Source organism: Bubalus bubalis, chromosome 16, assembly GCF_019923935.1.
Source record: "Bubalus bubalis isolate 160015118507 breed Murrah chromosome 16, NDDB_SH_1, whole genome shotgun sequence".
In the NCBI taxonomy this organism is placed as follows: Eukaryota; Metazoa; Chordata; class Mammalia; order Artiodactyla; family Bovidae; genus Bubalus; species Bubalus bubalis.
Window position 1 is genome coordinate 5,609,369 of NC_059172.1, and position 72,089 is coordinate 5,681,457.

At 36.7% G+C, this 72,089-nt stretch overlaps 6 protein-coding genes and 1 pseudogene across 6 annotated transcripts; 6 read left to right on the forward strand and 1 right to left on the reverse strand.

The window, feature by feature from the left end:
* Nucleotides 1–2,242: 2,242 nt before the first annotated feature.
* On the forward strand, nucleotides 2,243–3,184 carry LOC112579419 (olfactory receptor 8K3-like). The gene has a single exon (XM_025265860.3). It carries the CDS (start codon nucleotides 2,243–2,245, stop codon nucleotides 3,182–3,184), a length of 942 nt encoding a protein of 313 aa, XP_025121645.3.
* A 13,577-nt stretch (nucleotides 3,185–16,761) lies between these two features.
* Nucleotides 16,762–17,703, forward strand: LOC102403248 (olfactory receptor 8K3-like). Its single transcript, XM_006040090.3, has one exon. The coding sequence runs from the start codon at nucleotides 16,762–16,764 to the stop codon at nucleotides 17,701–17,703; it is 942 nt and encodes a 313-aa protein (XP_006040152.3).
* A 9,174-nt stretch (nucleotides 17,704–26,877) lies between these two features.
* Nucleotides 26,878–27,814, forward strand: LOC112579417 (olfactory receptor 8K3-like). Its single transcript, XM_025265859.3, is given in 2 exon segments — nucleotides 26,878–27,368; nucleotides 27,370–27,814. Coding segments are annotated over 2 exon segments (936 nt in total).
* Nucleotides 27,815–33,433: 5,619 nt separating this feature from the next.
* LOC112577720 lies at nucleotides 33,434–35,061 on the forward strand (annotated as a pseudogene).
* A 9,489-nt stretch (nucleotides 35,062–44,550) lies between these two features.
* LOC112579431 (olfactory receptor 1052-like) lies at nucleotides 44,551–45,489 on the reverse strand. Its single transcript, XM_025265874.3, has one exon. It carries the CDS (start codon nucleotides 45,487–45,489, stop codon nucleotides 44,551–44,553), a length of 939 nt encoding a protein of 312 aa, XP_025121659.3.
* Nucleotides 45,490–60,525: 15,036 nt separating this feature from the next.
* LOC102398272 (olfactory receptor 8K5-like) lies at nucleotides 60,526–65,318 on the forward strand. Its single transcript, XM_045163044.1, is given in 2 exon segments — nucleotides 60,526–61,470; nucleotides 65,055–65,318. Coding segments are annotated over 2 exon segments (1,209 nt in total).
* A 491-nt stretch (nucleotides 65,319–65,809) lies between these two features.
* Nucleotides 65,810–66,769, forward strand: LOC112579613 (olfactory receptor 8K1-like). Its single transcript, XM_025266339.2, has one exon. The coding sequence runs from the start codon at nucleotides 65,810–65,812 to the stop codon at nucleotides 66,767–66,769; it is 960 nt and encodes a 319-aa protein (XP_025122124.2).
* The last annotated feature ends 5,320 nt before the right edge of the window (nucleotides 66,770–72,089 follow it).

Here is a 72,089-nt window from a genome sequence, read left to right on the forward strand (position 1 = left end):
AATTGTCCTTGACAATTATTGAAAGACCTCCAGACATTTTGTTGCATTCTCCTAGGCATTAGGGCTAATCAACAAAGTGCTTGACATCTCCTCAGGGAGAGTCTCAAAGGTAAGGGAATCCATATATTGTTCTCAAAGCCATGTAAGAAATACAAGAAGTCAACACAGAAACTTCATTACAGGTAAAAATAATATTGCATGTGGTACAATATGCTACCAATATCCACAATATTTCAGTGACATTTGCCAAGTTCCACTTTAATTCTATGACATAGATTCTACATTTAGTTATGGGATAGGTGGTGGGGTGAGGACTGAAATAAATTATATGTATTACATCCTACTTGACCAATTCTTCACTTACCCATCACTATAGCCATGACAGAGACATAAAACAACAGTCCAGAGAATATGTTTATATGGTGAAGAAAATCTCTTTCAGGTAAGTTGCTATCACTATTAGAAACAAATAAACATTAAAAACAAAACAAAACAAAACTATGTATTTGACATTTGAGAACTATTTCCAGGTAAGATAGACTCATTGAATTATTGACTCTTCATGTATCTTTCCTCAAAACTGTGCACACTCTTTTCCATTATATGTGGTAATAAAGAGTTTTAGATAATTTACACTATTGACCCAGATTAATCCTTTGTTTTTGTTCAGTCACTAAATCCTGTCTGACTCTTTGTGACCCCATGGACTGCAGCATACTATGCTTCCCTTTCCTTCACTATCTCTTGGAGTTTGCTCAAATTCATGTTCACTGAGTTAGTGATGATATCTAGCCATCTCATCCTCTGCTGCCCTCTTCTCACCATAAATGAAGGCACTGCAGAAACTGTATTTATAGGCATATATGTTCTATACATGGACATACATGTCCTATACATAGTCAGGCATGTTCTGGTATGACTCACCATGTGAACAAATTTAATTCCCACTGTGGTCCATTATGCATTTCTTATTCATACACTTATTCATAACTGTCAGGTGTGCTAAATTCAAGTCAGTACCACCTGAAGGAAAATATCTTTCACAGACTATGTTTGAGTAGTGGGTTATATGAATTTTGGGAATTTTTGGTTTGGAAATTTATTGTATAATTAGCATATGCATTATATCCTAGACAGCATATTAAAAAGCAGAGACATTATTTTGCCAACAAAGGTCCATCTAGTCAAGGCTACGGTTTTTCTAGTAGTCATGTATGGATAAGAGAGTTGGACCATAAAGAAAGCTGAGTGCCAAAGAATTGATGCTTTTGAGCTGTGGTGTCAGAGAAGACCCTTGAGAGTCCCTTGGACTGCAAGGAGATCCAACCAGTCAATCCTAAAGGAAATCAGTCCCAAATATTCATTGGAAGGACTGATCTTGAAGTTGAATCTCCAATACTTTGGCCAGCTGATGCAAAGAACTGCCTCATTTGAAAAGACCCTGATGCTGGGAAAGACTGAAGGTGGAAGGAGAAGGGGACAACAGAGAATGAGATGGCTGGATGGCATCACCAACTCAATGGGCATGAATTTGAGTAAACTCCAGGACTTGGTGATAGACAGGAAAGCCTCATATGCTGCAGTCCATGGGGTCTCAAAGAGTCGGACACAACTGAGCAACTGAACTGAACTGAACTATATCCTAGGATAGATGCATTTTTTAAATGCCATTCTGTGATTATGTCTTATAAAGAATAAAGATAGAACTTTAAGGAATAGTATGATAATTATTATAATACCTAAAGTTTTATGATTGTTTAGCTTCTCGGTTTTGCTTCGTTATCTATATTTACATATCTCTAATTGTCTATGTTTCTATACCTATACTATAGTGCTTGTAAACTCGGATATTATTGTGACTACTGGCTCAATATTGTTACAGGTTGTGTATATGATATGTTAAGATATTGAATGCTTTAATTGGCCTATAAACATTACAAGCCAATAGCATTTCAACTGTCAGTTATGGCAGCCAAAATGTCTCCAGACAGTGGAAAAATATTCTTTGGGGGAGTAAAATCACTCTAATTGAGAATAGCTGATCTACCTTCATATCTCTGTCTCTATTTATGTATATTTTAATGTGCAACAGATGGACTTACATTTAAATATTCTAAACTGGAAATTTAAATTTATCTTACTTACCAGTTCTGCATACTAACACATCTAAGAAGATATTTTACACAAAATCTATTGACTCTGCTGCTGTGTCTACCCAGAATAGGTTTCCTCATAAACCTGGATGGAACCACACAATGGAACAGTGCTGAGTGAATTCATCCTTATGGGAATCGCAGACCGCCCTGAGCTGCAGGCTCCACTGTTTGGGCTCTTCCTCATCATCTACATGATCTCTGTGGTGGGCAACTTTGGCATGGTCATCCTCACTAAGGTGGACTCCAGGCTGCAGACACCCATGTACTTCTGTCTCAGGCACCTGGTTTTCACCGATCTTGGTTATTCAACAACCATGGGCCCAAAAATGTTAGTAAATTTTGTGGTGAATCAAAATAAAATCTCCTATTACTTTTGTGCTACACAGCTCAGTTTCTTTCTCGTGTTCATTATTAGTGAGCTTTTTATTCTGGCAGCAATGTCCTATGCCTGCTATGTGGCCATCTGTAACCCTCTGCTCTATCCAGTGGTCATGTCGCAAATGGTATGTCAAGTGCTGGTGGCAATGCCATATTTCTATAGCATATTTGAGTCTCTTCTTATCACTGTAAAGATATTTGACTCATCATTCTGTGGCTATAATGTCATCAGACATTTCTACTGTGACAGTCTTCCCTTGTTATCTTTGCTCTGCTTAAATGCAAGTGAAATTGGACTGATTATTCTTATCTCAGCAGGTTTTAATTTGATTTTCTCTCTTCTGATAGTTCTTGTATCTTACCTTCTTATTCTTGCATCCATTCTTAGGATGAGCTCTGCTGAAGGCAGGCAAAAGGCTTTTTCTACCTGTGGGTCTCACCTGACGGTGGTCACAGTGTTCTATGGAGCTTTAATATTCATGTATGTGCAACCAGAGTCCCACCATTCATTTGACACAGATAAAATGGCATCTATATTTTACACTCTCATTATCCCTATGCTAAACCCCTTGATCTACAGTTTGAGGAACAAAGGTGTAAAACATGGCCTACAAAGTACATGGAAAAGAATATGCAATTATTTCTCTTAAGTCTTGTGTACAATATGAATCATATAATTTAGGTGATGGGCTTCAAACTGTTCTCTGTGTGTCTCTAAAAAGAATAAAAAGTATGGAAATGTTCAGCACATATTTAGAAATTGCCTTCTAAGGGCTGGTCATACTTCTATGTGCTATATATACTTTAGCACCCAAAGGGGGAAAATATCTGCCTTTCTTGAGGGGAAGAGATGAATTACAAATATAATTAAGTAAATAGCACCATACCTTAGAATGAGTTAGGACACTCTAAGGACAAGTAAAGAGAGTCAAGTGAGAAAGAATAGCATATATAAAAATATTCAAATGATTATCATTATTCCCAACTATTAGAATAAATTTCCTAATGTCTACATGTGTTTGTGCATATACATGTGGTTTTATGTAAGCACATACTTCTGCTTTTATTCACTATACTTCTCTAAAGCATGTATTAAAATTAAACTTATGGTGGTTTCTAGGAGGCTCAGTGTAATAAAATGATTTGAATTCATCGTTCATCTGAATTAATTAAGAGGCTCTCTTATCATGTGGAAGAGTTTAGGATCCTGCTCTGTTCTCATCAGTTAAGTTGCTTTTATATATGAGCCCTAGAAAGTCTTTAGACTCAGAACACTTAGCAATTCAGTAACTCACAGCATCTTATTTATCTAAATCAGTAAATTTAGATAAATAAATTTCTCTATAAATTCAAGTTCAGTCACTCAGTCATGTCCGACTCTTTGCTACCCCATAGGCTGCAGCACACCAGGCTTCCCTGTCCCTCACCAACTCCAGGAGATTGCCCAAACTCATGTCCATCACACCAGTGATGCCATACACCAACCTCATGCTCTGACGTCTCCTTCTCCTGCGTTCAATCTTTCTAAGCAGGAGGGTCCTTTCCAATGAGTCAGTTCTTCACATCAGGTGGCCAAAGTATTCTCTGAACCAGGTATGTTTTCTTAATTGTCTTTAATAATATTCTGTACTTGAAAGTTGCTAAGACAGTGGGCCTTAAATATTCTCACCTCAGAAAAAGGAATGATAATCATGCAACGCGAAAATGTTCAGTTCAGTTCAGTCGCTCAGTCGTTTCCAACTCTTTGCAACCCCATGAATTGCAGCACGCCAGGCCTCCCTGTTAGCTAGTGCTAAATTGTAGCCATATTGAGCTATATAAATGCATCAAATCAACATGTTGTCGATTTTAAATTTAAACCATATTAACTGTAAATTATGTCACAATAAAGCCAGAGGGAAAAAAAAATTAAATTTCTTGAGATTCTCCCATGGAATCTTTGAGTTATATTTTTATATTTTATTGGGATCTTGATTTCCAACTGCTTTTTGATCAAACAAAATAGTTACATTTCCTTATCTGTCTGAAAAACAAAAATATTTCTTATTTAAAATTTGTGTTTTAATTATTTTTGTACTTTTGCATAAGAGGTCTACTCTATGCTGAACTAGCTTTGTGCCTTTGTTATGGGATAATCTTCTTCAGTATTGGTTCATAAGAGCGTGTAAAAAATCTTTTACTATGTATCCATGCATATATGTGTACCATAATGCATATTTCATTGTAAAATATTTTATTATATTCTATAGTTTTTATTCTATTGTTTGATTGCCATGGTTTGATCATATCATTGTAGCAAACAAAAGGCAAAATTCCATGATTTGGTCAATATTTCTAGGAAAAATGTAATAAGATATGTAACAATTTGTTTATATATGATATGCATACAAATATCTTCCCTGGTGGCTCAGACAGTAAAGCGTCTGCCTGCAACACGGGAGACCCGGATTCAATCCCTGAGTTGGGAAGATGTCCTGGAGAAGAAAATAGCAGCCCACTCCAGTATCCTTGCCTGGAAAATTCCATGGACTGAAGAGTGGTGGGTTACAGTCCATGGGGTCGCAAAGAGTTGGACACAACTGAGCGACTTCACTTTCATCCTCTTCAAAATTATCACTTTTTTGTTTAATTTTGTATTTTTAACATTTATGAAATTTTATTTACATCATAGACAGACTGCACTGTTCTTTGTTCACCATCCTTAAAAACTCAAAAACATTCTTACTAATTCAAGAAAAAGGCAAGTAGGACTCTTCCTTCCCATGATATTGACATTTTAATGGAGGTGGCATTCAATATGGCAAAGAAAAAAAATAAACAGTCCAGATTGGAAAGAAGGAATTTAAATTGTATTTATTAGTATATGATGAGATTGTACAGGTAGAAATATAAGCTATAAAAAAAAAACGCATTGCATTAAAAGGTGAATTTCAGTACACACAATAATTTTTATTTCTATATACTACAATGAAATATTAGAATTGAAATTGTTAAATGTTGTTGTTATTGTTCAGTCAACAAATCACATCTGACTCTTTGCGACCCTATGGACTGCAGGATGCCAGGCCATTCTATCCCTCATCAGCTCCTGGAGTTTGCCAAGTTCATGCCCATTGTATTGATGATTCCATCCAATCATCTTATTCTCTGTCACCCTCTTCTCCTTCTGCCTTCAATTTTTCTCAGCATCTGGGTCTTTTCCAATGAGTCGACTCTTCACATCTGCTGGCCAGAGTTTTGGAGCTTCATATTCAGCATCAGTCCTTCCGATGAATATTCAGGGTTGATTTTCTTTAGGATTGCCTGATTTGATCTTCTTGCAGTCCAAGGGACTCTCAAGAGTCTTCTCTAACACCACAATGCAAAGGCATCGATTCTTAGGCTTTCTGCCTTCTTTATGGTCCAACTCTCACATCCATACATGACTACTGGAAAGATCATAGCCTTTTTAAATTGTTAAACACCTGTTATATTTTCATCATAATTATGAAATCCTTAAAGATATATACAAAATATGAAAGCCTGTATGGTAAAAATTAGAAAATATTCCTGAAAGATATTAATTGAGACATAAACAAATGAGATCTTACCATATTTATTTACTGATCTATCCAATATTAGGTCAGTCAGTGCAGTTCAGTCACTCAGTCATGTCTGACTCTTTGCGACCCCGTGAATCGCAGCACGCCAGGCCTCCTTGTCCATCACCAACTCATAGAGTTCACTCAGACTCATGTCCATCGAGTTGGTGATGCCATCCAGCCATCTCATCCTCTGTCGTCCCCTTCTCCTCCTGCCCCAATCCCTCCCAGCATCAGAGTCTTTTCCAATGAGTCAACTCTTTGCATGAGGTGGTCAAAGTACTGGAGTTTCAGCTTTAGCATCATTCCTTCCAAAGAAATCCCAGGGCTGATCTCCTTCAGAATGGACTGGTTGGATCTCCTTGCAGTCCAAGGGACTCTCAAGAGTCTTCTCCCACACCACAATTCAAAAGCATCAATTCTTCGGCACTCAGCTTTCTTCACAGTCCAACTCTCACATCCATACATGACCACTGGAAGAACCATAGCCTTGACTAGACGGACCTTTGTTTGGCAAAGTAATGTTTCTGATTTTGAATATGCTATCTAGGTTGGTCATAACTTTTCATTAAAGAGTAAAGGTCTTTTAATTTCATGGCTGTAGTCACCATCTGCAATGACTTTGGAGCTGCCCCCCAAAAGTCTGACACTGTTCCCACTGTTTCCCCATCTATTACCCATGAAGTGATGGGACCAGATGCCATGATCTTCATTTTCTGAATGTTGAGTTTAAGCCAACTTTTTCACTCTCCATTTTCACTTTCAACAAGGGGCTTTTGAGTTCCTCTTCACTTTCTGCCATAAGGGTGGTGTCATCTGCATATCTGAGGTTATTGATATTTCTCCTGTCAATCTTGATTTCAGCTTGTGCTTCTTCCAGCCCAGCTTTTCTCATGATGTACTCTGCATAGAAGTTAAATAAGGCTGACAATATGCAGCCTTGATGGACTCCTTTTCCTATTTGGAACCAGTCTGTTGTTCCATGTCCAGTTCTAACTGTTGCTTCCTGACCTGCATACAAATTTCTCAAGAGGCAGGTCAGGTGGTCTGGTGTTCCCCTCTCTTTCAGAATTTTCCACAGTTTATTGTGATCCACACAGTCAAAGTCTTTGGCATAGTCAATAAAGCAGAAAGAGATGTTTTTCTGGAACTCTCTTTCTTTTTCTATGATCCAGCAGATGTTGGCAATTTGATCTCTGGTTCCTCTGCCTTTTCTAAAACCAGCTTGAACATCGGGAAGTTCATGGTTCACGTATTGCTGATGCCTGGCTTGGAGAATTTTGAGCATTACTTTACTAGCGTGTGATGAATGCAATTGTGCGGTAGTTTGAGCATTCTTTGGCATTGCCTTTCTTTGGGATTGCAGTGAAAACTGCCCTTTTCCAGTCCTGTGGCCACTGCTGAGTTTTCCAAATTTGCTGGCATATTGAGCGCAGCACTTTCACAGCATCATCTTTCAGGATTTGGAATAGCTCAACTGGAATTCTATCACCTCCACTAGCTTTGTTCATAGTTATGGTTTCTAAGGTCCACTTGACTTCACTTTACAGGATCTGGCTCTAGGTCAGTGATCACACAATCATGATTGTCTGGGTCATGAAGATCTTTTTTGTACAGTTCTTCTGTGTATTCTTGCCACCTCTTCTTAATATCTTCTGCTTCTGTTAGGTCCATACCATTTCTGTCCTTTATCAAGCCCATCTTTGCATGAAATGTTCCCTTGGTATCTCTAATTTTCTTGAAGAGATCTCTAGTCTTTCCCATTCTGTTGTTTTCCTCTATTTCTTTGCATTGATCGCTGAGGAAGGCTTTCTTATCTCTTCTTGCTATTCTTTGGAACTCTGCATTCAGATGCTTATATCGTTCCTTTTCTTCTTTTCTTTTCTCTTCTCTTCTTTTCACAGCTATTTGTAAGGCCTTCCCAGACAGCCATTGTGTTTTTTTGCATTTCTTTTCCATGGGGATGGTCTTGATCCCTGTCTCCTGTACAATGTCACGAACCTCATTCTATAGTTCATCAGGCACTCTATCTATCAGTTCTAGGCCCTTAAATCTATTTCTTACTTCCACTGTATAATCATAAGGGATTTGATTTAGGTCATACCTGAAAGGTCTAGTGGTTTTCCCTACTTTCTTCGATTTAAGTCTGAATTTGGCAATAGGAGTTCATGATCTGTGCCACAGTCAGATCCTGGTCTTGTTTTTGTTGACTGTATAGAGCTTCTCCATCTTTGGCTGCAAAGAATATGATCAATCTGATTTCGGTGTTGACCATCTGGTGATGTCCATGTGTAGAGTCTTCTCTTGTGTTGTTGGAAGAGGGTGTTTGCATTGACCAGTGCATTTTCTTGGCAAAACTCTGTTCATCTTTGCTCTGCTTCATTCCGTATTCCAAGGCCAAATTTGCCTGTTACTCCAGGTGTTTCTTGACTTCTTACTTTTGCATTCCAGTCCCCTATAATGAAAAGGACATCTTTTTGGGGTGTTAGCTCTAAAAGGTCTTGTAGGTCTTCATAGAACCATTCAACTTCAGCTTCTTCAGCATTACTGGTTGGGGCATAGACTTGGATTACTGTGATATTGAATGGTTTGCCTTGGAAATGAACAGAGATCATATTGTCATTTTTGAGATTGCATCCAAGTACTGCATTTCGAACTCTTGTTGACCATGATGGCCACTCCATTTCTTCTGGGGGATTCCTGCCCGGAGTAGTAGATTTAATGGCCGTCTGAGTTAAATTCACCCATTCCAGTCCATTTTAGTTCGCTGATTCCTAGAATGTTGACGTTCACTCTTGCCATCTCTTGTTTGACCTCTTCCAGTTTGCCTTGATTCATGGACCTGACATTCCAGGTTCCTGTGCAATATTGCTCTTTACAGCATCATCCCTTTCTTCTATTACCAGTCACATCCACAGATGGGTATTGTTTTTGCTTTGGCTCCATTGCTTCATTCTTTCTGGAGCTATTTCTCCACTGATCTCCAGTAGCATATTGCGCACCTACTGACCTAGGGAGTTCCTCTTTCAGTATCCTATCATTTCGCCTTTTCATACTGTTCATGGGATTCTCAAGGCAAGAATACTGAAGTGGTTTGCAATTCCCTTCTCCAGTGGACCACATTCTGTCAAATCTCTCCACCATAACCCGCCCATCTTGGGTTGCCCCATGGGCATGGCTTAGTTTCATTGAGTTAGACAGGGCTGTGGCCCTAGTGTGATTAGATTGACAAGTTTTCTGTGAGTATGGTTTCAGTGTTTCTGCCCTCTGAAGCAAATTTGGCCTTAGAATATGGAATGATGCCCTCAATATTAGGTAAATACGACAATTTCTCAAATCAAACACAAGTAAAATTTAAGCAGAAATTCTTTTTTTGCTAGGAATTGAGAAGCCAAACCCAAAATACATAAAGGAGCTAAAATCAAACTATATGAAGCAAAAATCTAGAATAGCTGAACTCTAAAAAGAGGAATAAACTTGTATTATGAACATTAAGACATGGAGTAATTATATCCAGTCTTATTCCAAAGCTACAATTATTATTATTTTTTAATTCTGCTACTGATATAAAAATTGGTAATATATATCAATGAAAAGATATTGATAGATCAGAAATAGACTCGTGTATATGAACAATAAATGTTCCACAAGCAAAAGAGAAAAAAAAAAGAAAAAAGCCATTTTGAGGAGAAAGGATAGACCTCTCAACTTCTCCTTTCATCTTGATTATATCCTGAGACCTTGTAACCAGGGGGATGTTCCCTCCAGTTTCTGCTGACTGAAGATGCTGGTTGTCAGGCTTGCATCAGGCCAGCTGGCTGGGGCCAGAGTCATGAAGTGACAGGCAGCATTCCTTTGTCCAACCATACCAGTTCTCAGTGGAGTTAGTCTTAAGAACGAGTTCCAGTCCATAAGGGAACTTTGTCACTTTTATCTTCATTGCTGAAAAATATCCAGTTCTGGAAAAATCCAATCACAGTATTGCCTACTTGTCACAGTTTTGTAGTTCTGTGGCTGGAGGCACACAAAGGACTTTACTTTCTTAGGCTATCTTTGGAAGGAACTCTGGACCATGGGGAAGGAAGCTGCATATTTTGCCCTTCTTTTATAATGTCTCTTGCTTCCATAGACAAGTCATGTCATCATTGTTTAGCCACTAAGTGTGTCCAACTCTTTCCTGACCCCATGGACTATAGGCCTGCCAGGCTCCTTCTGTTAATGGGATTTCCCAGGCAAGAATACTGGAGTGGGTTGCCATTTCTTTCTCCAGGAAATCTTCCTGACCCAGGGTTTGAACCTGAATCTTCTTCATTAGCAGGTAGGTTCTTTACCACTGAGTCACCAGGGAAGTCTATAGATAATGACATACAAAGGCCTATTATTAATAGTTTTGAGTTAATGAAAAGGCTTGGGCCTTCCAAGGGGCCTCAGTGGTAAAGAAACCTCTTGCCAATGCAGGAGACCTGAGTTTGATCTCTGGGTCCAGAAGATCCCCTGGAGAAGAAAATGGCAACCCACTCCAGTATTCTTGCCTGGAAAATCTCATGGCGAGAGGAGCCTGGCAGACTACAGTCCATGAGGTTGCAAAGAGTGGGAAACCACTTAGTGACTAAACAAACAAATGGATGAATAAGCAAAGTATGATTCTTAAGTACTCAATGAGTGTAATCACTTACGTGCTAAATTGGATATATATTTTTAAAACATGAGTTTGAATACTCCAACTTCGTATTTAGGTATTACTTTAATATTGCATTTGACCTGCAATGAGCTTTCAGTACAAAATTGATTGCTGAGGAAAAGCAGTGAAGGTTAAAACAAATCACATACCTCATTGGATGACATTCAAATTTAGAGTCAACGTTCTAAAAAATCCTATCCTAGACACTTAAACCAAAACATAAGTAGTTGGAAAATCATCAGATTACCAGATTATTGTTAAATTAAAGAAAAGAAGACATCTCAAATTAATGAATTCACATCTTTCTATGAATGGAAATCTGCAAGCGTCTGGGCTCAGTGAAATTATTGCTTTTATATTCCCAGAAAAGTGAAGGTGAAACTGTTAACTGCTTCAGTAGTGTCCAAGTATAAGGAAAAAAAAAGAAAACAAAACAAAACAAAAAACTAATAAAATTCATAGACATTTCAAAGAAAGAAATGAAAACATCCCTATTTGCAAAAGATATGCTTTCTAATAAAAAAAATTTCCACAAAACTGAGGAAAATAAAACAATCTGGAAAACATGAGTTTACAAAGGAGACATGATATGTGATTAACAAAAATTATATAAATGTATTTATCTCTATATATAGGTATTAATAAAACAAGACCATTTACAGTCACTTCATATCTGATGAAAATGTACATAAAAACTAACAAAGCCTGCACAGGATTTGTATGCTGAAAAGTACAAATCCCAATTTTAAAAATCAAAAGAGATTTGAATAATTTAGTAGATATATTTAGCTCAGATCAGTATACATAAGAAAATTCTTCCAAAATTGATCCATAGGTTTAATGCAAACCTAAATAAAATCTCAGCAAAATTTAGTGCAGAGGTGATTTTATACTGAATTTTATTGAAAGGTTAAGGACAGAACATAGATGAAAACACATTTTAAAATTTAGTATAACTAGGAAAAAACACTCCTTCATGTTAGGGTTAATTATATAACCATAAAATCAAGATTTTGATATTGGTAGAAACACAAACATATAAATTAATGGAACAGAATTGGCAACACAGAAATAGATTTTTATAAGTAGTTCAACTAATTTTTCATAAAGTTGCAAAAGTAATTCAAAAGAAGAGGTGTAGCCTTTTAAAATCATTGTGCTGAGCTAATTAGGGATATAGAGGAAAAAATAAGCAAGCAAATAAATAATGTTGACCTAATACAATAATTAACTCAAAATGAATAACAACTTAACTGTAAAAATGCTAAACTATGAAACATTTAGGGCTTCCCTGGTGGCTCAGTGGTAAAGAAACTGCCTGTAGTGCAGGAGACTCCAGGTTGGGAAGATTCCCTGGAGAAGGAAATGGCAATCCACTCAGTATTCTTGCCCAGAGAATTCCATGGACAAAGGAGACAGGCAGGTTACAGTCCATGGGTTCACAATAGAGTCAGACATGACTTAGCAACTAAACAACAGCCACAAATAAAATATTCAGATAAAACAATAGGGGAAAATCCATATCTAGGATCTAGGCCTGGTGAAGACTTCATAGCATGCATATGTGCTCAGTCCCTCGGCTGTGTCCAACTTTTTGAGACCCCATGGATTGTAGCCCACCAGGTTCCTGTGTCCATGAGATTTTCCAGGCAAGAATTCTGGATTGGGTTATCATTTCCTTCTCCAGGGGCTCTTTCTGACCCAGGAATAGAACCTGCATCTCCTACCAGGTAAGCAGATTCTTTACCACTGAGCCACCTAAGAAGCCCATCTTTAATTCCCTATTTTTCAATAATTAGATAGGACAATGTTTAAACACTTCTATACCATCATTCATTTGAGAAGACCGCTGTGGACTTGCAGACTTAATGGGCCTGCCCTAGAGATAGGTTTAATTAAAAGACTTGCATACTACAAAAGGAAAGTTAGCCAAGAATAAAAAAAAAAAAAAAAAAAAGGAAAGAAAGAATTGCCCTAGAAAATTGGAAAGACAATCTCCAGATATTTTGTTGTAGTCTTAGGACTTTAGGGATGATCAGCACATTCTTTGACATCTCCTCAGGGAGAGTATCCAAAGGTGAAGGAGATCCATAAATTGTTCCACTTAGCCATGTAAGAGCCACATGAGGGAGTCATGACAGAGACTTCATTACAGGTAAAATGATGGAGTATTTCATGTGATGTCTTGTTTCCAATATGCTGACAGCATTTCAGCGACAGGTTCAAAGTCTCACATTAATTCAATGGCAGCGCCTGAGCGAAATGAGACCATTTCTGGTTCAGTTCTCTCAGGAATAGGACTCCTCTTGTCTTTTCATATTAATTTTTTGAAAATATTCACATATTTACAGACTAAACCCTGAAAAGCATTTCTGAAACATCATTGTGATACCCATTTGTATAAATAATGATATCTCTAGTGAAAGGCAAAACTAAGAGTAAATAAAGCAAAACTAAAGATGCATGAGGGCTTCCGTGATGGCCCACCTGGTAAAGAATCTGCCTACAATAGCCCTGGTTCCTTCCCTGGGTCAGGGAGACCCCCTGGAGAAAGAAATGGCAACCCACGGCAGCATTTTGCCAGAGAAACCCCTTGGACAGATAAGACTAGCAGGCTACAGTCCAGGGGTTACAAGAGTCAGACATGCTTTAGCAACTGAAACACCACCACTGCCAAAAACACATGAATATTTAGAAACTGGCAAAATTAAGAAGCCTCATGTATTCAGTCTCTTATTGTGATGTTCTTCTAAATTCTTAGTCATTTAGTGCTCTGGGTATTTTTTTTGTAACTGTTTCAATATAATTTAATATTTAATGATTATGTACATCAGTATATAAATATGATTATTTCTGGATCTCTTGATGAGACAGAAGAGCATTTCCACCTTACAATGAGATGTGGAAATTGCTATTTGGTTATTAGCAGGCTTTTAAGTACCTAGTTTTATGGCAATGGTGCAATTTTCAGCGTGTCCTTCAATTTCAAGTGGAATCTGACCGCAAATTAGATAAAATTATCTCACAGGGCACATCTTAAAAAAATTGACAATCAGAATTTAAAAAAAATTTTAAACTCTGAGATAGCTATTTGGGTCTATCCATAGAATGATAAAGCTGTGACAAAACAACCAAAAACGTTTCTATCATTTCTGACCTTTACAGGAAACTTGGAATTTACAAAGTCTGATTTTTTTTTTTTTTGGCTTTTCATAATTGCAAAACAAAGACAAGAAAACAAGATTTATACTACTTCTTATTACATTTACTGAAGATATTTATCCACAATAACTGTTGATTGATATACATTTCATGTTTCTAATATTAGAAAATTGTTTGCATCAAGTCCAGGTAGACTATCAGGAGGTCTTAAAATTGTAAACAATATTTTAAGTGAGCAAAATGCTAATTTCATGTAAATACTTTTATATTTAATGTTATAAATTTTAAAATAGTGAAATAATATGTAAATTAAAAAATTAATTTTCTTACAGAGCACTCAGAGACTGCAGTCATTGAAAATTTATTGTAGCCAATGTTATTGATATTTTTTAAAGGAGGTGTTTATGCTGACAATATTTTGCACCTAATAATCTTTTTACCTTGATCTGCCATTTACCTCTTACTCTTGTGAGTTAGTTGCTTAGATATACCTGACTCTTTGAGACCGCTGGCTCTTCTGTCCATGAAATTCTCCAGGAAAGAAGGCTGGAGTGGGTAGCCATTCTATTTTCCAAGGTATCTTCCCAACCCAGAGATCAAATTCAGGTCTCCTGCACTGCAGACAGATTCTTTATCATCTGAGCCACCAGGGAAGCCCACCTCTTATTCTGGTACATTTGTACTATGTATATTATTATTATATTTAGATACACTTTTATTTGATTTTATAAAATGTTGACTTGTGTTTTGTATTACATTATCATTTGGTGGAGTTTTGTGGCCTTAAAATACACAAAAGTTAAGTAACAGCCCTATTCCATGTGTATTCTTTTATTCACGTCTACAGTATTGTGTGGGGCTTCCCTGGTGGCTCAGTGGTAAAGAATCCACCTGTCAATGCAGGACCTATCCCTGGGTCAGGAAATGGCAAACCCACTCCACTAATCTTGTCTGGGAATTCCCATGGACAGAGGATCCTGGCAGAATACAGTTCATGGGGTCACAAAGAGTCAGAAAGGAATTAGTGACTAAACAACAGCATAGCATTGTGTGACACAGTAACCTTACACATTTTTTTTTTTTTTAAAGCACAGCATCTTCTTTTCCAAAAGGAGTTTTTAATGAATCTTCATTATGTGGGGAAAAAATGCCAATGACTACTCTTTCTTTCAGTTTGTTTAGATCTCCTCGCATTCTCCTGGGCTCATGCATGACAATGTATATTTGAATCGGTACATACAAATTAATATATGCCAATTGTAGTGAAAATGCTCCTAGGGAAAGATTATATTTTAGGAAAATTTGCATCATAATGAACTTTCATTTTTGCTAACGTAGTAAATAAAACTAGAGCATAAAGAATCCACTTTATGGACTTTAAAGGTCCAATTTTAGTCCTGCAGAGGGGAATAGTGAAGGGCTTGGACTAACTTAAATATGCTCCATTCTACTCGACCTAATCCTAACCTATTGATCATTATATCATAGCCTCGACAAATAAGATAATGTCACAGTGCAGAAGAACTGATGCAAAAATACATAAAAAAACTCTCTTTGAGCTAAGTTATTGTCACCATGTAATATATATATATATATATATTTTTTTTTTTTTTACCTGAATTCCAGGTAAGCCTAAACACATTGAATCCTTTAATTATTTTTCTCTCCCAACCACCCTGTAAAGAAATATCGGTTTTGCATAAGAAAATAAAGATTTTCAGATAAATTATTTGCCCAAAGTAATCATTTGTATATAACATAAAAGAAAATATAGCAGAGGTTATATCTATATACTGGAGAAGGAAATGGCAACCCACTCCATACACTTGCCTGGAAAATCCCATGAATGGAGGAGCCTAGTAGGCTCCAGTGTGTTCTGTACATTTTTGGAATTTATGGCTTTACATTTTTATCATAATTCTCATACAATTGAATAATATAATTTTAATATGTATTAAGTGATATGATTAAGTGAACTATCAAATATAATTTATAAATATCACAATGTGATTGCAATTATATAAATGACTAGTAGAAAACTTTAAAGATGTATCAGTTAAGTTTATATATGTATAAATTTATATATGAAACACACTTTTAATTTTTATTTCATTTCTAATGTACTTCTATGCATATATTTCTGTATCTTTATCTATGTATCTATAGGTATCCACACCTATATGTGTATCTATATATTTATACAGGGCTTCCCAGGTGGCCCTAGTGGTAAAGAATCTGCCTGCCAAGGCAGGAGACATAAGAGATACAGATTCAATCCCTGGATCAGGAAGAACCCCTGGTGAAGGCATGGCAATCCACTTCCGTATTCTTGTCTGGAGAATCCCATGGACAGAGGATATTCATCTATCTCTGTATTTATGTCTAGATATACCATCTATACCACTCTTGTTTTTCAGCTTTAGCACTACTGAGATTTTGGACTGATAAGGGGTGTTATGAGATGTTTAGAAACATAACTGACTATGGACAACTATATGCAAGTACCACTCACCTTCCAGCTGCAATAACAAATATGTCTTTCAGATGTTGAGAGTTGTTATTTGCTTAGTAAAATAACTCCTATTTGAGAACTAATGAATATCCCAGGCTCTGTCTCTGTCTTTATTTATGCATATTATTATACATAGGATATGGGATTTTAAAATATATCCTGTTTTGGGAAGTTAGGATGTATTTTACTTATACAAGCTTCACATATGAAAAATCTTCCAGGTGATAATACATGAAATCCACTTACTATGCTTGATGTCTCCACACAGAATACATATCCTGATAAAGCTGCATGAAAACACAAAATCTAACTGTGCCAAATGAATTCATCCTCATGGGAATCACAGACCACCCTGAGCTGCAGGCTCCATTGTTTGGGCTCTTCCTCATCATCTATGTGACCTCAGCGGTGGGCAACTTGGGCATGGTCATTCTCACTAAGATGGACTCCAGGCTACAGACACCCATGTACTTCCTTCTCAGACACCTGGCTCTTACTGATCTTGGATATTCAACAGCTGTAGGACCCAAAATGTTGGCAAATTTTATTGTGAGTCAAAATTCAATCTCCTATTATATGTGTGCCACACAGCTGGCTTTCTTCATCATGTTCATTATAAGTGAATTTTTTATTCTGGCGGCAATGTCCTATGACCGCTATGTGGCCATCTGTCAACCCCTGCTTTACACAGTCATCATGTCACAAAGGGTGTGTTGGATACTGGTGGCAATCCCCTACATCTATAGCACATTCGTGTCTCTTATAATCACTGTAAAGATTTTTAATTTATCCTTCTGTGGCTACAATGTCATCAAACATTTCTACTGTGACTGTCTCCCCTTGATATCTTTGGTCTGTTCAAATACGCAAGAAATTGAGCTGATCATTCTGATCTTCGCAGGTGTTAATGTGATCCTCTCCCTTCCGATAATTCTTACGTCTTATTTGCTCATCCTTGTAGCCATTCTCAGGATGAACTCTGCTGAAGGCAGGCACAAGGCTTTTTCTACCTGTGGATCCCACCTGACGGTGGTCACAGTGTTCTTTGGGGCTTTGATATTTATGTATGCTCAACCAGAGTCCAGACACTCCTTTGACACTGATAAAACAGCGTCTATATTTTACACCCTTGTTATCCCCATGTTAAATCCCTTGATCTACAGTTTGAGGAACAAAGATGTAAAATATGCACTACAAAATGTGTGGAATAAGCTTTGTAACATTTCCTCTTAAAGCCTACGTACAATACGATTCCTATCACTTAGATTCTGGGCTTCAAACATTTCTCTGTGTGTCTTCAAATGGACTAGTGAACACAAATGCGTTCAATACACTTTTAGGGATTGGCTCTTCTGCGCCAGCAGCACGTTTATGCGCTGCACCTACACTAGCGCACAAAGTCCGGAGAGTATCTGCCTTCCTTGCGTGAGCGATCAATCAAAATGTAATAAGTAAGTGCCATTACACAGGAGAACCGGTTAGGAAACTACACAGTGTTCACGCAGGTAAGGAGAGTGGGTATGCTGTGTGTGAGAAAGGAAGAATCAGTTCAGCCGCTCAGTCGTCCAACTCTGCAACCCCATAAACCACAGCACGCCAGGCCTCTCTGTCCATCACCAACTCCTGTCCAACACCAACCCAAACCCATGTCTATTGAGTCAGTGATGTCATCCAACCATCTCATCCTCTTTCATCCCCTTCTCCTCCTGCCCTCAATCTTTCCCAGCATCAGGGTCTTTTCCAATGAGAAAGGAAGAATAGTAGATATAAAAAGTGAGTTTAAATGTTTATTGCTTTTCTCAACTACTAGAATAAACTTCCCCATGGCTATGTGTGTGTTTGGGCATGTGCATATGTTTTTGTATAAGAACATCTATCTGTTTGAGCCTCCATACACTTCTAAGGCATATGAAAAATTAAACTTTCCTGGAAAAAGACATGGCAACCCACTCCAGTATTCTTGCTTGAAAATTCCATGGACAGAGGAGCCTGGTGGGCTACACTCCATGGAGTCACAAAGAATTGGACATGACTGAGAACACAACGCAAAAATGAAACTTATTGCGGTTTCAAGGAGGCTCAGTGAAGCGAAATGATTTGACCTCAGCAATTATCTGAACTTTCCCAGATGTTTCCATACTGCATGGAGGAGGTTAGTGTCCTGCTCTGTTATCAGTGAAGTTACTTTCATACATGAGCCCTAGAAAGCCTATTAACTCAGCACACTTTGCAATTCAGTAACCTACTAAATCAGCACAATATTTTATTTCAATCAGTTCATTTTCTGTACCAGTGGACATTCCAATTAAGATCAATTTCCTTGATTGTAGTTAGCAATCTTTACTGTATATCTGAAGGCTAAGAGAGCAATATTTAAATGCTTTCATCACAAAAGGAAAGGTAATATGATGGAGGTATTGTTGGTGGCAGTGTTCAATCACTAGGTCATGTTTAAGTCTTTGAAACCCCATAAATGACAGCACTCTAGGCTTCTCTGTCCGCCACTATATCCCATCTTTATTGTTTAGTTGGTAAGTCATGTCTGACTATTTGGGACCCTGTGGACTATAGCCAGCCAGGCTCCACTCCATGGGATTTCTCAGGCAAGAATACTGAAGTGGGTTGCCACTTCCTTCTCCAGGAGATATTCCTGACCCAGGGATCGAACCTGCATCTCCTGCATTGGCATGCAGATTCTTCACCACTGAGCCACCAGAGAGTCCCAGAGTTTGTTCAAATTCATGTCCATTGTGTCAGTGATGCTATCTAATCATCTTATCCTCTGCCACTCCCTCCTCCTTCTACTGATGGATGTATTACCTCATGCTAAGTTGTAATCATGCTGCAGTGCGTAAGAGTATCAAATAACATCTTGTACACCACAAACTTACACAATGCTGCAAGTCAATTATATCTCAGTGATGCAGAAAAAATAAATCTCTTGAGGTCTCCCATGGACACTTTCAATTGTGTATTTATAATTTTTGGAGATTTTTATTCCTAACTGCTTCTTTTTGTTTAATGTTGTTGTTCAGTTGATAAGTCATGTCCGACTCTTTGAGACACAACGGACTGCTGCATTTCAAGCTTCCCTGTCCTTTGCCATCCCCCTGAGTTTGAGCAGACTCATATCCTTTGAGTCATTGATGTTAACTAACCACCTCATTCTCTACCACCCCTTTCTCCTCTTGCCCTCAATCTTTCCCAGTATCAGGATCTTTTCCAATGAGATTACTCTTCCCATTAGGGGGCCAAAGTAATGGAGCTTCAGCTTCAGCATCAGTCCTTCCAATGAATATTCAGGGTTGATTTCCTTTAGGATTGACTGGTTTGGTCTCCTTGCAGTCCAAGGGACTCTCAAGAGTCTTCCCCAGCACTACAATATGAAAGCACCAATTCTTCAGCGCTCATCCTTCCTATGGTACAACTCCTACATCTGTATGACCACTGGAAAATCTATAGCTTTGACTATATGGACCTTTGTTTCATGAGGTTGTTACATTTCCTGACCTCTGTGAAGATCAAGAATATTTCTTGTTTAATATTTGTGCATCTTTACATAAGTGGTCTATTCTATACTGAATTAGACTTGCTGTCTCTTTCACGGGGTGACTTTCTTCAATATTGGCTCATAAGAGCTTATGATATATTTTTATTAAGATCAATTTGATAATTCTTCTTATAAGAAGCAAAAGAAGGTAACTCCATGATTTGTTCTATAGTATGTTTCTAGTGAAAGTGTAGTAAGATAAATACCACTATATAAATATTATGTATTGTGAACTCTCCTAACCCTTCTAAATTTCCACTTTCTTTGGTTATATTTAGTATTTTTAATGCTCATGAAAGTTTATATGCATCATAGTTTAAACACTTTTTTTTTACCATCACAGATTAAATTCTTTATGTAGTCAATCAAATTCAAATTAAAATATTTATTAGAATAAAAAATAATTATAGGTACTCTTTTGAGTGAGGTAAAATGTAAGGAATTTATATAGTTGATTTTTTTAAATTACTAAGAAAAATATGTACTGAATATAAACATTCCAAATATAAATGCAGAAATATTTTGGGTTTTGGAAAATGTATGTTGGACAAAGATACAGTAAAATGATGATTATATATTGATAGCTTCTGAGAACATGAAAATGTTTAAATTAATATTTTTGGATATGTACTTTTCTAAATTATCTTCAGTGGCTATGTGTGATTTTTATAATAGAAAAAAGTAGAAGAATCTAATATCTGGATTTGAAAAAAATAAACTGTGACTATATATAATCCCAATATCCTATTTCTAAAATAAATCTTGCTGTACATTGTGTAGTCCCTCCAAAGATGAACCAGAAAGAGAACAAAATATGTAGAGATTTACAAAGTTTGCTAATATATATTTTTTCCATTTTAAATGTTATTCTTCAGTCACTAAGTCATGTCTGACTCTTTGTGACCCATGAACTGCAGCTCGTCAAGCTTCCCTGTCCGTCACTATCTCTTGGAGTTTGTTCAAGTTCATGTCCATTGAGTCAGTGATGCCATCCAACCATCTCATCCTCTGTCACCCTCTTCTCCTCCTGTCCTTAATCTTTCCCAGCATTAAGATCTTTTCCAGTGAGTCAGCTCTTTGTATCAGGTGGCCAAAATATTGGAGCTTCAACTTCAACATCAGTCCTTTTAATGAATATTCAGAAGTAAGTTCCTTTGTCTTTAGTCTTCCCAGATATATTTAGTGACTTGCCTACAATTGCTGCTTTTGGTTTAGCCTAGCATATAAACATTTGTATGATCAGTTGCTCAGTTGTGTCTGACTCTTTTTGACCCCATAGACTAGCCCACCAGGCTCCTCTATCCATGGAATTCTCCAGGAAAGAATACTGCAGTGAGTTGCCATTTGCTACTCCATGGGATCTTTCCAACCCAGGAATCAAACCCCGTTCTCTTCTGTCTGCTGCATTGGCAGGCAGATTATTTACCACTAGGCCACTGCAGCGCCCATATAAGCAATTAAGCCTACCCATTTCTTGGATCTTAATTAGTCTGGTGATGACTCCCATCTACATGTACAATTACTAAATAAAATATATATGGTTTGGTCTTGTTAATCTTATGTCAATCTAATTATTAATCCAGGCAAGAGCCACTGTGTAAAGAAGATGTTTTTCTTCCACTTGAGCTATTGATTGATTGATTGATTTTTGTGTGGTGATCAAAGCCCAGAAACAGCAGAAATGTCCATCCATTTGAGGTCAAAAAACCTAGAAGAGTAGAGGAAAACTTTCATCACCAAAAATGCAATCACTTTTAAGTGAAAGTTCATGGTAGCTGTATTTATCACAGTAGAAAAGTGGAAAGAACCCACAAGTATTTCAATAAGTGAATATTTAAACAAATTATCATCAATATCATGGAATATTACTCAACAACATAGGGAACAGATGATCTATACACACAAAAGTGCCAAAGAATCTCAAGAGATTTATGTTGAGAGAAAATTCCAATCACTATTTTCTATATGAAAAAGTGTAGTAATAGAAAAGATTAGTGATGACCAAGGGTTGGGAATGGTAGCAGAGGAGGAAAGAGGTGTGGTTAAAAAGGCAGGCACAGGGAGTATGTGATGACACAGGTGCTTATTGGAATGGCGTAACAGACTGGAATAACTAAAATGGTAATTTATGCAGTGAAGAAAAAGAAAAAAAAGCAGAAGTTGTAAACAGCCATGTGATAGAAAGTCACGATGAAATAAGAAGTGCTGTGTTGTGCTTAGTCGCTCAGTCATGTCTAACCCTTTGCAACCCCATGGACTGTAGACAAGCAGGTTCCTCTGTCCATGGGATTCTCCAGGCAAGAATATTGGAGTGGGTTGCCACTTCCTTCTCCAGAAATAAGAAGTAACAGTAAGTAACTAATTTCTGTCTCTGAGAGATAAGTAAAAACAATCACATGGGCAACAAAGCAAGGGGGTGACACTTCATATCAGCATAACACATTATTTTAATTTCCTAAATATATTAAATACTGTAATAAAACAATGTTGAAAATTTCTCCACAGTCACACATTTGAGGAGAACCTGTAGAAATACTGACTCTTGGTGGGCATGCCCTATCGATGCAAGATTTAATCAAGAGTCTTGTGTGCTACAAAAGGAAAGTTAACCAAGAGTTAAAAAAATATATAAATGTATGTATATATATGCAAAGAAAGAAGGGATGTGGATGGAAGGAAGTCAGGAAGTAAGAAAGAAAAGAAAAATGCCACAGGAAATTAAAAGACAATCTCTAGACATGTTGTTTTGCTCTCAATACTCTAGGGATAATCAACAAATTGCTTGGCATCTCCTCAGGTAAAATCTCAAAAAGTGAAAGAAATCCATAAATTCTTCTCACTTAGCCATGTCAGAAATACAGGTGAGAGTCATGAGAGATGCTTCATTACAGGTAAAATTACAGGATAGTTCATGTTTTGCCTCATTTTCAACATCAACAATGTTTCAGTGACATATTCAAAGTTCCAGTTTAGCTCAATGGCAAAGCCCAAGCAAAATGACACCGCTTTTGATACCATTTTGTTTGTCTTCTACTACTCCATAATTCCTGAGCAGGAATAGGACCTCTCTTCTTGTCTCTTCATATTAATTTGCTGAATATTACTCATAGGATGACAGACAAAATGCTGAAAAGCATCTTTGAAACATCACCATGATATTTATTTTATATAAACAACGATATCTCTAATGGAGGGCAAAGTAGAGAGCAAATGACACATAACAAAAGAGATGTGAATTTTTAGAAATTGGGAAAATTCAGAAGCTGGGGGTATTGTCTTTCTTTTTTAACTCCTTCCGAATTCTTAGTTATTTAGCACTCCTCGTGCTTTTTTGTGTCCTCCCCTGAACATCATTTAATATTTAATGATTATTTAAATAAATGTAAAAGTATAATTCTTTCCAGATCCCTTGATGAGGCAAAATGGAATTCCCACCTCACACTGAGATGTAGAAAACATTATTTGCATATTAAGAGACTTCTAAGTAGCCAGTTTTATGGTAATGGTACAATGATCAACATGTTCTTTGATGTCAAGTGAGATCTGACCAAAAATATATAATTATCTCATGAGGTACAGCTTTAAAAAAATAACAACTGATATTCAACAAAGATGTTAACTTCTGAGAAAACTATTTGGTTTTCATAGAATGCTAAAGTATGAGAGAGAAACAAAAACACTATCTTTTCTTATATTTACAGGAAAATTGAAATTTGCTAAGTTTGTATGTTCTCACTTTCATAATTGCAAAACAAAGCAAAGAAACAAAAACAAGTTTCATACTACTTCTTATTAAATATATTGAAGATATTTCTCTAAATTTATTCTCTAGTGATGCACATTTCAATATTTCTGATATAAGAAAAGTATATACATCAAGGCAAGACTGGTGATTAGGAGGTCATAAAATTGTAAGCAGTATTTTTAGTGAATTAAATGCAGATTTCATGTAATCATTTTCACATGTAATGTTATAAAATCGTGCTTTTATTCCTTTTCTTATAGAGATCCTTTAGCGATTACTGTCACTGTAATTTTTATTGTAACCTGTATCATTTCTATTTCTTTAAAGAAACAATCAGGCTCACAATATTTTAAATTTAATAATTATCTATGTTAATCTGCCATCCACTTCTTACATTGGTGTATTCTTGATGTGTGTATTATTAGGGACCTTCAGATATATTTTTATTTGATTATATAAAAATAACTATGTTTTGTATTATAGTTTGAAGGAATTTCTTTGGCTTAAGATGTAAAATTTAAAATGATATGCAAGGATCCATGTATAACTATTCTATAGTGTATTTCATCCCATCACTCTAGTACATTATTACTTAACACAGGAAATTTGAACATTTTTTTTATCATACTGTGGCCCACTGTGCTCAGTTGCTAAGTTCCAGGTGACTGCGACCCCATGGACTTGAGCCTGCCAGGCTTCTCTGTCCATGGGATTTTCCATGGCAAGAATACTGGAATGTGTTGCCATTTCCTTTTCCATGGAATCTTTCTGACCCAGGGATTGAACTCATGTCACCTGCATGGCAGGCAAATTCTTTAATCCTGAGTCACCAGGGAAGTTCCCTTTTAAAGTTTAGCATCCCTTTATTCAAAGCAAGTTATTATGATATTCAAGATATAAAAACAATGCTAATTACTTCTCTTTCTTCCAATTTGCTCAAATTTCCTCATATAACCCTGGGTTCTTGCATAATAAAGTATATTTGAATTCTTACAAGTTAGTAGAAGTCCATTATAGTGAAAACGCCCCTTGGGTCAAATTAACATTTTAAGGAACTATGGATCAAAATAAAGTTTTATTTACATTTTGCTAAAATAACTAAGAAATTTAGAAGATAAAAAAATCCAAGCACTCTGATGGCCCAGTATTATTTCTGCAGAGGGGGCAAGGCTTGGAGTAAATTGCATGTATTCCATTGTACATTATATAATCCTCACCTGTTAATCATATTGCCTTGACAAAGAAGGTATGTCACAGTGCAGATGAACTTACATTACATAAAGAAGATCTCTTTGAGCTAAGATATTGACTTCATTATATATCAGTCAGTTCAGTTCAGTCGCTCAGTCGTGTCCGACTTTGCGACCCCATGAATCGCAGCACGCCAGGCCTCCCTGTCCATCACAAACTCCTGGAATTCACTCAGACTCATGTTCATCGAGTCAGTGATGCCATCCAGCCATCTCATCCTCTGTCGTCCCCTTCTCCTCCTGCCCCAATCCCTCCCAGCATCAGAGTCTTTTCCAATGAGTCAACTCTTCACATGAGGTGGCCAAAGTACTGGAGTTTCAGCTTCAGCATCATTCCTTCCAAAGAAATCCCAGGGCTGATCTATCTATCTATCTATTTATATGTGTGTATATATATATTATTATATTAATGTAATATATATATAATTAATATAATATAATATATATTATATTATATATATGTATATATACACATATGTTTATATATACATTTATATATTTAATGTATATACATTTATATATTTACATGTATATTTAAATATATAAATTTATATATTTATATATTTAAACCAATATGTACTTGATTTCCAGGTAACATAAAGACATTTAATTATTTAATCCTCATTTTCCCACTCGACAATCCTGTAACCATATTGGCTTTGTGTAAAACAATAAACTTCCAGATAAGTTGAATTATTTGCCCAAACTAGCCCTTTTTATATACCATAAGGAAATTTAGAACAGAAATTCTATCATCTATCTATCTATCTACTTATTATATGTTTCTTCACAGAAATACAGGTAAGTCTCACTGCAATCTGTTACAGTTTTCTTACTTATACAGCTGTCTAATATGTGTCAAGTGTGTTAACTGTTTCAGCCTGTATCAACTGTGCATAGAACTATATAGAATTCTCTGTTGGATTATCAAGTTCTATACATTTTCTGAATTCTGGTTTTAAAATTTTATTATGGATAGTATTTAATTGCATCATAATTTATTATATAATTTGCATATGTATTGTCATATTATTAAATTTAATTTATACATGTCACATTGTAATTGCAATTATATAAATAACTAGATAGAAAATATAGAAAGTTTACAAGAACAGCACAATAATAGTTTATATATATAGCCCTCAAATTTATGTCTTAACTTTTTTCTTGTCATATCTATGTCTGTATCTATTGTATTTCTTGTCTGTATCTATATTTATGTATGTATATATGTATCTGTCTATTTATCTATCATCTATCTATCTATAACATCCTGGTTTTCAACCTTAGTACTATTGAGATTTTAGACAGATATGGTGCTTTATAGGATGTTTAGAGACATCACTGACCTCCAACTATCATATGCCAAGAGCTTCCACATTCCATTTGTAACAATTAACATGTCTTCTCAATTTTGACAAATGTCCTTTGGTTAGTAAAATAATTTCCAGTTGAGAAACAGCAACTATCTCTGTCTCTATCACTATTTATATATTTTATTATATGTAGGAAAATGAAAGTGTTAGTTGCTCAGTCATGTTTGACTCTTTGCAACCCCATGGACTGTAGCCTGCCAGGCTCCTCTGTCCTTGGGATTCTCTGGGCCAGAATACTGGAGTGAGTTGCTATTCCCTTCTCCAGGGAATTTTCCCGATTCAGGAATTGAACCCAGATCTCCTGAACTGCAGGCAGATTCTTTACTATCTGAGCCACAAGATGAGTTTATTTTCAAATATCCTAAACTGGAAAGTTTAATCTGTTTATACTAGCTTTGCATAGTGAAACTCTTCCAGATGATGATACATAGAACCTATTGACTATGTTGATGTTTCTACCCAGAACAGGTTCTTTAATAACCCTGAATGGAAACACACAATGGAACAGTGCTAAATGAATTCATCCTTATGGGAATTACCGACCACCCTGAGCTGCAGGCTCCATTGTTTGGGCTCTTTCTCATCATCTACGTGATCTCAGTGGTGGGCAACTTGGGCATGATCATCCTCACCAAGATGGACTCCAAGCTACAGACACCCATGTACTTCTTTCTTAGACACCTTGCTTTTACAGATCTTGGTTATTCAACAACTGTGGGACCCAAAATGTTAATAAATTTTGTTGAGAATCAAAATATAATCTCCTATTACTCTTGTGCTATGCAGCTAGCTTTCTTTCTTGTGTTTATTGTTAGTGAAATTTTTATTCTGTCAGCAATGTCTTATGACCGCTATGTGGCCATCTGTAACCCTCTTCTCTACCCAGTCATCATGTCACAAAGAGTGTGCTGGGTGCTGGTAGTGATCCCCTATGTCTACAGCACGTTTGTGTCTCTTCTCGTCACCATAAAATTATTTATCTTTCTGTGGCTACAGAGTCATCAGTCATTTCTACTGTGATAGTCTTCCTTTGTTACCTTTGCTCTGCTCAAATACACATGAAGTAGAAATGATTATTCTGATTTTAGCTGGGTTTGATTTGATTTTCTCTCTTCTGATAGTTCTTGTGTCTTACCTTCTCATTCTCACATCCATTCTCAGGATGAGCTCTGCTGAAGGTAGGCACAAGGCTTTCTCTACCTGTGGATCCCACTTGACTGTGCTCATAGTGTTCTATGGTACTTTACTATTTATGTATGTGCAACCAGGGTCCAGCCATTCCTTTGACACTGATAAAGTGGCTTCCATATTTTATACTCTCGTTATCCCTATGCTGAATCCATTAATCTATAGCTTGAGGAATAAAGATGTAAAATGTGCACTACATAGGGTGTGGAAAAAATCACGCAACCTTTTTTATTAACATGCAATACAATTTCTATAAACTGGTTATGGACTCTGAATTTTGTTCTATGTGCCTCCAAATTAAGTAGTGAGTATAAATATGTTCAATAATATAAATATGTTCAATATAATATAATCAAAGATTATATTATATATACCAGGCAATTCCTATTTTTGCAAATAGATTAATGAACAAAATAGTAAAAAAAAAAAAATTGCCTTAAGCACAAAAGATCAATTTTGGACATAAATTAAGTAAATGTTAGGAGAATGTGTTAGGTGGATATAGACAAATAAATGACTGTCCAGGTTTCTGAATGTTTTCTCATCTTTTAGAATAAAATTACAGCATGTTGTGTGTGTCAGTGAGTTCTTTATTTTCTTTTGTTTTTGCCTTCACACTTTTCCACAGTATATTTCATCTGTGTATTTGAAGTCAACAGTCACATTTTTTTTCTCAAATGCCCTTATTCTTTACACTGAGATCCCACATTTTTTATCATCAATTCCTATAATTCCTTATGAGAATCTATTCACCTATTAACTGAAAATATGGCAGAAAGTGAAGAAGAACTAAAGAGCCTCTTGTTGAAAGTGAAAGAGGAGAGTGAAAAAGTTGGCTTAAAGCTCAACATTCAGAAAACTAAGATCATGGCATCCAGTTCCATCACTTCATGGCAAATAGATGGGGAAACAGTGGAAACAGTGGCAGACTTTATTTTTCTGGGCTCCAAAATCACTGCAGATGGTGATTGAAGCCATTAAATTAAAAGATGCTTACTCCTTGGAAGGAAAGTTATGACCAACCTAGATAGCATATTCAAAAGCAGAAACGTTACTTTGCTAACAAAGGTCCGTCTAGTCAAGGCTATGGTGTTTCCGGTGGTCATGTATGGATGTGAGAGTTGGACTATAAAGAAAGCTGAGCACTTTTGAACTGTGGTGTTGGAGAAGACTCTTGAGAGTCCATTGGACTACAGGGAGATCCAACCAGTCCATTCTATAGGAGATCAGTCCTGGGTGTTCATTGGAATGACTGATGTTGAAGCTGAAACTCCACTACTTTGGTCACCTGATGCGAAGAGCTGACTCATTTGAAAAGACCCTGATGCTGGGAAAGATTGAGGGCAGGAGGAGAAGGGGACGACAGAGGATGAGATGGCTGGATGGCATCACTGACTCGATGAACATGGGTTTGGGTGAATTCCGGGAGTTGGTGATGGACAGGGAGGCCTGGTGTGCTGCGGTTCATGGGGTCACAAAGAGTCGGACACGACTGAGCGACTGAACTGAACTGATGTTGCAATTCAGCAGTTCATAAGTCCAACTGAAGCCTTTTGTCTCAATTCACACATTTTGTTGAAATCAGAGGACGTTTAAATCAAGATAAACTTTGGGATCCCTCAGTAGCTTCCAGATCGGTACTTCTTGTTCTCTCAAGTGGTAATTCTTTCTTCACAACTGGTAGTTTGATTGAAGGGATACTAAAATAATTCTGTGTTTTTGAAAAAAAAATTTATCCATGTTTAAAAGTAATGTTCTACTTTTTGCATTCTTGAGTAGAGAAGCACTGATGAATTAATTGAGTTGGCTCTCTTTCCTTGGGTTGATGCTTCCAATTTTTATCAACACTGTTTGTGCAGTAAGTTTTAATTGACTTTCAGTATTTAACTGCACAATTCATTATTCTACTTGTGGGAAGCAAAGGGAACAATCTCATTGTTGGCACTATACCATATTTCTAAGGCCTGATACACGGCAGGGATGCAGTTATCTTGCTTTGTAAATTGAGTTCTACATTTTCCCATGTGCTACCTTTTACTGTAATTAATAATTCTGCAACTTTACTGAGGTTATTAGTCTACAGTATATGCTTTGTTCAGTATCTTGCAGTAAAATTATTTGTTTATCCCATGAAGCTTTAATAAAAAATCTTCAGTGGAATACAATTTTTAAACAACATGACACAAAATAGCCAAGATCTCCTTTAACATATGTGGATTAAAAAAAGATGGTATATCCAGAAAATGGATGACAGCTTTTAAAAACATGTGCTGATGTTATTGGGAGTACAGAGGCAAAAATAAACAAATTAACAAATAATGCTGACCTGAACCATATAAAAATGCACTCAAACTGAAAAAAAATTAAGTTTAAAATGCTAAACCATAAAACATTCAGATAAAGCAATAAGGGAAAGTCTATATCCAAGACCAAGAGCTAGTGAAAAGTTTGTATGACATCAAAACTTAATCTAGATAATACAATCAAAAAATGATCAGAAGACATAGTTGTTTCTCAAACTAAGGCATACAGATGATCAAGAGACACATGAAAATATGTTCAGTGTTTCTGATTATTAGAAAAATGCAAATCAAAACTTCAATGAGATATTTCCTCACATCAGCTAGAATGGCTATCCTCAAAATATCCACAAACAGTAAATTTTGGAAGGGTGTGAAGAGAAAGGAACCCTCCTAAAATATTGGTGGGAATATAAATTGGTGCAGAAACTATGGAGGACAGTATGGAGGTTACATAAAAGATAAAAACAGAGCTACCATATGACCCTGGAATCCCACTCCTGGGCATATATCTGGATAAAAATATGATTCAAAATATATACACAACCAAATGTCATTGCAGCACTGTTTACAGTAGTCAAGACATGGAAGCAACATAAATGTCCAAAAACAGAGGAATGAATAAAAAAGAAATAGCACATATAGACAATGGAATATTACTCAGTCATTAAAAAGATCAAATAAAGCCATTTGTAGGAACATGAATGAACCTAGGGATTGTTCAGTTCAGTTCAGTTTAGTCACTCAGTCGTGTCCAACTCTTTGTGACCCCATGGACTGCAGCATGCCAGGCTTCCCTGTCCATCACCAACTCCTGGAGCTTACTCAAACTCATGTCCATCGAGTCAATGATGCCATCCAACCGTCTCATTTTCTGTCATCTCCTTCTCCTCCTGCCTTCAATCTTTCCCAGCATCACAGTCTTTTTCAATGAGTCAGTTCTTCACATCAAGTGGCCAAAATATTGAAGTTTCAGCTTCAGCATCAGTCCTTCAAATGAATGTCAAGATTGATTTCCTTTAGAATTGGCTGGTTTGATGTCCTTGCAGTCCAAGGGACACTCAAGAGTCTTTTCCAACACCACAGTTCAAAAGTATCAATTCTTCAGTGCTCAGGTTTCTTTATAGTCCAACTCCCACATCCATACATGACTACTGGAAAAACCATAGCTATAACTAGATGTACATTGTTTGCAAAGTAATGTCTTTGCTTTTTAATATTCTGTCTAGGTTAGTTATAGCTTTTCTTCCAAGAAGCAAGCATCTTTTAATTTCTTGGCTGAAGTCATCATCTGCAGTGATTTTGGAGCCCAAGAAAATAAAGCCTCTCAGTATTTCCATTGTTTCTCCATTTATTTGCCATGAGTGATGGGACTGGATGCCATGATCTTAGTTTTCTGAATGTTGAGTTTTAAGTAAGCTTTTTCACTCTCCTCTTTCATTTTCATCATGAGTCTCTTTAGTTCCTCTAAACTTTCTCCCATAAGGGTGGTGTCATCTCCATATCTGAGGTTATCAATGTGCCCTGGCAATCTTGATTCCAGCTTGTACTTCTTCCAGCCGGGCATTTTGCATGTTGTACTCTGCATATAAGTTAAATAAGCAGGGTGATATACTCCTTTCCCAATTTGGAACCAGTCTGTTTTTTCATGTCCAGTTCTAATTGTTGCTTATTGACCTGCATCCAGATTTCTCACGAGGCAGGTCAGGTGGTCTGGTATGCCCATCTTGATAATTTTCCACAGTTTGTTCTGATCTACCCAGTCAAAGGGTTTGGTGAATCAATAAAGTAGAAGTAGATGTTTTTCTGGGAATTCTCTTGCTTTTTTATGATCTAATGGATGTTGACAATTTGATCTCTGGTTCCTCTGCCTTTGCTAAACCTGGCTTGAACATCTGGAAATTCACGGTTCACATACTGTTGAAGCCTGGCTTGAAGGATTTTGAGCATTAATTTGTTACCTTGTGAAATGAGTGCAATTGTGTGGTAATTTGAACATTCTTTGGCATTACCTTTCTTTGGGATTGTAATGAAAATTGACCTTTTCCAATCCCATGGCCACTGCTGAGTTTTCTAAATTTGCTGACATATTGAGTTCAGGACTTGCACAGCATCATCTTTTAGGATTTGAAATAGCTCAACTGGAATTTCATCACCTCCACTAGCTTTGATCATAGTGATGCTTCCTGAGGTCCGTTTGACTTCATATTCCAGGATTTCTGGCTCTATGTGAGTGATCATACCATCATGGCTATCTGGACCAAGAAGATCTTTTTTGTATAGTTTTTCTGTGTATTTTTGCCACCTCTTCTTAATATCTTCTGCTTCTGTTAGGTCCATACTATTTGTGTCCTTCATTGTGCCCGTCTTTGCATGAAATGTTCCCTTGGTGTCTCTCAGATCCAAAGTGAAAGTGAAAATTCCTCAGTTGTGTCCATCTCTTTGTGACCTCATGGACTATCCAGACCATAGAATTCTCCAGGCCACAATACTGGAATGGGTAGCCTTTCCCTACTCCAAGGGATCTTCCCAACCCAGGGATGGAGACCAGGTCTCCCACATTGCAGGCGGGTTCTTTACCAGTTGAGTCACAACGGAAGCCCAAGAATACGGGAGTGGGTGGAGTGGGTAGCCTATCACTTTTCCAGCGGATCTTCCCGACCCAGGAATTGAACTGGAGACTCTTGCATTGCAGGCCAATTCTTTACCAACTGAACTATCAGGGAAGCTCCAATAAATGTACAATTCTTTTCAGATCCCTTGATGAGGCAAAATGGGGTTTCCAACACAGATTGAGATGTGGAAATAATTAATTGGATATTAAAAGATTTTTAAGTACAAATTAATAGTATATTAACAGATTTTTAAGTTTTATGGTTTTATTATTATTTAATTGCACAATACAACCTGTTACATAATTTGCATATGTACTAAGTCATATTAGCAAACGTCATTTATACATGCCCCTATGTGATTGCAGTTATGTAAATGACTAATAGAAACCTTAGAAGAATAGCACAAAAATAGTTATACATGTAATTCAAATTTTTGTTTTAGCTTTCTTCCTTTGCATATCAAATTTTATATATCTGTATCTATATATCTATATTTTCTAGCTCTATCTATTCAACTATGTATGTACCTATTTATCTATCTAACCATCCTGGTTTTTCAGTGTTATAACTGTTCAGATATTGGGCTGATAAAGGGTATTATAAGATGTTGAGAAGCATAACTGACCTCTAACCATTGCTGGCAAGTAGCGCCCAACTCCTAGGTGTGACAACCAACATGACTCCTAGACATTGACAAGTGTTCTTCAGTTAGTAAAATAATTTTCAGTTGAGAACTAACAAATATTTCTGACTCTGTCTCTATCTTTGTATGCATTATTATATGTAGAATTTGGGTTTATTTTAAATATCCTATTTTGAGACATTAAGATGCATTTTATTTAGACTAGCTTTGCATTTAAAAATCTTCCAGGTGAGAATACATGAAATATGCTTGCTATGCTCATATCTCTATCCAGAATAAGTTTCTGATAAACGTGGATGGACAAACACAATATAACAGTGCTGAGTGAACTCATCCTCATGGGAATCAGACTGCCCCAAGCTGCAGGCTCCATTGTTCGGGTTCTTCCTCATCATCTACATGGTCTTAGTGGTGGGCAACTTGGGCATGATCATCCTTACCAAGACAGACTTCAGGCTACAAACCCCAAGTACTTTTTTCCCTGGACATTTGGCTTTTACTGACCTTGGTTGCTCTACAACCTTAGGACCTCAAATGCTAGGAAATTTTGCTTTGGATCAAAATACAATCTCTTATTATTCTGTGCTATACAGCTAGCTTTCTTTCTTGTGTTCATTAGTAGTGAACATTTTATTCTGTCAGCAATGTCCTATGACTGCTATGTGGCCACATGTAACCCCCGCTCTACCAAGCTATCATTTCACCAAGGCTATGTCAGGTGTTGGACAATTCGGTACCTCTATAGTGCATTTGTATATCTTCTCATCACTGTAAAGACATTTAGTTTACCATTCTGTGGTTATAATGTTATCAGACATTTCTACTGTGACAGTTTCCCTTTGCTATCTTTGCTCTGCTCAAATACACATGAAGTAGAAATAATTATTCTAATTACAGCTGGTTTTTATTTGATTTCATCCTTTCTGATAGTTCTTGTGTCTTACCTTCTTATTCTTGCATCCACTCTCAGGATGAGCTCTGCTAAAGGCAGGCACAAGGCTTTTTCTAACTGTGGGTCTCACCTGGAGGTGGTCACAGTGTTCTATGGGGCTTTAATATTCATGTATGTGCAGCCAGAGTCTAATCATTCATTTAACACAGATAAAATGGCATCTATATTTTACACTCTCATTCACTTCAGTTCAGTTGCTTAGTCGTGTCCGACTCTTTGTGATCCCATGAATTGCAGCACGCCAGGCCTCCCTGTCCATCACCAACTCCCGGAGTTCACTCAAACTCACATCCATCGAGTTGGTGATGCCATCCAGTCATCTCATATTCTGTCATCCCCTTCTCCTCCTGGCCCCAATCCCTCCCAGCATCAGAATCTTTTCCAGTCAGTGAACTTTTCACATGAGATGGCCAAAGTATTGGAGTTTCAGCTTTAGCATCAGTCCTTCCAAAGAACACACAGGACTGATCTTTAGAATGGACTGGCTGGATCTCCTTGCAGTCCAAGCGACTCTCAAGAGTCTTCTCCAACACTACAGTTCAAAAGCATCAATTCTTAGGTGCTCAGCTTTCTTCACAGTCCAACTCTGACTTCCATACATGACCACTGGAAAAACCATAGCTTTGACTAGACAGACCTTTGTTGGAAAAGTAGTGTATCTGCTTTTTAATATGCTATCTAGGTAGGTCATAACTTTCCTTTCAAGAAGTAAGCATATTTTAATTTCATGGCTGCAATCACCACATTCTCATTATCCCTATGTTAAATCCCTTGATCTATAGTTTGAGGAAAAAAGATGTAAAACGTGGCCTCCAAATACATAGAAAAGAGTATGCAATTTTCTCTCTTAAGGCTTCTGTACAATATGAATCCTATAATTTAGGTGATGGGCTTCAAACTGATCTCTGTGTGTCTCTAAAAGGAATAAAAAGTATGGAAATGTTCAACACATATTTAGAAAATGGCTTCTAAAGTGAAAGTGAAGTCACTCAGTCATGTCTGACTCTTTGCGACCCTGTGGACTGTAGCTCACCAGGCTCCTCCATCCATGGGATTCTCCAGGCAAGAATACTGGAGTCTGTTGCCATTTCCTTCTCCAGGGGATCTTCCCCACCCAGGGATCAAACCCATGTCTCCCGCATTGTGGGCAGACACTTTAACCTCTGAGCCACGGTGCTAGTCATACTTCTATGTGCTATACATACATTAGCACCCAAAGGGGGAAAAATATCTGCCTTTCCTGAGGGGAAGCGATGAATTACAAATATAATTAAGTAAATAGCACCATGCCTTAGAATGAGTTAGGACACTGTAAGGGCAAGTAAAGAGAGTCGAGTGAGGAAGAATAGTGTATATAAAAGTATTCAAAGGATTATTGTTATTCCCAACTATTAGAATAAATTTCCTAGTGTCTACATGCGTTTGTACATGTTCATGTGGTTTTATGTAAGTGCATACTTCTGCTGTTTTATTCACTATACTTTTAAAAGGCATGTATTAAAATTAAACTTATGGTGGTTTTTAGGAGGCTTATTGTAATACAATGATTTGGATTCATCAGTGCTCTAAAATTGGTACAGATGCTCCCTTATCATATGGAAGATTTTAGGATCCTGCTCTGTTCTCATCAGTGAAGTTGTTTTTATATATGAGCCCTAGAAAGTCTTTAGACTCAGCACAATTAACAATTTAGTAACTCACAACATCTTATTTATCTAAGTCACACCATTTCTCTGTAAATTCAAGTTCAAACACTCAGTCATGTCTGACACTTTGGTATCCCATGGGCTATAGAACATCAGGCCTCCCTGTCCATCACCAACTCCGGGAGATTGCTCAGACTCATGTCCATCACTCCAGTGATGCCATCCACCAACCTCATGCTCTGCTGTCCTCTTCTCCTCCTGCCTTCAATCTTTCCCAGCAGGAGGGTATTTTCCAAAGGACCAGTTCTTTGCATCAGGTGGCCAAAGTATTTTCTGTACCAGATACATTTTTATATTGTCTTTAACAATATTCTATACTTGAAAGTAGGGAAAACCACTAGACCATTCAGGTATGATGTAAATCAAATCCCTTATGATTATACAGTGGAAGTGAGAAATAGATTTAAGGGACTAGATCTGATAGATAGGGTACTTGATGAAATATGGACAGAGGTTCTTGACATTGTACAGGAGACAGGGATCAAGACCATCCCCATGGAAAAGAAATGCAAAAAAGCAAAATGGCTGCCTGAGGAGGCCTTACAAATAGCTGTGAAAAGAAGAGAAGCCAAAAGCAAAGGAGAAAAGGAAAGATATAAACATCTGAATGCAGACTTCCAAAGAATAGCAAGAAGAGATAAGAAAGCCTTCTTCAGTGACCAATGCAAAGAAATAGAGGAAAACAACAGAATGGGAAATACTAGAGATCTCTTCAAGAAAATTAGAGATACCAAGGGAACATTTCATGCAAAGATGGGCTCGATGAAGGACAGAAATGGTATGGACCTAATGGAAGCAGAAGATATTAAGAAGAGGTGGCAAGAATACACAGAAGAATTGTACAAAAAAGATCTTCATGGCCAAGATAATCACAATGATATGATCACTCACCTAGAGCCAGACATCCTGGAATGTGAAGTCAAGTGGGCCTTAGCAAACATCACTATGAGCAAAGCTAGTGGAGGTGATAGAATTCCAGTTGAGGTATTTCAAATCCTGAAAGATGATGCTGTTAAAGTGCTGCACTCAATATGCCAGCAAATATGGAAAACTCAGCAGTGGCCACAGGACTGGAAAAGGTCAGTTTTCATTCCAATCCCAAAGATGGGCAATGCCAAAGAATGCTCAAACTACTGCACAATTGCACTCATCTCACACGCTAGTAAAGTAATGCTCAAAATTCTCCAAGCCAGGCTTCAGCAATACATGAACCATGAACTTCCAGATGTTCAAGCTGGTTTTAGAAAAGGCAGAGGAACCAGAGATCAAATTGCCAACATCTGCTGGATCATGGAAAAAGCAAGAGAGTTCCAGAAAAACATCTATTTCTGCTTTATTGTCTATGCCAAAGCCTTTGACTGTGTGGATCCCAATAAACTGTGGAATATTCTTCAAGAGATGGGAATACCAGACCACCTGACCTGTCTCTTGAGAAACCTATATGCAGGTCAGGAAGCAACAGTTGGAACTGGACATGGAACAACAGACTGGTTCCAAATAGGAAAAGGAGTATATCAAGGATGTATATTGTTACCCTGCTTATTTAACTTATATGCAGAGTACATCATGAGAAACGCTGGGACGGAAGAAACACAAGCTGGAATCAAGATTGCTGGGAGAAATATCAATAATCTCAGATATGCAGATGACACCACCCTTATGGCAGAAAGTGAAGAGGAACTAAAAAGCCTCTTAATGAAAGTGACAGAGGAGAGTGAAAATGTTGGCTTAAAGCTCAACATTCAGAAAACGAAGATCATGGCATCTGGTCCCATCACTTCATGGGAAATAGATGGGGAAATAGTGGAAACAGTGTCAGACTTTATTTTCTGGGGCTCCAAAATCACTGCAGATGGTGATTGCAGCCATGAAATTAAAAGACGCTTACTCCTTGGAAGGAAAGTTATGACCAACCTAGATAGCATATTCAAAAGCAGAGACATTACTTTGCCAACAAAGGTCCGTCTAGTCAAGGCTATGGTTTTTCTTGAAAAAGAAAGAATCTCCATCTTCCACTTTCAGTGAGCTTTGGACTATGTGCCCCGTAGCTATGCGGATAACATACCTATGGCCGAGCTGGCCTCCTGGACTGATAAATACCAGATTGCATACCAATATTTCCCATTACCAAAAAGAATGTTATAATCCCCTATGTAGTCAATCACCTTTGTAATCTTTATGGCACCTATTGGTGTAGGCTTCAATGTAAAACCAGCTAACCCTTCTGATTATGAATCCTGGCTGTAACCTGATTGCATCTCCCTTTAGTACTTCCCAGGCTAGGTTTAAGGAATTTGGTGTTGTGAGCTTGAGTGGTACAATTAAGGTATATAAGGTTTTCACAAAAGTTGGTTGGGGTCCCCGGCTAAAGAGGAAACTCTGCCTCGGACCCGCCGGTGTAATAAACTGCACTCCCCTATCCATGCTGTCCTTCTGAGTGAGTTTGTTTCCTGGAGTATTTGGCTATAACAATAGAACTCTTTCATGAAACATGAAAGAGTTCTATTGTTCTGTAGAATGTAGACTAAATCTGAAAATAATAAATAGAAAGACACTAATTTAACTTACCAAAGATAGAAAAGTTTAGGATATCAGTTTATGTAGGATACTCATATGTATATTTTCATGGTTTCTTACTGTCTTATTGGACATGAAATAAGTTAATGTTTTTTTCTGAGAGTCAGATTGATCAATACTTTAATGATAAATAACTGAAGATCTTTTCAGGTTAAAAAATGCCCAAATAATACAAAGCAAACATATTGGAAAAAAGAAACAATGGTTTTATGTCTTTAATTCTCTCCTCAAAGAGAACAAATTGGAAAGAAAGGGCAGGTACATATATATACATATGGAGGTTTTTGTTTTAGTGAGGTCAGCTTCCTGTAGTGGAAATGCTGATTATACTAAAGCAACAAGAACAACACAATTATACTTTGAATTGCATCCTAGTTTCTCAAGGGATCTTCTCAGGGTACCTCAGTGGAACTGTTTATTTTTGTTGTTGTTGTTTGTTTTTTTTTAAGATGTGCAATATAAAAAAAAAATGTTACAAAGGGTGGAAAGGGACAAAGCCAAAGGTTAAAAAATAGTAGAATTATTGATTATAAATAACTTGCATAACATGGAAAGAATTTCATTAAGATATAATATGGAATGAACCTACCCTTTGCAAGGAAAAATTGCATAAGTAAAATTGGTTTTACAAGGCTATTGTGTCTAGAAACTTCTTAGGAAGTGACATCTTACCACCTATATCTATACAATTCTGTTTAGAGCCCAATTCTGCATTTGATATCACAGGTAGAATGAACATGTGTTACTCCTATCTGGAGTGATCTTTAGCTTCAGTAGTCTCATTTATTTCACAAATATTTCTTGAATGAAAAAGTTAAGCTGGACATTGTGTTAGGCATAAGTAGACAGGGATTATCAAAATCAAACAGGTAAGCAAACACGGTTGGCTATCCATTACTAACAAACGGAAGACAAGTTATAACTCCATGCTCCTCAAAATTATTTTAAAAGATAACACATTGAAATGCTAAACATAGATGTAAAATATTCTATAACATTTGCAGGTTACAAAAAATGAATGAAATGATCAGGCTCAAAAGGAAGAAAAAGAAGCAAATCAGAAGTAAACATAGGTGCTGACATCATGGCTCTCCTATGGGCATTTACAAAACTTTTTAACTTCATAATTGAGACGAAGTTTAAAAATGCACTGGGATGACCCAGAGGGATGGAACGGGGAGGGAGGAGGGAGGGAGGTTCAGGATGGGGAACACGTGTATACCCGTGGTGGATTCATGTTGATGTAAGGCAAAACCAATACAATATTGTAAAGTAATTAACCTCCAATTAAAATAAATTTATATTAAAAAAATGCAAAGCCTTGAGAGTAAGAGCAACATAAGATCCCATTAAAATCTATATATAAATCCATTACCTTTAAAAACTGGCATTTTCATTATCAGTGTTAATTAAATAAAATTGCTTATCCACAAAAATCATAAATAACCTTATCTGTCATGGTTGGATACCTGGTTAGGAAAAAATCCTCATGTGGAATCAACTGTCACAGCCTTTCCTCACATGGGTTAAGTTTGGATTTTGCTGTCTGCACAAGTTAGGCTCCTTCAAGCTAGAAATTAACATACAGCAGACTGAGTTGGTACCACTGAGGGATCCCTAACAGAGGTACTCTTCCAGGAACATCACAGAGAAGTCCTGTTTAATGTATATTCACCATCCAATTGCAAATCAAAATGAGAAAGAACATCTTCAAATTTCTGAGACACAAAGTGAGAGCAAAATAAAGGGGCTGTTATTTCAACACACTAAACTTTTGGGTAGTTTATGTTATGTAGAATCTTTATCAGAACAATAAAAATTGATTGATGAAAACCATTGATTAAGTTGACTTGATTGAAGGTAATAAATTTGAACTTCTGTTCATCAAAATACAGAAAGAAAATAGATAACAGGGAGAATTTTATTGAAACATGAAACCAATAAATGACAATATCCGAAATATGCAAAGAACTCCCATTGCTTGCAAAAGCAATACTTTCTAAAGAATTTAACATAATCTATACCAAACTATATCAGCTATAAGTTCCATAGGCATGATCAGAACACAATAATAACCAAGTATTTGAAAATATATCAATCAGTTCAGTTCCAGTTCAGTTCAGTTACTCAGTCATGTCCAACTGTTTGTGACCCCATGGACCACAGGACACCAGGCCTCCCTGTCCATCACCAATTCCTGGAGTTTACCCAAACTCATGTCCATTGAGTCAGCGATGCCATTCAACCATCTCATCCTTTGTCGTCCACTTCTCCTCCTGCCTTCAATCATCAGGGTCTTTTCAAATGAGTCAGCTCTTCGCAGAGGTGGTGAAAGTAGTGGCGTTTCAGCTTCAGCATCAGTCCTTCCAGTGAATATTCAGGACTGATTTTCTTTAGGATGGACTGGACGGATCTCCTTACAGTCCAAGGGACTCTCAAGGGTCTTCTCCAACACCATAGTTCAAAAGCATCAATTCTTCGGTGCTCAGCTTACTTGATAGTCCAACTCTCATATCCATACATGACTACTGGAAAAACCATAGCTTTGACTAGATGGACCTTTGTTGGCAAAATAATGTCTCTGCTTTTTAATATGTTGTCTAGGTTGGTCATAACTTTCCTTCCAAAGAGCAAGCATCTTTTAATTTCATGGCTGCAATCACCATCTGTGGTGATTTTCAAGCCCCCCCAAATAAAGTCAGCCACTGTTTCCCCATCTGTTTGCCAATAAAAATACTAGAGTAACTAGAAAAATACATTGAAATTTTATATGTGAATATTAACATAAATATGAGCTATATATTAAAGGAATGTAAAGACAAGATAGGAAATGTTGACAGATAATTGTCTTGAGTTGCAAACTAGCCCCCATACATGGAGGGCAAATGGAGGCAGCAGAAAAGAGTCTGACCACTCCAGATAGAAGGTGGCAGGTTTAATAAACAAGGGAAATTAACAAATGAGCTTGTCTTGGGAGACCAGATTTTTTGTAAATCGCCATCCCTGCCTGCCAGAATCTTAAAATTTATGGAGAGACCTTAACTGGATTCAGTCATATATTCAGTCCAGATTATCTCAACAGCACCTTCCTGTCTCAGGGCAGTGTCCCTAATCAATGCCTGTTATAGGAATGCTGGGCAGAACATATATTCCCAGGATGAGGGGTGGTGAGGAACATCCACTATCTGTGTCCAGCTCACCATCAATGCACAATCATATCCTCTGGAATAACTCCTCAAACAAGCTGGAAACTATAAACATCTGTTTAAATGAAATTTCTGCTTCTGTATAGGTAAAGATAAGTTAGTATCTCTACGGTAGAAAGGTAGAAAATGCTAAATTGCTATGGGGCAGTGGTCCAACTAACAAACTTTAATGTTACATAATTTTTAGAATCCTAATTTAAGGCTTCAGTGACTGTAAAAATACTAATTTTTAAACTCTAGTTTCTACTGGAGATTTTTTTCAAAATAAGTGAGAAACTCCAGTCATTCCCCTGTGCCCCCTCCCTGGGGAGTATTTGCCTAATACAAAATATATTACTGGGTCAATTTATCCAGATTGGGAATCTCTGATGGGAAAGTGAAAAATTGTAAAGAATGTGTTGACCAACACTAATATGAAAAATATGAAATTAAAAGAAATTCAAAACTGTGTCAGGTTATTTCCATGAAGCATTTTTGATACTGTAAATGGTTTAGAGACGTAGACTAAACCTATGAAAGACAAAGTTAATTATATTTCAGTTGTATCTGTGCATTAGAAATAGAATTCCATCAATATGTATTGATTATCAAACTTATATGAAAAGTATAAAGATTCAGTCGAGAGTAGCTAAATCCTTCTGAAAAAGAAGACCAAGGGACATGTTCCAGTTCACACAGATACTAAGACACAGTGGCTAGAGTATTTGATAAACTGTAATATTGGCACAGGAATAGGTCAATAGAATTCCTGAGTAACACTGAATGAGAATTGTTTTCCACATATATATGAATCCCTAAATTAGGAAGAATTGATACAAAACAGAAAATAGCTGCTCTTTTTGATAAATGGTGCTGAATATTTGTGTATTTGTATATAAAAGCAAGGGAAAACATAATCTTTTTAGATGATAATATATCTCATTGGACTCAGGGTAGAAAATACTAACTGTAAAGAAAAATATATATATAAATTGTATCCTACATTGAAATTTTACATGTTTTTGTTGTCAAAATGGCCTTCCCTCATAGTTCAGTTAGTAAAAAATCCTCCTGCAGTGCAAGAGACCCTGGTTCCATTCCTGGGTCAGGAAGATCCCCTGGAGAAGGGAAAGGCTACCCACTCCAGTATTCTGGCCTGGAGAATTCCATGGACTGTATAGTCCATGAGATCACAAAGAGTCAGACATGACTGAGCGATTGTGCAACTTTCACTTGTTGTCAGAAGAGGAAATAAAGACAAGACAAACCTTGATGGGAGAGTATATTTCTGATAGATGCAACTAACAAGAAGTTGGGGTCTGATCACATCACTCCATGGCAAACAGATTTGGAAAAAAGTAGAAACAGTGGCAGATTTGTTTTTCTTGGGCTCCAAAATCACTGAGGCATGGGATTGCAGCCAACAAATTAAAAGACACTTGACCCTTGAAAGAAAATCTATGACAAACCTAGACAGCATATGAAAAAACAGAGACATTAATTTGCCGACAAAGGTCCATATAGTCAAAGTTATAGCTTTTCCAGTAATCATGTACAGATGTGAGAGTTGGGCCATAAAGAAGGCTGGGTGCTGAATAACTGGCCCTTTTGAATTGTGGTGCTGGAGAAGACTGTTGAGAGTTCCTTGGATAGCAAGGAGATCAAACCAGTGAATCCTAAAGAAAATCAATCCAGATGTGAAGAGCTGACTCATTTTAAAAGACCCTGATATTGGAAGGATGGCATGCCCCCTGCAAAATGTATAGGAAAAGACAATCACTTTTACAATATTTTGTAATTATTTTTCATAGGAAAGGTAAAAATTGCTTTTCCTGCTTTAAATCCTGTCATCCTTGCTAGCATATTGACTATGTCTTCATTGCCAAGTATGAACTAGTGAATGTAAGCTTGTTTAACTATTTTAAACACTTTCTCATTTGTTTTAAAAATCCCAATCTGTATCTTTCTGATATCAGTAGTTAATAAAGACTCTAAAAATACAGAAAACTGTCCATAATATAACTAATTTTTATTTTCAAAATTTATTGAAATATTATTCACAGGAACTTTGGTAACAGATAATCATTTCTAAAATGATGGGGAGTTTTGAAGTTACATAATCAAGTAAACCATCATTGCAGAATGGAAACTCTCATCCAGCAGTAACACCCATCATGTGATTTAAAGACTGCTAGAGTTTTTTGCTTTTCTTCTTCTTCTTCTTCTTTTTTTTTTTTTTTTTTAATCTTGAAAAAATATGACGTAGGTTCTAAAAATCAGAGTTGAATGGGAAGGGTGCTGAAAGGGTGCTGAATTATATCTACTCTCAAATTCCAAATATGTATCTATCTTTATACTAGGCCTTTTTTTAGGAAGAGAACATTACTGCAAACTGAAAATTACAATAGTGTCATTTTCCAACAACCCAATGTTTTTGTTGATGTCATGGATGTCCAAGAACAGGAAGAAAAGTAAGAAAATCACTACTAGTTAGAAAATCTCATTTGGAATCATAGTGTCCTTTTTTGCTGATATAGGCATTTACCAATATTTAAAATTTTAATACAAGCTTTAAGAGGAAAAGAAAATGCCACATATAAAATTATTTTAATTTTCTGAGTCAATACATTTAAGTATTTTATAAAAATATTTAATTCTTTATATCTCCAATAGTATACACACATTCACAAACTTTGTTTTCTGAATTTCAGAGAAGATATATGTAATTCTATGAATTGATAAAATAAATTTATTAAAATCATTTTATTAAAAGTGATTAGTACAGATATTAATAACCTGAGTTTTTAGTTTGGCTTTTTAAAAATTGACTTATGCATAAATGATTTCTAGTCTCAGTTTCTCATGGGAAAAGGACTATATAGAATGAAACAATTTGTCCTCTACTTAGAAGGTCTAGAATTCATTGAATTCATGTGGATGTTGGTAAGAGAAGAATTGACTGATTGACTGCTATAGGGCTAAATAACGTGAAATTAGCATGACCAATATTTCATTCCTATGGCCCTTCTCACAGCACCCTTTACCTCTTTGTTTCTCAGACTGTAAATCAATGGGTTTAACATGGGAATCACTAGTGTATAGAACACTGAAACCACCTTCTCTTGTTCTACAGAATACTGGGAACTTGGCTGAATGTAATTAAAACTCAAGGTGCTGTAGAATATGGTCACAGCGGTCAGGTGAGAGGCACAGGTGGAGAAGGCTTTCTGTCTGCCTGCTGCTGAGCGGATCCTCAGGATAGCAAAAGCAATGAAAGTGTAGGAAATGATCACAACCAAGAAGGTGGCCATGGCAATGACTCCAGAGAAGGTTAGGAGCAACAGCTCGTTCATGGAGGTATCAGAACATGACAACTTTAGCAGTGGGGGGACATCACAGAAGAAGTGACTGATGACATTGGACCTGCAGAAAGACAATCTCCCAAAGCTTATGGTGTGGGTCAGTGAGTTAATCATTCCACCAATGAGTGATCCAATGACCAGTCCTACAGACTTCCTCTTAGACATGGCTGCAGCATAAAGCAAAGGGTTGACAATGGCCACATAACGGTCATAAGCCATCGCGGACAGCAAGAAGCCTTCTGTGGTGATGAACACCCCAAAAAACAAATGCTGCACTATGCAGGCAGAGAAGGAGATGGTTTGCCTCACAACTAGGAAGCTGATCAGCAATTTTGGTGCAATAACAGATGAATAACAGACATCCACAGATGAAAGGCAGCTGAGGAAAAAGTACATGGGGGTGTGGAGCTTGGGGGTGGTTTGGATTAGGAAGATCATGCCCAGATTCCCCACCAAAGTAACAGCATAAATCACCAGGAACAACACAAAAAGAACACCTTTCAGTTCAGCATTGTCTGTCAGTCCCAAAAGAATAAATTCAGTAACAACCGTAAAATTCTTTGCAGCCATTTAATTCCTTAATCTTGAAATCTGTAAGTAGAACAGATGTGGGGATTAGAATGTACATAGGAGAATCTGGTGTTTAATAATAAAGACTCAGATAAATATTTATAGGCTTCTGTCCTTGGAAAGATAAATTATTTGGCCGAAACAAGCTTGATTAGATGTGTTTTATTTATTTATTTTTTTCATTTAGTGCTAGTTATAATTCTACTCCATAAGCAAATATATGAAAATTCATTTTGGCTCTCAAAAACCTAATTCTGTCTCCAAGTGCCTGCCTCTATGAGAAAGTGATACTGGCTTGAGGGATACTGATGGAAAATATAAGGAATTCACAAAATTAAACTTAATTCTTGTTAATCTATAAAAGCACTATGATATAGCCAGATAAAAGCAAAGCTGTGAGATGGAGTCCTGACCTCCAAAGATGCCATGATGCTCTTTAAGGTGCATAAATCTCTGGCCTCTTATGACGCTTCCTTATAAGCATCACAGAAAGAGACCCTCAGTGAACTCACACAAGGGTGAGACTCAGAACATAGAAAATGAGGTCTTGTCTAAATGGAGCAGTTAAAAGATGCTATATATTACATGGGGCTTTTTAGCTACATCTGTTTTTATATAAATTTCTATACATAATATTTAACTATTTATTATAAACATTCACATATAAACATATATATATACACACACACACACACACATACATAGAAAAGATAAAATGTAAAATGTGGAATAACACAATCATTTGTTGTTCTGGAATGTTTTTTGTAGCCTTTATATAATTCTATATATAAAATTTAAGTGTGGCTCAGTTGTGTCTGACTCTTTGCAACCCCATGGACTGTAGCCTACCATGTTCTTCCATCCATGGGATTTTTCCAGGCAAGAGTACTGAAGTGGGTTGCCATTTTCTTCTCCAGAGGATCTTCTCAACTCAGGGATCGAACCTGGGTCTCCCACATTGTAGGCAGATGTATATATTTATATTTGTATATGTGTAGGCTGTGCTGTGCTTAGTCTTTCAGTTGTAGCCAACTCTTTGCAAGCTCAGAGACTGTTGCCCACCAGTCTCCTCTGTCTTTGGCATTCTCCAAGCAAGAATACTGGAGTGGGTAGCCATTCTCGTCTCTCCCAAACCTAGGGATTGAATCCGTGTATCTCTCTCTCTCTCTCTCTCTCTATATATATATATATATATATATATATATATTTGATTAATTATATATATATATAAAACACTAATATATATATTAGTAAAACAACACTTTGAAATGAAAGTCATTCAGTCAAGCCTGACTCTTTGCAAGCCCAGGGAATGTATCCTGCCAGTCTCTGTCCTTGGAATTCTCCAAGCAGGAATACTGGAGGGGGTACCCCATTTTCTTCTTGACCAGGGATTGAATCCGGGTCCCCTGCATTGCAGGCAGATTCTTCACAGTTTGAGCCACCAGAGACCACTATGGTTTTCTAAATCCAGTTTCTATTCTTTAGGTAGTTTGGTTACTTAGGCTTTTTAGTCTATTTTACCAGGCTTCTATGCTACGTGAGTGCTCTGTCATTTCCGACACTTTTCAACCCCATGGACTGTAGCCCACCAGGCTCCTCTAATCCATGGAATTTTCCAGACAAGAATACTGGAGGGAGTTGTCATTTCCTCCTCCAAGGACTTTTATGGATTCAGGGATGGAACCTGTGTTTCTTTTGCCTTCTACATTGACGGGCAGATTCTTTACCACTGTACCACCTAGGAAGCCCCACTATGCTTATAACAGAATCAGTACATCCATAAGAGGATAGGGCTCTCCATATATTTTTAGATATAAAGAAATAAACACAATGATAAAATTTGGTTTATCTATGTCAATTCTATTAATTTCTTTTAATAAATATTTCAACTGTCACAAAAGCAAAATAATTGGCATCAGCCCAACCTACAATTAAAATATGTTGCTATCATTTAATGATTTATTGACTTTGGGAAAGTCATTTATCTTCTTCCATACTAGTATAATCACACCTACATCACATGATTACTGAAAATAAGAGATACTATGGGAAAAATGCTAGGTTTTGCTTTGAGTTAATAATAAATGCACAAATTATAAGATAGATAAATAGGAAGGTGAGGAGATAAGTAAGTAGATAAGCAATATATTGACAGAGAATTGCAACGTGAACAAATTTAATGGGCATGCAGATGAGTATAAATCATGAAAAAAGGTACAACAGTAAATCTATTAACATTTCCCAAATTTGAAATCTTTAGTTCATTCTGTTTAAAAATACAATGAAATAGAAATGGATGTTTTAATATTTTCTTTCATAAATTTGTAGCCTAGAAGTTTTCACAGTTGCTAATACATTACTCAGAAACTATCAAAACATTTGCCAAAATGCATGAGTTCTTCAAACTGTAATGTTAAATCTAGACATTTCAAAACAAAATGTAACAGTAGTTCATCACATCTGAGCTATCTAATTCAGTAGTTAGTAACTTTATGTGAATGTTTAAATAGAAATTAAACATAATAAAAATAGGTAAAATTCTACAGTCCGATTTAGTCTCAAGTGCTCAATAGTCATATATAACGATATAGCCACTATATTGAAGAGTGCTAATTACAGAACATTTCAACCACTGCAAAAAGACTTGTATTGATTAGAGCTCTCATCTAACTCTCTAACTCATCTTTCTAAAGTATCAATTAAATAGCATTGTCTCAAGGAAAGATACTTTACAGATAGTTTTCATTGTAAGCATAATTAAAAAGGATTTCCAAATGGAATTTAGAAATTAAATTATATTACTCATCAGGCATGCCTATCCCTGTAAAACGTAAGACAATATTGTGAATAAAACTAGATGATACAGGTGTAGTGGATAGAGTGAAGTTGGTTTAAATGACCTCTAATAGTCTTAACGCTCATGATTCTATCAGATTTAAACCAGTCTTTTTAAGTGATCTATTAAAATATGGAAAAAATTTAAAAACAAAAGAAAGAAGTCAATTATTGTAAAATAAATTTAACTTACCAAAAGAAAATATTTTAAAATTTCAGCTTTAGAAACTTCATGTTGTTTTCCATGTTTTTTTAAACTTTATTAAAAACAATAATTAAAAGTATATGATGAAGATGATATCTCCAAGTAAAACAACTAAAGGCAAATCATCATTAATACACAATAAATAGAGTAATAAAGTAACACATTTTTAACATTTTTTTATTTTTGCTCTAAAAGAACAAATTTGAATAGAAGGTACAACTAAATATATATATACAGGCACTTTTTACATCAGCTTCTAATGAGTTCTACTACAGCTTAAATGTTACAAAGTTAACAAATTAAACCTTGGGAAACACAGTTCTTAAGGGACTTTACATTTTCCCCTGATTCATAAAAGTCCCTAAAGTGTGTAATTAACTAAAACATTATAAAGAATTTTTAAACCCATCAAGCTTGGAGGATTCTTGAAGTCAGTAAAATTTAAAAAGAAAAATAATTGAAAAGAATTTGCTCCACAGAACAGAGATTTACCTAACTGATAAATGGTCAGGTGTCACTAGGCTTGTTATGCAGATATGCAAGATAAGGAAACTGAAAACATACTTAATTTTAAAGATTCTTTAAAAGCATCATACACAGAGAGAGAATCAAAAAGTGAATTTCTGCCACAGGTGTACACATGTTCCCTATCCTGACCCCTGCTAGCACCTCCCTCCCCGTACCATCCCTCTGGGTCATCCCAGTGCACCAGCCACCCATGGCAGATTCATGTTGATGTATGGCTAAACCAATACAATATTGTAAAGTAATTAGCCTCCAATGAAAATAAATAAATTTAAATTAAAAAAAAAAGTGAATTTCTGGTGGTTAGATTGCCGATCTCTATTTTCAGTTTAACTTGGAAACTGAGTTCAAAAGGATCCTTCTAGAACTCTGGTGAAAATTCAAGGCTTACATTCATCAAACTAATATTTACTGAAGAACAACATATTCTAGGCATCATTTACAAACAGAGATAAAGGGGTTATCAAAAATGGTTCAATCTTCAATTTTAGAAAGATTGGAGAATAAATATACTCCCAAAGACAGTTAGATTATATATAAATCTATAATTAAAAATAGAACGTTGAGTTTAAAATCAATAATTTAAATCAAAAAATGGGTAATCACCATGGGGAGAAATGAGAGAATGCTCAAATTAGACAAGGAGGAAAATTGGTAGCATGCATTTCCCAAGGGCTTTTATCAATCTCTGTAACAAGAATATTGGATTTTAATAACTCTGTTGGTAAAAATAACTGGAAAATTCGAGACAGACATGTAACAAAAGTTTTCAGATATTTGACAACTGGTGGCCCACAACAGAAGGATCGTGATTACTGGCCCCTGACATGGAATGATGGTGTGGCACATGAAGAATATGATAGTCATGTAGAGAGGAAGACACTGAGTCAGGTCAGGAAGGGCTACAGTTCCTGGAATATGCAAGGCTGAGCACTGGAGTGGAGACACCTAAGCAAAATGATTTCACATCAGCATGAAGTTGGCCTGTGACATTTCCGATGGTTTCTAAATTGCAGCTATTGAGATTGTATAAAGCCAAGGCAAGAATGGGCTTCCCTCATAGCGCAGTTGGTAAAGAATTGGCCTACAGTGCAGGAGACCCGAGTTCGATTCCTGGGTGGAGAAGATCCCCTGAAGAAGGAAACAGCAACCCACTCCAGTATTCTTGCCTGGAGAATCCCATGGGCAGAGGAGCCTGGTGGGCTACAGTCCATAGGGGTCACAAGAGTTGGACACGATTTAGTGGCTAAAGAGAAAGTCTAGAACAGCTACTAGGAAAAAAAGGAACTGCAAGGAATTTGTACCTTGAAAACTACCAGTTCTCATGGAGTTGGGATACATTCAAATTTGTCAAATCTTATTGAAGAATGTCATTGAACATCTAGGGCTTTCAATAAAGACAGCTGAAGAGAGAACTTGCCCCAAAGGAAATAATCCACTAAAATCCATCTAACAGAACTCAACATCAACTCTCAAAAGGATTAAGCAGGTGAGCAAGCAAATAAGCTGACTGGCAAAACAAATCCAAACACTTTGAAGGCAGAATTAAAAAAAAAAAAAACAAAAACATAAAATGATGGACTCAACTGAAAAATGTTCTCAATGTCCAGCATCCAAAGAAATATCTGCAAGTTGAAGAGAAGTTTATCCACAACCATGAGAAATATGTCATCATTTCTAGATCCAGGAATAACAGAGATGAGAGAATAAGTGGTGAAAGGGTTAGTCCCTCAGTCGTGCCCAACTCTGAGCAACCCCATAGGCTGTAGCCTGCCAGGCTCCTCTGTCCATGGAATTTTCCAGGCAGGAATACTGGAGTGGGCGGCCATTTCCTTCCTCAGGAGACCTTCCCAACCCAGGGATCACATGTCTCCTGCATTGCAGGGAGATTCTTTACCATCGGAGCCACCAGGGAAGCCCCAGAATAGGTAAACGAGGACTTATAGAACAGTCTTATGGACTCTGTGAGAGAGGGAGAGGGTTGGAAGATTTGGGAGAATGGCATTGAAACATGTAAAATATCATGTATGAAACGAGTTGCCAGTCCAGGTTTGATGCACGATATTGGATGCTTGGGGCTGGTGCACTGGGATGACCCAGAGGGATGGAATGGGGAGGGAGGAGGGAGGAGGGTTCAGGATGGGGAACACATGTATACCTGTGGCAGATTCATTTTGATATTTGGCAAAACTAATAGAGTTATGTAAAGTTTAAAAATAAAATAAAATTAAAAAAAATAAAAGCAGTAGCAAATATTTTAAGAATTCAAAGGCAAATATAAATATGAAAATTAGAACTAAGAGTTATAATAGAAAACAAAATTGAGTCACTAGGATTCAGTAATCAAGAATGAACATTTTACTCTGTATGTGTTAAAAGCAGATTAGACATTGAAGAAATAACTTAGTGAAAAAGACACAAAACAATAGAACTCTCTGCATTTAAGTACCAAGAGATAAATAGAAATCACTAAAAAGTTAGACACTTGACAGGCCTAAGAAAAACACATTATATATAGAAAAAAGAATAATAAACACCGACTTTGTGAAAAATAATGCTCACTAAAAGAAAATGAACAAACATTTAACAACACTGGAAAAATATCAAACAATAATTTTATATCAGATAAAAACATGACCTAGAAATTTAAAGAAATGCACATTTTCCTTATCTGCTTCTGGCAATCACCAGGTAAAATTTAAGATATCACATCACAGTTAAAAACTTTGAGAAAAAAAGAAATAGCCAACCTTGAAAGTACTGCAGACAGAAAATTAAGCAAATTATGAAAGGCATTAGAAATTCATTAATGGAACAAGTGATGTTCTCATTTTACAAATTCTATTTTCAGAAGGGCTTGATCTTGCAACAAATGAATACCCTGTAAATAGCCCCAGTCTTTCTGAGCTGAACAACAAAAGAGACAGAATTGGGACAAACATAGTCAAAGGGAAAAAATGAGAGAGAGATGAATTCTAGGAAGGAGAAAGCCAGGGAAGGGGAGATTAATACCCTGTGTAAAAACATTGTCCAGTTCACTGATCTTGAACCATGAAAGTGTGGTGCAGACTCCATATGCTAGACAGAGCTAAAAATATGAAGTAATATTTGTATTACAACCCATGAGACAGAGTTTGAGTCAAAGCATGTCAGTTTTCTGCTAAAAGAAAACAGAACAAATAAAATCAACTCTCTTAAGATAAGGACACCAATATTCAGACATAGCAGGATATTATAATATCCAAGATACAATAAAAAATTTCTTGACACACAAATGTGCAAGAAAATTAGGACAAGCCTTGAAAAGGCAGCAGAAATTGGGTCTTTGTTCTTTTTCTCCCTTCTCAGTCTTTAGGTAGTTCTGTATAGTTTGAGTGGTGGCTTTAACTTTTCAGTCTCGCCTTCCCACTTCATTCCCAAATCTCTTTTATATTTGAGTGGCTTCCCTGGTAGCTCAGTGGTAAAGAATCTCACCTGCAAGGCAGAAGACACAGGAAATTCAGGGGTTTGGGAAGATCCCCTGGAGGAGGGAATGGCAATCCCCTCCAGTATTCTTGCCTGGAAAATCCCATGGACAGAGGAGCCTGGCCACTACAGTCCATGGGATCACAAGAGTCCGATAGGGCTGAAGCCACTGAGCACACAGGAGCAAAGGTGGGAGAGGGTTTCCTGCCCTCCCTAGTGGCAGCACAATTCTTCTTTGTATCACTGCAGGACCCTGGGCCAAATAACTAATAAAACAGTAAAATGTATAGAGGAAATCTGAATAAGTAGTTTTATCTAGCACAGATATAAAAGTTTAAAAAAATATATTGATTAGAAAGAAAAACAACCAAATTAAAATGAACCAAAGGGTAGATGCTTCAAAAGGAAGTGTATGAAAGACATATTTTATACAGAAAAGTGTTTATTATTATTAGTCTTCAAGCAAAAAAAAATCACAATGAAATAATTTTCACTAATTTCTGTTTCAAAATTTTAAAACTTCTACATCAAATACTGGCACAGATACTCAGAAAATGGGACTCTCATGGATATTTGTTGATAATGTAAAAGGCTACACTAAGCTTTGAAGGCTTCAAATTTCTTATAAGCTTCAATAGTCATTTATCCTGTGATCCAGTAATTCCACCCTTAGATCTAACCGCGAGAAATTATCTCATCCATCTGCAAATATATTTAAATGGAAATGTTTATACTAAGCTTTTTACAATAACCCAAAACACTGATATTCGTCAATGACTAAAGAATGGTGGCACATGCATGTATTGGAATATAATGTAGCTATAACAATCACAACATAGATAAATTTCAAAATCACTATATGAAGTGAAAGATACCATATTAACAGTATGTATTGCATTACTCTACTTACATGAAACTCAGGAACAGGGAAAATGAGATTATGGAAACAAACCAGAGCAGCGGTTGCTGGAGGTGGGAGCATTTTGTTTGAGGCGAAAAGGGAGAGGAACATTTCTACAATGGAAATGGTCTAGATAATGGATATAAAGCATCAGAAAAATTTTTGTGGGACTGAAAGTGTTCTATGTATTGATTTAGGTATTCAGTTCAGTTCAGTTCAGTTCAGTCACTCAGTCGTGTCTGACTCTGCAACCCCATGAATTGCAGGACGCCAGGCCTCCCTGTCCATCACCAACTCCTGGAGTTCACTCAGACTCACGTCCATCAAGTTAGTGATGCCATCCAGCCATTTCATCCTCTGTCATCCCCTTCTCCTCCTGCCCTCAATGCCTCCCAGAATCAGAGTCTTTTCCAATGAGTCAACTCTTCTCATGAGGTGGCTAAAGTACTGGAGTTTCAGCTTTAGCATCATTCCTTCCAAAGAAATCCCAGGGCTGATCTCCTTCAGAATGGACTATTTGGATCTCCTTGCAGTCCAAGGGACTCTCAAGAGTCTTCTCCAACACCACAGTTCAAAAGCATCAATTCTTCGGCGCTCAGCCTGCTTCACAGTCCATCTCTCACATCCATACATGACCACAGGAAAAACCATAGCCTTGACTAGATGGACCTTTGTTGGCAAAGTAAATTCTCTGCTTTTGAATATGCTATCTAGTTTGGTCATAATTTTCCTTCCAAGGAGTAAGTGTCTTTTAATTTCACAGCTTCAGTCACCATCTGCAGTGATTTTGGAGCCCCGGAAAATAAAGTCTGACACTGTTTCCACTGTTTCGCCATCTATTTCCCATGAAGTGATGGGACCGGATTCCATAATCTTCGTTTTCTGACTGTTGAGCTTTAAGCCAACTTTTTCACTTTCCACTTTCACTTTCATCAAGAGGCTTTTTAGCTCCTCTTCATTTTCTGCCATAAGGGTGGTGTCATCTGCATATCTGAGGTTATTGATATTTCTCCCAGCAATCTTGATTCCAGCTTGTGTTTCTTCCAGTCCAGCGTTTCTCATGATGTACTCTGCATATAAGTTAAATAACCAGGGTGACAATATACAGCCTTGACCTACTCCTTTTCCTGTTTGGAACCAGTCTGTTGTTCCATGTCCAGTTCTAACTGTTGCTTCCTGACCTGCATATAGGTTTCTCAAGAGGCAGGTCAGGTGGTCTGGTATTCTTATCTCTTTCAGAATTTTCCACAGTTTATTGTGATTCACACAGTCAAAGGCTTTGGCATAGTCAATAAAGCAGAAATAGATGCTTTTCTGGAACTCTCTTGCTTTTTCCATGATCCAGCGGATGTTGGCAATTTGATCTCCGTTCCTCTGCCTTTTATAAAACCAGCTTGAACATCAGGAAGTTCACGGTTCACGTATTGCTGAAGCCTGGCTTGGAGAATTTTGAGCATTACTTTACTAGCGTGTCAGATGACTGCAATTGTGCGGTAGTTTGAACATTCTTTGGCATTGCCTTTCTTTGGGATTGGAACAAAAACTGACCTTTCCCAGTCCTGTGGCCACTGTTTAGTTTTCCAAGTTTGCTGGCATATTGAGTGCAGTGCTTTCACAGCATCATTTTCCAGGATTTGGAATAGCTCAACTGGAATTCCATCACCTCCACTAGCTTTGTTCGTAGTGATGCTCTCTAAGGCCCACTTGACTACCCATTCCAGGATATCTGGCTGTAGGAGAATGATCACACCATCATGATTATCTGGGTTGTGAAGATCTTTTTTGTACAGTTCTTCTGTGTATTCTTGCCACCTCTTCTTAATATATTCTGCTTCTGTTAGGTCCATACCATTTAGGTATTAGGAACAAATAAAATAGTTTTCAGAACTTATCCATTTGTACAATTTAGATCCATCTTTAACTGTATATGAATTTCCCTCAATTATTGTATGTACAGAAGTCATAGAGGAAGATGGCACGGGTAAAATATTATGAGAGGGAATATAATATTTTGTATTAGATTTTATTCTTGATGAGGTTGTTCTGAACACTATCCAAGCATGGTTGAATCTCAGCTCAGGCAACACTATGGTTGACACAATCATCACAGTAAGACACTGCATCTCAATGATTGTTATGATTGGTCATATGGAAGGACAAGACAAGAATATATTATCCATTTAAAGATGAGGGTTTAATTTCAAATCATCTGGTTATCAATTATATGGCTTTGGTCAAATTTTCTAGTTCTCCGAAATTTGATGTCCTCTGAATATGGAAATAATACCTATCTCACATAGATTAAATGATATATTTTTAACCCAGTTTTCACTACATATTTTTACTTGAGTAACACATTTAAATAAAAAAATAGTATGTGATGATGATAATGCCATTTAAAATTTATCATGGGTTTTGTAATTGTTCCAGTTTTACTAGAATAAAGCTGACTGAAGAATTTTTCTTGGCTACTTCAATCATTGACTCTGTGTGAGGGGATATGTATTTTTACAGAGCTCTCCATGAACTACACAGTTCATTTATGTTGTTTGGTTTCTTTCCTTGAATTATCCCTTACACTTTCTTTTTTCTTTCAATGGGGAATATGCAGAACATTCTGAATAATTAGCAGTCACCACAGGCAGTTTTTAATAAATGTTCAGATGATTTAGGTGTAATCATCTGAATAAATTATACTACTACCTCTGGGATCATCACAGAGGAAGAGAAAAGGCATATATTCTCCTTACCCAAACAAAAAGTAATTTTGGAGAAGAAAATCCAATTCTTCATTAAAGGCGAGTGGATAGAAGTTGTCGATTTTGATTATCACCTGGGTGTTGGTCATTTCCTAAGTTTTCTGGCCTCTGACCATGGACTCTAATGACTCTTAATGGTCACTGAGCACTAATTCTTTACATGACAAAAACATTATTATCTCCCTTTTTATCTGGAGTAGTATGAAATTTTTAGAGTATTAGATCTTATGAATTGACTAGAAGTAATATATTCACTTGATTTCTTAAATTTGAAAGTGCATTTGGATACTTCATGGGATGAAAAAAGTTAGAAATATCTGAAAAAATTATCACTGATCTCATCTATTAGAATCTATTAAGATTAAGATTCATCTTAGATAAGATATATGATGCCCAATTACATCTGAATTTTAGATAAAAGAATTTTTAGTAGATGTCTTCTGTACTATTTGACCATTGTTATTCATATAAATATATACAATACAATATTTAAAAAGAATACATTAAATTATGTATTATATATTATAATATATATTTTAAAAATTGCAATATTTTAAGTGAAAACAATTTTAATATAACAATATAAATCTTTACGGCACTTCCCTGGTGGCTTATATGGTAAAGAATCTGCCTACAATGCAAGAGGGTTTGATCTCAGATTTGGGAAGATCCTCTGGAGAAGGGAATGGCTACCCACTCCAGTATTCTTTCCTAGAGAATTCCACAGACAAAGGAGCCTGGCAGCCTATAGTCCTTGGGCTCACAAAAAGTTGGACACAACTAAGTGACTAATCAAGTCCTTATATATAAAGATAATCCATATGTATGAACTTTTACATTCTTTAGTTGTCTACTTTTTGCCCCTGCTGGTTGCTTACTACTTGATTTGTGTTTTTTGTTTGCTTGTTTGTTTTCAGGAAAGCCTTTACAAACTGAAAAAAAATAGACTGGCAAATAAATAGAATGATTTAAGAGTTACCGAGAAAGTCCCGACCCTCAGATAACTCCTAACTATCATTATGTTTGAAGATTGAAAAGTCAGTCATTCTTTTGCATAATTTTTGCATTTTTTATGCCTTAATTCCCTAAATGGAAGTGCATAAAATGCTGCATCAAAATGACTGGAGATATTCTTTCCTGAAATAGAAGAATGGACAGGATATCAATACCTCTTAAAGATTCTAGCAGCTGCTATTTCTATAAATAGAAGTGAGGTTGTTGGATTATATGGGGAACTTTTAATCAATAAGTATAAAATTACAATTTTGCAGGACAAATAGGATAAAGATATGCTGTACACTATTGTGTACACAGTTAACAATACTGTATTGTACACTTCAAAGTATTTTAATGGGGTAAATTCTCATACTAGATTGAGCAGGGTAAAAGAATCAAGACATCTTCAGAGGGAGGTAATCACTGACACTGAAAATGGAGATCAACTCAGTAAACACTAAAATAATTCTTGGCAAACACTGACGACTTCAAAGGGTACTAGAATTTTGGATTGTCTTAACTCAGTTATGACCAACCTAGACAGCATATTAAAAATCAGAGATACTACTTTGCCAACAAAGGTCCATCTAGTCAAGGCTATGGTTTTTCCAGTAGTCATGTATGGATGTGAGAGTTGGACTATAAATAAAGCTGAGCACTGAAAAATTGATGCTTCTGAACTGTGGTGTTGGAAAAGACTCTTGAGAGTCCCTTGGACTGCAAGGCAGATCCAACCAGTCCATCCTAAAGGAGACCAGTCCTAAGTGTTCATTGGAAGGACTGATGTTGAAGCTGAAACTCCAATATTTTAGCTGCCTGATGGGAAGAGCTGACTCATCTGAAAAGACCCCGATGCTGGGAAAGATTGAGGGCAAGAGAAGACGGGGTTGACAGAGGATGAGATGGTTGGATGGGTGGATGGACTCCCCCGACTCAATGGACATAAGTTTGAGTAAACTCCTGGAGCTGGTGATGGACAGGGAGGCCTGGTGAGCTGCAGTCCATTGGATCACAGAGTCGGACAGGACTGAGCAACTGAACTGAACTGAACTCAGTGTGTCTCCCATTCTGCAGGAAAACCTTGAGAGTAGCTTCTGAAACACTGAGTTCTTATTTGTGAAATGAGAAGGGGCCTGAAAGCAAAATGGGATTCAATGGGGAATCCACAGAGGACATCATCTAGGAGAAAGGGATAGAAATGGCTCAGCAATCTCCGGTATGGCATCCCTAGTCTTGGCTGAATCAAACTGGCTGAATCAGTACTAAAAACTACAAAGTGCCACTGAGTGGCCTCAGACTCCAGCTAACCTTCTGGTTGGCTTTGTAGGGGAGCAATATTTGACCCCCCAGCCCCCCAAAATGTCTCTTTGGCATGTGGATTATTTCCAACTGAAAACAATCAAGATCCAGAAGACTCCAGAATAATTTTTAATCTTCCCCCAATTGTCTAAAAAATATTAGATAAAGGGCTTGTTGATATCTGCAGAGAAAGTCGGCTAGGTGTAGTCAGGGAAATGCAGGCAGAGCCTAGAGATCCGAGTCTACTCTGTACCACTGTCTCTATCAGACCCAGCAGATATCAGTTTATCAAGCATTTGTTTTTCCATCTCCATGTGAATTCCCTCCTGCTCCTTTGAAGTCCCAAACCACTACCTCAACATCCTCCTTTGTCTCTAGCTGAAGACAGTATTTAAGGTAAAGACTTTGGCCATTTTGATGAGCTACTCAGTTTTCCTGAGTTGCTTCCATGTATACATGTTATACAACTTTTATTTGATTTCTTCCTGCAAATCTGTCTCATGACAATTTAATTCTCAGACCCACCAACCAGCCAAAAGAACTTAGGAAGACGATAGAGGAGAATTCTTTCCTCTCTGACAGCTCTGATGAAGTAAAAATGCACATTCTAAGGCAAGTCAGAGAAATGTGTACATAATTTTTGTTTCTCTTCCTTTGACATCCTCTCTTCCCTCTACTGTGTATTGTGTATCTCTATTATGCCTCAACCAAACTTCCCATCAGCAGAAATGTCTACTGAAAAACAAAGAGACACATTCTTCTAGCATCAGCAAGATAAATCCTTAGGAAATAACATTCCTTCTTGTAAGGGGCTCACCATAATGACCCCTGACACACCACCAACTGTACATGTAGATCTGGTTTGTTTACACTGTCAAAAATACATTATTCAATGAACAGCTCTTGGTCTCAGAAAATTACTTGACTGTGCTTTGACCTTTAAAAGATAGAACAATTCCAGAACTTTCTGAGAATCTGTTTCTGGGTTATAATCCTTAGTTTGGTTCAAATAAGACCTTCTATTTAATTCTTATTCTGGGTTATAATCCTTAGTTTGGTTCAAATAAGACCTTCTATTTAATTCTTAGATCAACTGATTACTTTTTTCATCGACAGATTCCACAAGTTTCACCTGATACAAGTTTCCGCCTTGGCCCATTTGGATTTCTTAGGCAAAAGTTGAGCATTCTATTACTTTTAATAATTCTATCCTGTATTTTGTCTGATTGAGATTTTTGAGCTCAAATTACTCCGCCAATTGAAAGTCATGCTTACAGAGTTCCAGATTTTGTTGAAGGAGAGACTGAAAAGGAATCCAGATGGATTAAGCTAAGAGAAGTTCTAATTGTTTTTACTGATTGGTGATTTAGTCGCTAAGTATCTGACTCTTTGTGACCCCATTGACTGTAGCCTACCAGGCTCCTCTGTCCATGGGATTTTCCAGGCTAGAATACTGGAGTGGGTTGCCATTTCCTCCTCCAGAGCATCTTCTCCACCCAGGGATCAAACCTGGGTCTTCTGCATTGCAGGCAGATTCTTTACCAATTGAGCCACCAGGGAAGCCCATGTAAATTTTATGAAATGCAGAAGGCAGCACTTAACACTGAAACATTTTAAAAATTATGGTGCTATGCTTTGTATTGTACAATTGTACAATATATACTATACTGTACAATTTGAGAAGTCCAAAAGAATTCTCAGATGAAAGTGGAAGTGTACTAAAAAAAAATGTGATATCCTTATATATGAAATAAAGTCTATATTTCTATGTTAATACCTATATTATAATTTAAATCAACGGATATTTTCCAAATATCACTGACTCTATTTAATCTGTAATAACAGTGCATGTGATTTCCCAGGATTTCCTCTTTTTGGAAAGTAGAAGATTCTGTCCTTTATTTTAGTTTCAAAATAAGATATGGAAATTACTTTTCTATCCCTTGTCATAAAATAAAATATCTACTCTCTCTAAAAAAATTATACTTAATTGAATGACATCAAGGGAAAACTAACCTATTTCTTTCCAGAAAATCTAACTGGACTAAATGGACCCACAGAATCGATCATCACTGACTGAATTCATTCTGATGGAGGTCACAAAGCAGCCTGAGCTTCAGGCTCCCCTTTTTGGAGGCTTCCTCATCATCTACACAATCACAGTGGTGGAAAATGTGGGCACGACCATCTTAACTCAAGTGGATTCCCGGCTATACACACCTATGTACTTTTTTATCAAACACCTGGCTTTCATTGATCTTGGTAATTCTACTGTCATTTGTCCCAAGATGCTGGTGAATTTTGTTGTGGATCAAAATACCATTTCCTATTATGCATGTGCCACACAGTTGGCTTTCTTCCTTATGTTCATTATCAGTGAATTTTTTATCTTGTCAGCCATGGCCTATGACTGCTACTTGGCTATCTGCAACCCTCTGCTGTACAATGTTATCATGTCCCAAAGACTTTGTCATATGCTGGTAAGCATTTGATACCTCTACAGTACCTTTCAGGCACTCATGTTTACTATTAAGATTTTTACATTGACTTTTTGTGGCTCTAACGTCATCAGTCATTTCTACTGTGATGATGTTCCCTTGTTACTTATGCTCTGCTCAAATGCACAAGAAATAGAATTGTTGATCATACTGTTTTCAGTGTTTAATTTGATCTCTTCCCTCCTGGTCATCTTAATGTCCTACATACTGATCCTGACAGTAGTATTTCAAATGAGTTCTGCAGAGAGCAGGAAAAAAGCTTTCTCCACATGTGGTTCTCACCTGATGGTGGTGGCAGTGTTCTACGCGTCTCTACTATTTGTGTATATGCAGCCCAACTCCACTCACTCCTTTGATACAGATAAAATGGCCTCTGTGTTTTATACTTTAGTGATTCCCATGCTTAACCCCTTCATCTATAGGTTAAGGAACAAAGAAGTAAAAAGTGCCTTCCAAATGGTCTTAAATTTGCCTGGAAAATCCGTGGATGGAAGAGTGATAGGCTGCAGTCCATGGGGTCGCTAAGAGCGGGACATGACTGAGCGACTTCACTTTCACTTTTCACTTTCATGCATTGGAGAAGGAAATGGGAACCCACTCCAGTGTTCTTGCCTGGAGAATCCCAGGGACGGGGGAGCCTGGTGGGCTGCCATCTATGGGGCTGCTCAGAGTCAGACACGACTGAAGTGACTCAGCAGCAGCAGCAAACTTTGTATCTAATATCCAATAATGAAATAAGAAATAGTATTTTAATAAACAATGATTAAGGCATATGTCACTTGATGTTTCTAAAAAATATATATCATTCTTCTTGGCTCCAGAGCAAAAGCTCATTAAAATACACAGAGAAATAGATGGTTTCCTTTGTATTCAGTCCAGTTAATTTTCATACTTTAAATCTCAATGAAATCTCACTCTCTTCCCCACATTCCTTGCTGTTGATTCAATGTTTCCTTTAATGATTCCACAGAACCCTGAATCTATCCCAAAGGAAGCTCTTATTAAACTCTACTTAGTAAACTATGTGTCTGTTTCTGCGAAGCTTTTTGTTTGTTTTCTAGGAAGGTGTCCTTTCGATCATTTTGCATTGTATTTCCTGAACATAAACAAATGTGTGTAAATCGAGTGAGTCTCTTACATATAGCAGACATTTGCATCATGATTAAAAAAAATCATTCTACTCATCTCAACCTTTGGGAAATGTAATCCATTTTCATTTAAGGTAATTACATTATAAGATTTCCTTGCATTTGTGACTGAAACTAACGTGGGCATGCCTACAGTGAAAGGCCATAAGTCTGTTAAAATAATGATCATGGGATTGTGAGCTAAACAATCCCAGAGACCACACAGAACAGGAAGACATCAGTGTTCCAAAAAGCCAGAGAGCGGAATCCTTGTTCCACACCTGGGCATCCAGTAGACACCTCAGAGGTACAATAAAAGCTACTTTAGACTCACATAGTTTGAAAGCAAGCCTCAAAAGGAGCTAGTTGATCCTTGTTTAAAACATTTAACATTCTTTTAGGAAGACAACAGGAAATTGCAGCACTCATTATTCTGTATTTCTTCACAGTATTTAGCATCTAGTCACAAATACTAGACATGTGAAAGCAGGAACATGTGACCCCCACCCAGGAGATAATTAAAACAGATCCTGAAATGTCAGTGAAGATATAATTAACAGGCAAGGACTTTAAAACATATTATAAATATGTTCCATATACCAAATCATTTAATAAAAACACTAAACTTAGGAACAAAATATTTATTGAATGAGCCTAACAGCGTATTGTGTTCTGAAAAAGAGATGATGGCTACACTTAAGCACATCTCAGTGACGGCACTCAAAGAGCAAAGCCAAACACTGAATAAACACCGCGAAAAGAGCTTCAGTGGTCTGTAGAACAACAGCAACCCAAATACTGTATACTTAAGGGTAGGAAAGTGGAAAGAAGAGATCACATATGATTGAAAAATCAATGAGAGAAATGTTGGCCAGAGTTTTTTCCAAACATTAAAAAAGATAATCCTAAGATATAAAGAGCTAAAATAATTCTAAGCAGGATAAACAGAAAGGAAATTACACCAAAGTATGTCATGTCAAGTTTCTGAAAACTGAAGATAAAAGCATTAATAACATAGAAATGAAAGATATAGATGAAGATGAACAGATAAATAAAAGAGTTATCACTGATCTTTTTGCAGAAACAATATGTCATAAGACATTGTTTTGTGTCAACCTACAATTTTATATCCTTCAAAAACATTCTTGGTTAACGAATGCTATGTTATCAAATATTGTATAATCCTTTTCTACAAAGTCATTTTTAATTTACTCATACACTGTGTGCATGTGTAACATATCTAATATGTGCATTAAATTGTGTAACTGAGATGCTGACAAAAGTATATTTATGTTTTCCAATGTTTAGTGATATTGCATAGTTTGTTCAATTACACCAGGGAATGAAATACTTTTGACTTTTCCTAATGAGACATTTGGAGAATAACTAAGATATCCAAGGCACTCTCCCTAGGTAATTATGTTCAATGTTTGGGGTTTGTTTTTTTTTTAATCTTTGAATCAGATCTAAATTTTAACAAAATGAGTCTCAAAGGAATAGAAAAACACTTAAAACCATTCTGCAATAGACAAGGAGGATTGAAACAGTAGGAAGTCAATGCAAATTCTCCAGTAAGGTAAGTAGAAAACACTGGTCTGCAAGTTTCTCAGGGAATACAGCTCAAACCCAATCATCACCAAAGATCTTGAAGGCATTATGCTCTGCAAAACTGTTTCTTCCCTTTCAGTATACTTTTCTGATCAACAAAATTAACGTGTGGGACAGACCTTTTGTATGGACTCTGATGCAATGCATTTAGACTATCTTAGCTTTCCAAATGAACTTAAAGCTCTCCCATCTATTTTAACAAGGATCTTTCTCTATCCTTGCTTATCGGGTGCCTCCCTTTCTCCATTTTTCATTGCCTGTGTGCTCAGGATGACCATGATAGAACAGAAGAATGCCATGTTTGTGAGAATATATTTTGAAGAAAGTTAATTTTATTTGAATCCTAATTCTGCCAGTTATTGTCTAGGTGATCTTGATTAAGCTATTTTATTCTTGACATGTAAATGGATTATGCTCATATAGTTGACCCTTGAACAACACATTTTGGACTATATGGGTCCACCTATATGCAGATTTTTTTTTCCTCAGCAACTACACCACTATGTTTACCAGTGATGGTTGGCCAAATCTACAGATAGAGTATCCCCAGTGGATAAGGAAGATGGACTATGAGACTTTAGCATCTGTAGAATTTGTTATCTTCAGTGGATGCTGGAACCAATTTCCCACAAGTACCAGGGACAACTGTGCTATTTATTTTCTAGAGTTATTGTGTGGGTCATGTGAATTAATACATGCAAAGTCCCTGGCAAATTATCAGTTCCATATCAGTGCTTGGTATTCATTTGCATTCTTCTTTCCAGTGGATCTATTTACATGGATCTTCATAAATAACCAGATTCATAAATAATCAGAATGACTACCTTTTTTTTTTTTAAGAAGAAGGATGTGTGATTGGAAGACCATTAGAGGTGATTCAGTTCTCAGAAACAATCAATATGGCAAATGAGGATTAAGATATTAATAGCAAAATTTGAAAATTAAGACATTATAGCATTGAATTTTGTATTGGATAAACAAGCTGAGCTTATAGTAAATGAGAAACATTGAAATTTATGTTTAATTATCAGGTTTTCTACTCACCACATCATTCATCAGTCTACCAACAGAGAATCTTTTTATTATTCCTTGCAACTTTGAACAGATAAGACAATTGTCAATAATATAAGGTTTATTGTCTGAGTGTAGATGATTGTTTTAAAAATTATCTGAACATTTTTAAAAAGTTCAAATATAATAGACAGATCTTTGGATATATTTAAAAGACCATGTGAAAACAAGCAGGCCGTAGAAGCTGTATCAAAGCAATCATTTCAAAATGTCTTGTCCCTTTAAAGCAAAATTTCCCAGAGTTTCCATGAATGTGCTTTGTGCTGGTCTCAGCCTGTTGATAGTGACTCTATCAGTGAGCACTGCCTGTGGGCTCTCAAGTGGGCCCTATTATTGGTGGTGAGCTGCACAGACATGTCCCTGGCCAGAGCCAGTGCTGTGACTGGAAGAGCACTTGGGATTCTTTTACGATTGCAAGATGCATCCAGCAACAAGTGTCAGGTAACTTTGAAAAACAAGCCTTGTTACATTCTGGGGGGTACGTGGCACACCCAGGGCCACACAGAGAGGTTAAGGAGAGAAAGAGAGAAAGAATGAGAGTAAGAGAGGACAGCGTGGTTCTGGCTTTGTTGTGATCAAGGATGGGGTGTCTACATTAAATTTTTATTGGTTAATTTAAAACATAAGAGCAGGAATTATAAAATTCAGAAAGGGAAAACTAGGGTCAATCAAGCTGGCAGTTACTTATATCATTCAGGGCTTTCTAAAAAGGAAATTTCATAGGACAACCCAGCTATTTATCTAAGTGTTTAGCTAGAAATATGTTTATTTGAGATGTATATCTTTGAAATCTATTGTCTCAGCAATGAAAAGGTTAATATCAGAACTTACATAACAATTTAAAAAGCTGATCATTATGCACTTACATTGCAATGTGAATATAGGTAGGTGTAGTCTTGACCTGATGGGAAGATGAATCTGTATTTATAATTTTAGACAAAGAAAATGACTCACATATCATGTATTAAATTCTCCTAGATGATAGCATTGCAAATACAAAGTATTGATTTTATACCCAGGTAACCAGGATGGACCCCATGGAGAAACACAATCTTACTGCCATGCACAAAGTGACTGAGTTTATTCTTACGGGGATCACAGACAGTCCTGAGCTGCAGGCGCCTCTCTTTGGAATCTTCCTGGTCATCTACTTGGTCACAGTGACAGGAAATCTGGGTATGGTTATCCTGACCCATTTGGACTCCAAGCTACATACTCCCATGTACTTTTTCCTTAGACATTTGTCAATTACTGATCTTGGTTACTCCACTGTCATTGGCCCAAAAATGATGGTCAACTTTGTGGTGCACAAAAATACGATTTCCTACAATTGGTGTGCCACCCAACTGGCGTTCTTTGAGACTTTCATTATCACTGAACTCTTCATTCTATCAGCAATGGCCTATGACCGCTATGTAGCCATCTGCAAACCTCTTCTCTACGTGGTCATCATGGCACAGAAAGTGCGTTGGGGGTTGGTACTTACTCCCTACCTCTACAGCACCTTCGTGTCAGTATTTCTCACCCTTAAGTTATTTAAATTGTCCTTCTGTGGCTCTAATGTCATCAGTTATTTTTACTGTGACTGTGTCCCTCTGATATCTCTGCTCTGTTCTGACACACATGAGTTAGAATTGATCATCTTGATCTTTTCAAGCTGCAATTTGCTATGTTCCCTCTTGATTGTCCTTGTATCCTACTTGTTCATTCTTGTGGCCATTCTCAGAATGAACTCAAGCAAGGGGAGGTACAAGGCCTTCTCCACCTGTAGTTCACATCTGACAGTGGTGGTCGTGTTCTATGCGACATTACTGTTTATGTACCTGCAACCCAAGTCCAGCCATACTATTGCTGTTGATAAAATGGCCTCTGTCTTTTACACTCTGGTGACCCCTATGCTCAATCCATTGATCTATGGTCTAAGGAACAAAGAAGTACAAGATGCTCTGAGGAGAACTTTAATTAATCGATGCAAAATTCCCAACTAATATCTTAATACAAGTTGCAAATGTAGGTCCAAAATCTTTGTATAATGCTCTATCAGTCCAATGAAAACATCAAAAATAAAAATGTTTTACCACATTTTTTCATCTTTTTCAGGATAAAATGCTCCCTTTCATATCTTCCATACTCTTCTCCACTTCACCTGAATAAACTTGGTGTCAGATGATTAAGTCTCAAGTGATTTTCAAGATCATATTGGAACCTATGTTATTTATAAAGAAGGAAAATCATGCCAAATTTTGGGTCAAATTCAGACTTGCAGAGGTTAAAAAAGTATTTATTAGTCAAAATGGAGTACAATGGACCAAAAATTAGTGCTATATATGTTAAAGCAGGCACTGTACTAAAGGTAAAGAATATTAAACCATGAATAATGTGTAGACTAGACAAGAGGCAAGAAAGTGAATAAGCTTATGATTATAACTGAACAAGTTATTTCAAGAACATATGCAATATAGAAAACAAAGTATGCCTCTCAGAATTAAACTTTCAGTCAGGTTGAGTTAATATTTTATATCTCAGGGATAAAGCGGGGATTTTGGAAGATGTTTAAATTAAGAAACATGAGAAGCCTACTGGCTAACCCTGAGTCTCCCTTGACAGAGTCACATGCTATAGTTAGTTTTGATTTATGCTAGCTTCATGATAAACAAGTTTATTTAGGATTAGCAGATTCAAGAAAAATGAGTTATCTGGTCACATTCTTGTTGTTTTTGTTGGTTTTCAGTTCACTAAGTTGTGTCTGACTCTTTGACACTCCATGGGCTGCAACACACCATACCTCCCTATCCCTCACTGTCTCCCAGAGTTTGCCCAAGTTCATGTCCATTGAGTCAGTAATGCTATCCTACCATCTCATCCTCTGCCACCCTCTTCTCTTTTTGCACTCAAACTTTCCCAGCATCACGGTCTTTTCCATTGAGTCTGCTCTTTACATCAGGTGGCCAAAGTATTGGAGCTTCAGCCTCAGCATCAGTCCTCCCATTGAATATTCAGGGTTGATTTCCTTTAGGATTGACTGGTTTGATCTCCTTGCAGACCAAGGGACACTCAAAGGTCTTTTCCAGCACTACAATATGAAAGCATCAATTCTTTGGTGCTCAGCCTTCTTTATGGTCCAACTCTCACATCCATACATGCCTACTAGAAAAACCACAGCTTTGACTATACAGCCCTTTATCAGTAAAGTGACATCTTTGATTTTTAATACACTATCTAGGTTTATCATAGTTTTTCTTCCAAGGAGCAAACATCTTTTAATTTCATGGCTGAAGTTACTGTCTGCAGTGATTCTGGAGCCCTACAAGAGAAAATCTGTCACTGTTTCTACTTTTTTTCTAGTTGCCATAAAGTGATGGGACTGGATGCCATGATCTTTGTTTTTTGAATATTGAGTTTTAAACCAGCTTTTTCACTCTCCTCTTTCACCCTCATCAAGAGGCTCTTTAATTCTTCTTTCTGCCATTAGAGTGGTGCCATCTGCTTATCTTATCTGAGGTTGTTGATATTTCTCCCAGCAATCTTGATTCCAGCTTGTAACATCCAGCTTGGCATTTCATGTGATGTGCTCTGCATAGAAGTTAAATAAAGAGGATGACAATATACAGCCTTGTCGTACTTCTTCCCCAACATTGATCCAGTCAGTTTTTCCACATAAGGTTCTAACCGTTGCTTGTTAAATCTTATACAGGTTTCTAAGGAGAGACTGGTCAGGTGGTCTGGCATTATCATCTCTTTAAAAATTGTCCACAGTTTGTTGCGATCCACACAGTCAAAGGCTTTCAGTTAATCAATGAAGCAGAAAGAGATTTTTTTTTTCCTGGAATTTCCCTTGGCAATTTGATCTTTTGTTTCTCTGCCTTTTCTAAACCCAGCTTGTAATCTGAACGTTCTTGATTCAAGTACTGCTGAAGCCTAGCTTGAAGGATTGTGTGTATACAGTCATTTACTAAAGTGACATAAATATTTTGCAAATCCATGGCAATGATAACCTAGGTTAGAAACGATTGGTACATTCTAGGGCTAACTGACCTTTCATCATGTATTTTGCTTTCTTCCTCAGCTTGTATACACAGATCCAGTATTTTGCATGAACTCTGTGCTAACAAAACGCTTCATCCTTTGTACTTACTCAGGGCTTCCCTGGTAGCTCATGGTAGAGAATCTGCCTGCAACGTAGGAGAACTGGGTTCGATCTCTGGGTGGGGAAAAATCCCCTGGAGAAGGGAATGGCTACCCACTCTAGTATTCCTGCCTGGAGAGTTTCATGGACAGAGGAGACTGGTGGGCTACAGTCCATAGTGCAAAAGAGTCAGACATGACTGAGTGACTAACACACAGCAAATGAACTGATTCCTTATACATTAGTTGTTTGAATAGACAATTTTTAGATTTTAAAAAGGTTATAAACACTACCCCAGTAATTTTGATTCAGTCTAGCATTCAAAGTGAAAATTTTGGGGAATTAAATCAAAATATGAACCAGAGTCTCTTTATCTTCAGTTAAGTTCAGTTCAGTTGCTCAATCATGTCCGACTCTGCGACCCCATGAATCGCAGCACGCCAGGCTCCCTGTCCATCACCACTTCCTGGAATTCACTCAAACTCATGTCCATCGAGTTTGTGATGCCATCCAGCCATCTCATCCTCTGTCCTCCCCTTCTCCTCCTGCCCCCAATCCCTCCTACCATCAGGGTCTTTTCCAAAGAGTCAACTCTTCACATGAGGTGGCCAAAGTATTGAAGTTTCAGCATCAGTCCTTCCAGTGACCCAGGACTGATCTCCTTTAGGATGGACAGGTTGGACCTCCTTACAGTCCAAGGGACTCTCAAGAGTCTTCTCCAACACCACAATTTAAAAGCACTAATTCTTCAGTGGTCAGCTTTCTTCACAGTCCAACTCTTACATCCATACCTGACCACTGGAAAAACCATAGCCTTGACTAGATGGACCTTTGCTGGCAAAGTAATATCTTTGCTCTTTATCTTAGACGCATGTATTTTATTTATTTGCCCCTTCTTTAATGTACTGCCATTTACTTTATTAAGAAGGTGTTACCACAAAAGGAAAAAAAAAAAAAACAAACTATCCCTGTGAGATGGTGGATATGTTAATTAGGTGATTATGATAATATTTCACCTTTATACATGTATATCAGAATATCATATTTGCACACTGGAAATATATACAAATTTTATTTATTAATTTTAACATTATAAAGATAAAATTTTAACTTTTAAAATGAATCAATGAAATAAAATATAACAAATTAAATTAAAAAGCACACAATTGCATTCTCCAAGAACATCAATTTTACTTGCTACAGTATCTTTGAATCCTGTCTGTAAGTATATTTATTGTCATGAATAAATTTTATTTTTTAGAGCAACACTTTATATTGTACTGTAGACATTTTTGGTCACATATTTTCCCCAAATTATATCATTTCCTTTACTTTTCACAATCCATAAGTGAAGTTAAATAATACTGAAAGCATCTTTAGTTTCATCCACATAGGAAAGCATTAAAAAACCATGATATGTCATATTCCCTACAATTTACTTTCCTAATTTGAGAAAGCATCACATTATTCTTCTTAGTTAATAAAAGTTCCTTTTTAAAATTTTTATTGAAAATTAATACAGTGATACATGGCAATCAATAAAATGATACATGATACAATACTATTATGATGATATTAAATTAATGCCTTGAATTGATTTTAGCAGGGCAGACTTCAACAAGCAAGATTTCTACAGCAATACCCTCAGAATAATTATGTTTGTCAGATTATGACACTTTATCACAGTATACAACTGTGGAGTGCACATTGATCTCTTTTTATTTGGATATTCTTCAACTGATGGACCTAGTTGTTGGCAGATTTTAATTTCTTTGCCACTATAATAAGTGCTGTAATAAATAGCTTTGTACTTACAACATGATACATTATTGCTTTTTGTTTATAAAATAGATGCATAAGGATTCTTCCACATTCTAACTGTGTTGTTGGTAAATTATTTACCTATTTGTGTAATAATTTAAAATAAAAAATAAAATGCTAATAAAAAGTACTATGCTTTGTGATAGAGCGTGGAGCAATTCACTGTAAAGTGACACTGAGGAACATTTCAGGATGGTGGAAATTCTCTCTTATTGGGAGCAGTAGTAGCATGTCATCATTTTTCAAGGTCAGCATACATACTTCACATTTTTTTATATTTTATTGTGCCTAAAATATACATTATTAATGCCTTTAAAATGGAATATGACTTTTTCAATACTATTTTTGCTTTTTTTAGACACTTTTCTAGAATTTTTATATAATCCATATAGACAAAGATTTAAAGGATATATAAGTCTATTAAATATATATCTATAACTCATTGCATAAACTTCCAAACTGTATACATAGCTTGCAGTATTTCTCTATACTGATAATACTGTCATGACAATATTAACTTAATACCTTGAACTGACCTCATCAGAACAGACTTCAAGAAGCAAGGTTTCTACAGCAAGACCCTCAGAATAATTGTTTTTCAGATTGTGACGCTTTGTCATTATTGGGCCAGGCAGAACCTCTTCTCTTATTTATTTATTTTTTCTTCCAAGTTGTTGTGGGCAGAATTGTGTCCCACCAAAATTGGTATGTTGAAGGCTCAATCCACAATATCTCAGAATCTAGTGTATTCAGCGATAAGGCTTTTTAAAGAAGTAATTAGTTAAAACAAGTTATTAAAGTGAGCCATAATCCAATACCATAAGTGGTCTTATAAGAAGAGGCTAAAACACATACAGAGACACCAGACACTTCAATGTACCCAAACCGAGTGACAATCACATGAAGATACAGCAAAAAGGGGACCATCTATGCAAGGAAAGAAGGGTCCATCATATGCAAGCAAAGGAGAAAGGCCCCAGAAGAAATCAAATCTGCTATTCTCTTACTCATAGACTTTATTTATTTGTTTAAGATTTTTTGATATGAATGCTTATTTGCTCAGTTGTGTCTGCCTTTTTGTGACCCTTCGGACAGTAGCCCTCCAGGCTCCTCTGTCCGAGGGATATTTTAGGCAAGAATTCTGCAGTAGGTTGCCATTTTCCTCCTCCAAGAATCTTCTGACCCAGAGATTGAACTCGTATTGGCAAGAGATTCTTTGCCTGCTGAACCATCGCGGAAGCCCTTTTTGATATGAACTGCTTGTAAAGTCTTCACTGAATTCGTTACAGCATTGCTTCTGTTTCATGTTTTGCTTTTTTTGGACCATAGGCATGTGGGATCTCAGCTCCCTGACCATGGAT

Bases quoted from the DNA above. Each gene is read 5' to 3' on its own strand.
- LOC112579419 (XM_025265860.3), top strand. From the start codon at position 2,243: ATGGAACCACACAATGGAACAGTGCTGAGTGAATTCATCCTTATGGGA.
- LOC102403248 (XM_006040090.3), top strand. From the start codon at position 16,762: ATGAAAACACAAAATCTAACTGTGCCAAATGAATTCATCCTCATGGGA.
- LOC112579431 (XM_025265874.3), bottom strand. From the start codon at position 45,489: ATGGCTGCAAAGAATTTTACGGTTGTTACTGAATTTATTCTTTTGGGA.
- LOC112579613 (XM_025266339.2), top strand. From the start codon at position 65,810: ATGGACCCCATGGAGAAACACAATCTTACTGCCATGCACAAAGTGACT.